Consider the following 72,089-nt stretch of genomic DNA (forward strand, 5'->3'; position numbering starts at 1 on the left):
TGTACACGCAGTCTCTGAACCACCTGGAATAAATTGACATCCCAGCATTTCTGAGCTCCTTTAGATGTATCAGCCAGGTATCTGGAACTGATTAATTGTAACATTACAGCTGCCAGAAAAAAACATTTTTTTCTATGAGTTCATACAGCATTTTATAGCATGCAATCAATGTGCACTAACGTCCACAATTTATTGCCTACAAAGGCTTGAATTTAGCTCCCAAAGCACACCTTGTTACTACACAATGTGACACAAGTAATTTCTGGAATCATTTTCCTGTCCTTTAGGATTAAATTCAATGTTAATACATTCCCTACATGCTTCAAAACAAAAATTGTGTTAAAGATGGTAAATGCTGCAGTGGGGCCCAAGTCCATTACTAAAATAATAAACAAAAGCATTTGTTTTGGAAACTACTTTTCAGATCACTCCAGAGAGGAGATGAGCCTGTTGTGTCAACAAAGATAAATGTCTCCCTTACTGTATATCTCACTTTTCACTCCAGCAGAGTAGTAGGTTATATTTAAACTCGAGAGAACACCATCACCTTGCTGGTGAAGATACTAGGCACTACATTTGTCCTTAAACAGGTCAATATTTATTAGACTCTTGTCCAAAGCCTGACATTCATGACAATCCGCACACAAGTCCTGTATGACTCTCTAATTTGCACCCTTCTTGCAGAGCCAAAAGTTGTGTTTCAATTGAAACTCTAATAGGTGATGTTCATACCAGCTGCCTAGTCTCTCCTCCTGCCATACATCACAGCACACTGACTGGTCCTCCGCACAGTTTTACAGCAAAGCTGCTGGTGGGACCAAGGGAGCGATAGAGCTGCTCCCTCTGTCACTGCTGCCTCTGGTCCTGGTGCATAGCAGGGAATTCTCCCGGTCTCATGGCCTCCACAAGCAACCTCCTGCAAATCCCACGTGGTTCAAAGCACCAGAGGTGGCACAGAGCTGCACAGAGGAATGGTATCCATCTCAGTGAGACCAGGTGGTCCAAAAATAATAATATTCCTTATGATCTCTATGACTAAGTCTTAGCTTGTAAATCAAAAGGGCACGTGCCTGGGCATTCTAACCTTACAGTTGTCTAGCATTGAATCACTAAAGAGGTCCCTGGCTCAGTTTTGGCCCATGCTGACTGGCAGCCTCCCAAAAACTTCCCAGGCAGAGTCTGGGAGTTGGGACAACGCAAGGACCATTTCTGATAATTAGTTTCTCATTTCTCTGTAATTTCTTCTAGTAGAGCACTGAAATGAGTTGATGCATCTAGGTAATAGGCCCAATTTCCCTATTTTGTGGAGACAATACCTGTGTAGCATCATCATATCTCTCAGTAAAATGTTATGCAAAAATTTCTGGGGTTTTTTTGTGGATTTTTTTTTAATATAGATTAGGAAAACAGAAAAAATTTCCATGTTCGCACTGTCAATGTTTTCCTATTTACTGGTCCCAGATTCCACTGGTTACAGATTCCTGCAGGACACAAAGCCCACTGAGAATAAAATTGTTTTTCTTAGGCACTTCTGTGTACCTTCCAAAATAACAGCCAATGCCCCAGTGACCAGCCACAGGACAAATCCAGTTGTCCAAGCACAGTACTGCAGTTCTAAGCTGAGGAGAGCTACCCCTCTGTTCACCACGTTTTTTATACTGTACTTAACTTCCTAAAAGACAACGTCTGCCTTAATTCTTTGTGATTGTTAAACAGTAGGAGATGACTCACTTTGAACTAGCAAAAAACAAGAAAGAAAATGCCAAAGTTCCCAAGTTCAGCATTCCAAAAATGACTTTCAATTTGACAAGCATGAGTGGAAAGAGTTCTTCACCAGACTCTGAACTGCAGATCTGCTTAGCTCTGGAGCGGCAAAGCACAGGTCAGGCCAGTGAGATAAGCAATGGAGAGCAAAACAGAGAACTGACAGGGCATTTGACTTCACAGAAGAAAAGGAGAGGAATCATTCTGACATAAATCTAAAAAGCCTGATGAACAGTTCCTAACAGGAATAATAGAGGGATGGTACACAATTCAGTCTGCTCCCTAGGAATAAAGCTGTTGCCATTCTCCAGAATATGTCCAATAAGGCATAAATCAAAAGCCTGAAAGTAAAATGAAATTATTCATCTCTCAGATGGGCACCCATCTTGCTGAGAGCAATGTAGAGTAACCAGTTAAATTCCTGAAGAAGGTATTCTGAGGAAACAGATTTCTGAGTAATCTATCACCAGCTAAAGGTACTGTCCGTTGACAGTGAAGTTTTCTGCAGCTTGTAAGATGCAGTATACTCCCAAGCCCTTAATCAAATTATTACATTCTTATATTTCTGAAAGCCACGATGTGAACTCATCACATTTCCAAGAACATTTCCTGCTTTTATTTAAAGACCCTGGTAGAGAAAAATCAACTTTTCTAGAAAGGTCAGGAAGTTTTCTCTTTTGGGGGGCATTACATTACTGCTCAGGTGTAGTAAAAAAAATCATCCGCATTTTGGGCAGAAACAACACACAGCTTTAAAACAGAAATGCAACATGACAGCATTCAGTTTGGCTGCATACAGCAGGTATGCACTTTTTGTACCACAAGAAGCCCAAAAGAGCATGATATGGAAGAATTTAGGGAGTTATCTGCAGTATCCTCAAAGAAGCTATCAGCATGAAGGTAAAAAGCTGTAGCTTGAACTACACAATATATATAGCTTACTGGCTGTCTGGGAATTTTTGTCTTCACTTAATAATCTATCTTCCAACGGAATCAATACCAACACTTCAAAATGTCAGCAGCTTTCAAAGAACCATTGTGTCTTTTAAAGTGATTGGCTTAAAAAGAATGTCTTCCTCAAAATTCATTATTAATGCACTGCTGTTGCAGCAGTTGATGCTTCATGCTGATGAGATGGAGGCATTCTGAACTAGCATATTTTTATTTTATCTTAAGTTAGAGGAACCACCTCATGAGGGCTCATTGCAGGTTAAGGACAGCTGTCCAAGATAGCAAAGTCAAGCCAAGGGACATCCCTTCCTGCTGCAGACATAGCAATGAATAAGAGACCAAGGCCAAAGAATTTACAGAGAGATTCATTAAAGTTAATGAAAGTTTTGCATGAATGAGAACAGCTCCAGAGCAAATGAATGAATGACAGGATCACAACTAGATTCACAGAAGTATTTCTTTCCCAGATACCATAAAACACTGTGATACAGGAAAGGCCAGTAAAACATGCACAAACAGGAACCTAGTGAGCTCTCCTTTTAGCTTCTCCACAGTCTTGAGCTGGAAATTCATGCATTTGTATGCAGCCAAGTGGTATTTTGTAAAACAGGCTGGAGGACGGAGACTAATTTATGAGGTGTATGTTTTCTCCCAGTTGCTTGTTATGGAGCTAGTAAGGCAACTCATGAACCTATGTTTTCTCCATCCTTGGTAGTCTTTCCTGCAGGGACAGTTTAATGGCTTTAAACTGAAAGATAGTAGGTTTAGATTGGATATTAGGAAGAATTCTTCCTAATATCTAATTAGGGTGGTTAGGCACTGGAACAGGTTACCCACAGAAGCTGTGGATGCCCCATACCTGGAAAAGTTCAAGACCAGGTTGGATGGGGCCCTGAGCAACCTAGTTTAGTGGAAGATGTCCCTGCCCATGGCAGGGGGTTGGAACTAGATGATCTTTAGGTCCCTTTCAACCCAAGCCATTCTATAACTCTGTGACACTAGCAAGTGCCTGTCCTGGCCTGCAAAAGATCATGGGATATTTGACCAAGAGCACTCAGGAGCACAAAGGTAGGGGGCTTCTTTCATCCTCTGTGTTTTCCAAGCTTTCCAACCAATGAAAGACTGCACCTCAGCAGCAATCCCACGCCTTTCAGCCCTGATTTTCTTCATTCTCAAGATCAAAAATCCCAAACACAGTTGAAAAAAAATGCATCATATAATGATTTTCCTAATGGTCACCATCTGAGTCTAAAATATCCAGGCTAGCCAGAAGCAAGCATCCAGGCAGGAAAGCCACACCTGCTATGGTCTAAGGCTACTGAAGGACCTCAGTGCCCACAGGTAAGGGGACAAAACCTGGCCTCCAGGCTGAAATGCAAAGGAACAAACAACTGTCTGACTTCCATACTGTGGGAGGACTCCCTAAAAGGGATACTGAAAAAGCCCTCAGCCCATGGAAGAAAGCTGTCCAGGGCTGGTGTCAAATACACGGTCTTGGATTGGAGCTTGGACCTCAACTCAGGACTGTAAGATGCATGATGAGCTTTCAAGCCTCAAGGTCCAGAGACTGAAATCTGCTGAGAACATTCCAAACACATCCTCTGAGCTCATTCCCTTCTCTATCACTCATCTGGCATACAGCAGCCTGGTGGTTAAAGCACAGCAAGAAACAGACATGGATTTATTGCTTTACTTTTGTGTGGGATGGGATGTTCAAATTCCAGCTTTCCAGAACAAATTTAGACAAGGCTGCTAAGCCTTTCTACAACATTGCTTAGGCTTATAGGGACATGCCCCAGGTATCTTTGTGATCTTTAGCTCTTCAAATTAAAGGAAAAAAATGTGTCTTTCTAGCCCTAACTAGGAATTGCTGTGTTGCCAGCTCTGCAGTTCAGATCATGACTCAAACCTGACAATCATGAGACAGACAAATCCCCTTCTAGTCTAGGGGGAGCTGGGAGGGGAAAAAAAATATTGAATTTCATCACTAGTCTCTGTACCTTTCTATTTCATCCCTTTCCCACATAGCTGTGATAACTGTTAACATGTTTCCTTGCTAATTGCACAGATGGAGAGTTTACTTTTATTCTCTTCCAAAGAAAATTATAATAATTTCCCATCACTCACTTGATTAGTTTCTTACCTCTAGTGCTTAAACATCCTGTTCATTATCCCCCTTTCTTCCTCCATACTCTTCCTTTCAAGTGAAGAGCCCTCTTGCAGTGCAAATCCAACGGCGAGTCCCTCGGCTGAGGGCCACGCTCTGCTCTCTCCCACTCCTCCCTCCTTCCTCCAATGCTGCTTCACAACCCTCACTGTCCAGGGGCACAATCCTAACTTATACTGAAGATACTTTAGGGAAAAAGAATCACACTGATCTCCAATGCCACCGTCCTTTGTTGTCCCAAACAGCAGCCCTGCCTGCAGCCACAGGACCAAGGTCAGTGGGATGGCACTCAGTGGGATGGTACTCATGTAAAATGACCATGTTTGGGAATATTCCCAAACCTGAACTTTAGGGTGGCATCCTGCAATCACTTCCATTTTTCAGAAGCTCCTGTGATGGAATATGACCTTTCTGTTTCTGTAGAAACCTAAAAGAGTAGACACGAATGAAAAATTGATGAGGTTTTCTACCATGGCTGCTGATTCTCAGTGTTTTTTTAAGAACCAGTGCAGGATTTGCACTTCACTATGAAACTGCATGATTGCAGTCTGAGCCTGTTCACACCATCACCTCTGCCCCAGTACGGCACACATGTGCTTTACCTCCTCTACTGTTCTGTAAACTCACCCACAGTGATGGCTATAGAGTGACCAACAGGCAGGGGAAAACCAAGGATATCATCAGGGAACTAGTACAAGCAGAAAGACAAACATTATCTGGAAATGTGTCTGCTTTTACTCACCTATGCCATTTTTATCTGAATTTGAAAGAAAATTGTGAAAAGAATTTTTGACTTGCATTGTAAATGGATATCTGAAAAATAGCTTCTAAATATGAGCAAATGTATCTTAATAGAGTGGTGAGTCAAATCGCTGGAAGAAATAGAGATTTGTTTTTGGAACATAATGATTCCACTGGCATTAAGTATCTCTAAACGCATGATTGAAGGTAATACTCAGACAAATGTCTGCATCATTAAAGGCGTAAAAATGACCTATAAATTTAGGGCATATTCAAAAACTTGAATTTCATCAGATCATCCATGTAAACACCAAATTTTTCAAATCAATCTACCTTCATCTTGCTGTTTCCACCTACCAAAGGTACCAGACAGCAATCAGCTCTTTCCTTTCTCCTTTTTTTTTTTTTTTTTCCTTTTTAAGGCAACTTTCCAGTTCTGGCATCCCAGAACCAGGCTAGCGTTGGATGTGCTGTGGTACAAGCAGGAAAGTGACAGGGGCCACCATTGCCCACAAAGAACCGGCAGGGAACAGGTCCTAGAAGCTCAAGGTAAAAGACCCTGTGCCCTGACCATCCTAATCACAGCTACCTGTGACTGAGGACCACAGTGGGAGATTCTGTAAGCCCCACCTATTTCACACAGCTCCCTGGGCTGGGGACCATCCCACCCAGCTGCAATTGCAGTTCCAATCCAGGCCTACTGGATTTTCTTTCAGCTCTCTTCCTTGAGTTAGACTAGAAAAAGGAACACAATCATCCCCCGGTGGTATGGGGAAAGAGAAAAAGAAGAGTAGCAATGAGAAAGCTTGTGGGTCAAGATAAAGATTGTTTAATAAGTGAAGGGTGGAAGGAAGAAAAAGCAAAACAGGTGATGCAAAGGCAATCATTCACCACCTCCCTTGTGCAGACCAATGTTCAGCCAGTTCCTGACCAAAAGATGACTAACCTATCTAACCTCATTCTTCTCTGTTTTACTGCTGAACACGACTTTACAGGGCATGGAACAGCTCTTTTGTTAGTTCAGGTCATCCCCTCCCAGTCATCAGTCTATTTGGGTGGTGGGCAGAGTGAGGAGAGAAGGTCTTGATGCTATACAAACACTCTTTGCACAACATTAAAACACTAAAAACATTATCATGTGTGCTATCATTAAAACAGAAGTGTGCTATAAGCATTGTTCCGGTCACAAACTGAAACTGCAGGGCCATATGAGCTTTTATGAAGAAAATGAACCCTACTTCAGGCAGAACCAGTACAGAAAAGCTGATTTTCAGAGGAGATGAGCAGCTCCGGTTGTAAATAACTACATTAACAATACAGAATTCATAGCCAGAAGCTGATCATATTTTTGTTATATTTATCAAATTTGTCTCTGCATCTTCAGAGGCAGATTTAATGTAGTTGGGTGAGCTAGCCACTGAAACTATTATGAACACAATACAATTTTTTATGTCAAAATTGTTTATGTAGCACAAATTGCAGTTTTAATATGGATGTGGGTTTGTTTGCTTTCTACAGAGAATGTAATGATACTTCTCTTAAATTGCACCTAGCAGACTTGTCTTTAACTTACTTTTTTTTGTGGGGGAGGAAAAGAGCTAGCAGAAATAAAATACTGCTGCTGGAATTTCCTAACAATTTGGCAATCAACTGGAAAAATACAAATTATTTTAAATGCATCTGAGAGAAATATTTTGACTTGAATACACACATTCCAATGTCTTTTGGAGTTCAAGTTATCGTGTTTTGGGTTGGGAATGGGGAAGAGAACTTCTAGACTTATCAGATCTCCAGTGTCAGCTGCATCTCGGAATCTGTGCATGCATGACAAGTTCACTTTCGTTATACATCATCAACTTCAGAACCAAATTTGTCCAAAGAAGGATATGGAAATGAAAAACCCACTCAGTTACAAAACTAGTCAGTTACTCCTACCCGTGCAGGATGCTGCAGTTACTCTTTCGTTGTTGTAGCTACCTCCAAATTTTAACGCTGAAATATATATATAGGATTCCACATTTTAATTGCGGGAAGGAAAACAACAGTTGGCCTTTGCATGCAGCCCCACTCCTTCTCTCCTGTCGTACACATATGGCTCCTGCCGTTACTGCCACTCACACACCCACAAATGCAGGGTGGGGGCTTCATACAACACTGTCTACACCACGTTCTGTCACTTAAAGGCATTTGATTTGCTTCCTCAGTCTAATACTTCCTGGTTTTCCTACTAAACCCTGCATATGAAAGCAGCTATAATCCTCCAGGCAAGGAAAGAGCACCTGCTGAAGATTTTTTTATTGCCATGTTATCTGCACAGCCCTGACTCAAATAGTTAATGATGTATGGGGATGCTCAGTAAAACCTGTCATTTCCTTTTATCCAGCCTTCCAACCCTTAGATGTATAATTTAAAAAAATAACTTCAATATTTTCCCAGATCTGCACAGGGCAATATAGTCAGTCTCAAAACTTTTCCGTAAGATGGAAAAAAGATGGAAGAAGTCGGCAATTCTCTTTCAAATGCCTTTTCGAGTTGCATCAGTGACTCAAACTCTTCTTTTGAATCACACTGTGCTTTTACTGAGACTATACATTAAGATGGTGTAAAAGTGCCATAATAAATCCCTGAATCAGGCCTGCAGTGACCACAGGATACTTTACATACTACAGAGGCAGAACTGTACTAGGGCACAGGTTCTGCACAGGAACTATAAGGGTCATAAACTACTCCACCGTAAAGTGTAACTGAAAAGCATATAAGCTCAAAAATACACTAGACTGGGAGGTTTCGTTCTCTTTGCCACATGAGACAAGAAATAAGGAGGCATTAGATGAAACAGGGATGCAGCAAATCAAATGCTGACCACAGGAGCCAATTTTTGAAACAGTTGAGCACCTTCAGTTTTGAAAGTGAAACTGTAGTGAACTTCTAAGACTAAGTTGGATATTAACACAATCTTCAGCAATATCTAAAATTAGTTGCAATTGAAAAGGAGTCACTACTTACCAAGGCTACGAGCACAGCACTATTTGTTGCAGGTGGTAACATCTTTTATTATCCTCTATGACAACCAAAGAGACTTTCAAGCATACACACTTTGCTTCACCAGATATAGAGGCAAAATACTTCTGACCTGGAGAAAGGCTTTTGTTCTCAGAAATCTGACTGTTTATTGTATCAGTTAAATATAAGATATCATTGCTTTTGGGGGATTTATAATACTCAATCACAACAAAAATCAGGGATTGCGTACAAAACATCACGCCTCAGATACCAGTATTTTAAGCACAATTTAACAAGGAACAGCTACAGAAAAGGCAATGCTTTCATTTTGAGCTACAAAATGTAAAAGGGTTAGACAAACCATGCACACATCTTACCAGGTATTACAGTTCCTTTTTTTTCTGGGATTTCGGTGCAAGATCTTCCTGAAGACCTCAGCAACCTCCCCCCCTGCTTCAGGAAGGAGCTACTGGCTTATTTTCAAATACCTTCAATACCAGACTGGTAAATAGGACATGCACTTTCTTAACTGTGAAAGAAGTTAAAACTAACACTTTGCCATACCCTTACTAGGGCTTATTAAAAGTTTGACAAGATGAATTTAAGTCACTTTTTGGTGCTTTTTGTCCACTTTTTCCTATAGGAAGAAATTCGTGCTGTGGGACTACAACGATTTACCTCGCGTAGGTCGCTCAATGGACTTCATTGATCCTGTAATCACTAACCAGGTCTGGATTCCAACTAGAGACCAAATACAGAGACACTTTGTATAATCCACCTTCTAGGTATTTTGTGTTGCTGTATGAAATACTGGCTGAGGTGGGAGTGGGAGGAAGCAGCCGAGGCTGAAATGTAGCCAGAAAGAAATCCAATTACTGCTTGCTAACCACAGAAAGTTTTTTGTGTGGTTGGTTTTTGTGGTTTTTTGGGGTTTTTTTAATTTAACTTTCTAAGTGTAGGTTTGTCAGCCTGGACAGCTCATCTTTCCTTCTAATCAGATTTATTTAATTCTAATCAAATTCAGAGGTTTACCAGTGGCGAGCAAATTAAGCCAGTGGTGTGGTACAACATGGGCTGCAGAGCACATCAGTCAAGAGAGTACGAAAGCACTTCAACTCCTTTTAGCTCTCAGTTTTGGAAACTCAAAAACAAGTGGAAGCTATGGGATGGGAATACCAACTAATTATATCAAGGACTTTTGATCTGGACTGGGCCATTTAACAGGTGAGAACCATATCTGGGCTAAAATTTCCAAGGACATTATTTACACCAGGACCAGACCAGACAGCATTGGTGCAGATTCCACCACCTCCAACAGAGTCAGAGAATTAACTGAATGAATGAGAGCAGCAGGAACTTCATAACCTGACACAAGCAACAAATGAGACATCCAAGACTTACGACAGTGAGAGGGGAGGGGAAGCAAAGGAAGGTGAGGGGAGGAAGGGGAGGCAACAAAGAAGACAATTTTAGGATGGCAAAGTCATCCCTTTTAAATCAGCTTCACCACTGGGAATGATCTGTCCTATTGGATTAAAGTTATAAAGTTTATATTGCTGCCTCACTGTATTCATCATATTTGCTTTTATACACAAGGCACTGAAGCATACCATCTTTTAAAAAAACAACTGCAATTCAGCTGTGCCTCTCTGAGTCATAAAATAAAGCTCTCAGCCTAGAAACAAAGTGAAGTTCAGGGCATCTTTTAGCTTCCCCAAGGCTGCCTGAATGCTATACAAAGAGGCACAGATGTAACACAAGCTTTGGCCAGCTCAAGCTGGGGAGCATATCACATAAGATGGTCCTCTTTTTACATCTACTACTCCCAGTGCTGCAAAATCCTGCTCCAGGGTGTTTTAATATCCCCTGTAGAGGATACCCCCTGTACAGAATGGAGTGTCTGGGAGGCAGTGGCTTGTTTCAGCTCACAGAGAGAGAACACAAAGCAGATGCTGAACCAGGTGATGTTACAAGTGAGAAGGGGTGATCCTGCTTAATATGGGCTTGCCAAGTCATCCAGTTTACAAACTTTTATGCTGCATTTAAAAGCCTGTCCAGCTGGGATCCAGATTCATTTGCAACATGTACAGGTATATTTGGATAAATAAATCTGTAATCTAGAACATATTAAAATGCTTGCATTTTCACTTACGTGGAATTTAGGTGCCTAAATTTAAGACAACAGTCTTGAAAAAAATCTCACTTCCATGCCTAGGTGATTTTTAAGGCAATATTATCTCCATATGCCTAAATCTGTGCCATCACATACACCCCACTGGTCTTCATTTTGGCTGAGGCATATTCCAACCAACTGTGGAGGGCTTGCACCCATAGACTAGGTGTTCCTGCATTGCTCCCACTTTGCTTGATTTAGTGAGCACACTTACAACCTGCCATTTAGCTTGACTCAGAAACATTGAGTAAGGAGAGTATTTGCAATGTGTATCAAAGTCTACTGGTTAGAGATCCTGCTGAAAACAGATTAAGTTTCTGCAACCTACAAGGAGAGCTGCTGAGCAGCAATGTGAGCAGGGGCACTGTCTCTCCTTCTCAAACCTGGGGCACAATTGGACCAAGTCTAGAGTGTGCATGGATCCATGGGGAGGGCAGGTATGAGGTATTGAACTGTACCTGGTGCAGGTCTTTGTGTTAACATGAGAACATATTCAAGCAGAGGTATCATCACTTCTCATCCAAACAGTACATAAGCAAAACCTTTAAATCTTGGAGTTTGCTCTGCAGATCTCTGCAGGCTGTTACCATCACCTGGGTATCCTGAAAGAAGGTTTAAAAAAAAAAAGACACATTCTGCAAAGATGTAAAACAGCATGAGCCTTACTACCTTGTATAGTATAGAACTGAATATTTTCCTATTATATATTACATGATATATAAATATCTATTTATGAAGTTAAGCTTTCTATCTCTTAGGCCCATTTCCGTCTGTCCCATCACTGTACAAAACTATCTGTACTCAACAGGCAAGCAATGGTAGAAGTTGGTACCTTTGTATTTGAAAAAAATATTGCTAATTCTCACTTTTATCAGACAGCAGAACCCCCACATCTTTTGTATTTACACATTGGCTGATTTAGGCTTGAGTCAACTCCATGACATCATGTTACAAGTCATCACAGGAGACCAGATTTTCACAATGAATGAGTGCATTCAATATATAGCACCAGGTTATGACTGTGTTAGATACCTTATTTGCACAGATTAAAGAAATCATAGTGCTGACGTACTGAGGGTCATTCTACCTGAGATTTCAAGTGGTACCTTCAGGAAGTTTCTGCAAGACAGACTTGCTTCCAGCAGTCCAGCAGGATAAACATGTAAAATGCCCTACCATCACACAGTGAAAACAGCACTGTACAGTATGGTGGGAAGATGATGTCAAAGCCCTCTTTGCTCTCCACTCCTTGACTAAGCATTCCTTGTAGGATGACACAGAGGGTTTCTGTGAAAGTTATTTTCTGAGCTTTAACGCAATAGAATAAATATGACAGCTCTGCATCTGCTGCACAGTAGACAGACACTTGACAGACACATGTTTAATGATAAAATGCAATGGCAATACTGAAGTTATTTAGAAGTGGTAGGAGGGGATTGCACAGAGCAGGAGAATCTGCAGATCCTAGAAGGCGGACAGGCGGTGAGTTGCCCACTCTCAGCCCTCCTTCCCCCTGTAAATCTCATCCATCTCTGTATGGCCTCCCAGAGTCCCAAAAGCTCTTAGGGATGCTCGCTGCCCAGACCCCATCCTGACCCCTTTCAGAGCCCTTTCACCTACTTGCTCTGAAATCTACTGACCTCTATTACCAATCCCTGCCTCAGACAGCAAGGACCACAGTGATTCCTTCTGGTCCATTACTGTCTTCAACCACCACCAAATTTCTGGATTGCTGGACCCACAGCTGGTTTCTCTAATTCTTCCTTAAGATTCTCTTCCTGCCTTCTACCCAGCTATTTTCTTTCCTGTGCTCAGACAGGGCTCTGCTATTGCCAGGATGTTCAATCCTGCTTGCTTTGTCCAATGCTGCTGAGCCAGTCCTGGTATTTGTACTTTTATATCCCATTTGACCTATGAAACCCTGACCTTCTGCAAATACTATTTTTAAGAGAAGGGCATTATTTGAATTATCAAAGTAATTGTTTAATACAGAGAATACTTTTACCTAAGAAGCCATTTAACATTCAGACACTGCATTACCTAAATTGGATGTTTTGAAAGGTTATGCCAAACATTTTATCTTCTGATGAAGCAGAAACTCTGCACTGTCAAGAATTTTGCATCTTAGTTTCACTGAATTGGAAAGACAAAAGTGTTGTCTAATATCCATTGCTAAGAGACATCCAAGAGGTACCTCTAAATCATCACCTCTTCTTGCTATCTGTCTCAAAATGCTTATATAGAACAATTAACAAATCATTATAAAACTGCTTTGAATGTAAAATAGTTGAGAGAAATTTGTACATTCCCTCTCACTGTATGATTCAAGTTTGGATTTTCAAAGATTCTCAACTTTAAACAGCCAAAATGCCCTTTAAATATGTGGAAAGACTGTGTACTTGTATTTTATTGTTGCGATGAAAGATAGTAATAAAATTTTTAATATGACTTGCTTCATTCTGGATGAACTTGCACATTTTGCATTTATATAGAGAAAAATATATTTAATTACCTGACAATTAGGATTAAGTATTTTTGTTTATATAAAAGAACGTATACATGCAAATATATAAATACCAAACGTATACTCCTCAAAAATTAAAATATTCAGCCTTTATTTCTATAAAAGCCTAAAAATTAAACCTCTTGTAGAAAAAAATCTGTTATCTCTATGTCTAATACTAACCCATTCTCACTTTGTATTCTCAAGCAAAATCCCCAAGAGCTTTTAAAAAAGTCTATTTATGCTTGTCCTCTAAATTATGTTTTTGGTGAATAATCTTGTGTTGAGAAGGGAAATGTTGTTGCTTGGGAAAAAAACACAACACCAACAGAAAAAGAAGATCTAAAAGATTCCCTGTGGGTGGAGACATAATGTAATTTAAGTGTAGCTTGAGGTAGTTCCAGATTTGGCGACAATGAGGTGCCCAAGCAGCTAACTCCATGCCAGGAGCTTCTGTTCACCAACGGAGACTAATTATATGAAGCTAACAGAGACAGCAAAAGGTCGAGGCCAAAGGCTAGAAATTTAGGTTTTTAATCTTACTGAAAACATTTCAGATTGGAAATTTAGGTCAGAGGGTAAAAGAGGGCATGCTGAACTTCCTGATTAATATTTTACTCTTGGGACATTTTCAAAACTGCAGTAGGTAGGCTGCAGACTAGACTTCTCCAATTCCTCGGAAGAAACCAAGCTCAGGCTGTGGTCGAGGCTCACCTCTGCTATGCAATCACCAGGCTCCTCAGGGGCTCTGGAAAGAACTATAAGATTTTAGAATTTTTTCAGCTCAATGTTAGGCCCCTAAACTATGGCCTACGTGCAGCTCAGACACTAAAACCCCGAGCAGCTGTCGTAGCCACATCCGTTCAAGCCACAGCCAGGCACCAGCTACACTGGAGAGGCTACACCAAACTGAGCTCGTTTGCAACCACTTTTTTCAGAGCATAACCTCACAAGAGAAAAGTGTGGTTTCTCTTTTATGTAGTAAATAAAAAGCATGAGTCGTTTTAAAAGTTCAGATTTCCTATGCAATACATGCAGATTTTGAGTATCCACCTTGGGAGCAAGGGGTCTACCACAGAGCCCAGATCCAGAGAGCAGGCATTTGTGGTAGAAAGTGAGGTTCTTGTGCATCAGGAATGGCTCACTGCCCTGCAGTCCCCTGCACCAGCTGGCTGACACTAGACCAATTTCATGCAAACTGAAGCCATCTGTACATGTTATTGCCATTTCTTTCCTTATTTTTCAGACCTCCCTCCTAATGTGAATCAGCAGATTAATAGTAGTAGGTTCAGGGCACTCTTCTGGTAGCAATGAGGGTGCAGAACATGATACAAACAAGTATTTGCTGTTAACTGCAGGGAATAAGTCACAGGAAGAAATTTTTTTTCATGGACTGGAATCTTTAATTATTTTTTTATGATTACTGCATTGTATTTTGAAAACCTCAAAAATGTGACTGTGATGGCTGTGATATAAATGATGAAGCCAACAAAAATACTCTCCTTAATTAGAGATCTATTCACTACAAATATTATTGAACATTATCTCCAGTCACAACTAAGAATGGATTTAGACATATAGCAAGATACAATCATCTTGTACATTTTCTATTAAACTAAACTACTCTGAGAGAGACAGCAAGCTCTCTGACAAAAACAATCCATTATCTTCTTCAGATGACAATATTATTTGTATTTCCACCCCTTACACCCCTTATGACATTACTGCTCACTGCAATCTTACCAGTGCTACAATAAACAAGAGATTGAAGAAAGAGGCACATCTTTGATGCCCCATTAATAACAGAAATGTCCTCATTTGTAGTTGGTTTTGTGCATATCACTGCTTTTAGACTATAAGTAAACTTAGAGGGGCAAAATCTTGTTAGTAAATGCATAGTGCCCTATAGAGAGAACAGAACACTAAAAATGCAACAATTGTTGCTGATCTAAGATATCAAAGTAGAGATGCTCCACACGAAGTATGGACTTCGTGAAGCTCTTGGAAAGTTTGAAAAGTCTTACAAAGTTTGAAAACAAATAAGCAAATCTGAACAAAAGGATTATTTCTGCATTTCAGGGGGTGAAATATTTTGTTGAGTGTGCCAACTTTAACATGTCAGCATCTGCTGGCAGAGAATTCTGGTAGTAATATTCATAAGAAGCCAGGAGAAATAATTTCATTGCTCTGTGACCCAAGCACACATTCATCACTGCAGCCTTCTGCTGATTTAAATAGGCACTGAATATATTTAAAGATCTCATGAATTCAATTAAACAGTAGCGAAGATGGCCTCAGAGGAAAGAAAAATCTCTGCATAATTATTAACACTGACATAGGTGTGTACCCTGTGTTCTGTGTGACAGTGACAAAAATGCCCTCCTTATAAAGAGTGGCGATTTTGGCACATACAAACAGCTAAGGAACTTGTGACCTCTCAGACCTCCACTCTGATGCATGTTCTGAACACTGCCTCCAGTCCTGTCAGTCTTGAATGCTGAGTTTATACATGATTGACTCCTAAATGGTGTAAGACTGTGCTTAGTGTTATTTCTACAAGAAGCCTTTCTAATTTTGAAGCCTTTTTTGTTATATGTTACAAAAATACGAGAGTTCTCAGCAGGGAGCCTCCCTGAGACACACATCATTTTGTGTCTGGCAAAAGTAAAAAACACAATGCATGCAAAAGGATAAAGTACCAGACTTACCAAAAAATACTGCAGTAATTTTTCTTCCTTTGGAAAGTGTTTTATTTGTGTTCATCTCTCAGAAAGACATCTACATTTCCTCAGCTTGGGAGCAGAAAAAACAAACCACTATATAACCCAACACCCATTGATAAAGCCAGAGTTGTTAAAAGCTCTTTCGGGGTTTGAATAGTGAGTGAGTCTTCATGGTGTTTGCAGCATTTTACACAAAACACTGTACTTCTATGCCCTCCACGTCCCAGATTCTTAAAAATTAACTGAAATAGTTTCACATGTTCTGCTCTTTCACTAAAATGACCCCTCTGTAATTACACAGAGAGATGCAGACCACAGATACACTACCCCTCCTTTGGTACGGTGTTATCCAGGACTAACAGAGTAAACAAGCCATAACACAAGATTCAGCCGGCTAAGAGGTAATTTAAAAGTGAAACATATTGATTTCTAACAGTAACTCAAAACAGAAACTGAAAACAATCTGCGACCTTGAAGGTCAGCCATCACTCAGGACTAGATTAAGCCAAAGCATTAAAATACAAAACAAATGAACAAAAAAAAGAATAACAAAACCAACAACTGAGCTAGCAATAGCAGTAAGTGATCATGCTTAATTGAGGAGTAAAATGCATGACAGGAGCAAGGTGACTTTCACAGAATATGTGGATGAGAGGCACAGAACCATTGGCACAGATGAGTTCCAGAGAGACACCACAAGGATATGGGGATTATAAAAAACTACTTGCACTGCCAATGAACTCTGCTCTACGGTTAGGCAGATGCATTAGTCCTTAAGAGGGAAACCATTAAAAAAGTAGGGCAGCAGTTTCATCTGAGAGAAACAAGTTAGAACAATCCTTTTGGGAATGTTTTCATTAAAAACGGCTGCCCCTTTTTATAGTTCAAGGCAAAATACACGTTTCTTTTAAAAGTTTATTTTGTTAATTCTGAATACTCTAGCTTTGGTAAGTACTTATGACACATTAAAAAGCAACAAATTTTCCCTATAAGTTAAGTAAAAGGTTTTCTTTCAGATCTGTAAGGTCAAGCTCTGCTTCCAGCAAAAAAAGTACCTTCTGTCTCTCTTTTGAAGCAGAAATGTTCCCTTTCTGATGCTCCCAGGCTGCAAAGGATGAGGCTCCCTGACAGATACATATTCCAACAGAGATTACATCATAGAGCCACCCTCAGGAATCATTTACCAAATGAAGTAATGAAAGGCAAATTACTAACAGAAAGTGGCAACTTGACCAGCTTTCTGTATTGCCCTAATCATGCTCACAAAATCTAGGGGCAGGCAAAAAATGCCTTCCTTCAGATCTAAGATAAAGATTGTTCCAGCCATTCTGCGCAAAGCTGTTATATAAACCCACCAATGGAGGTATCTTCTTGCATCCCAGAGTTAGCCCACTCACTTATTCCAGAAACCCAGGCAGGTAAAGCCTCAGTAAGGAGAACACTGATCACGGTGATGCACCAGCATCTTCTCGTGTACATCTACCCCTCTACCATACCTGTAGTGAACTGGATCCAAGGGAACTGTCACACCACCCACACAGGGATTATTGTGAAGCAGAAAGGCTACAGAGGGAGGTGGGGGGACACTCTCTTTGCTGCTACTACCCAAATTGTTCCACTGCTCTGTACTGCTGCTGGAGCAGGGGGTAACACCCAGCATCAGGCTGCAAGCCTGCTGGCACGCAGGTGCTCAGGAAGAGATCATGATTTCCCTACTCCATTTCCCTGGGCTGTTTCTGGCTTGCTGTGGACTAAACTGGACAAAATACAGGCATTGCCCTGGGAGCTGGAATCAGCACCAGATGTCTGCACCTCTTGCATCTGGATGTCACAGGCTTTTTGCACAAATCTAGACAGTTTAACGTGCTGTACTAGCCTCAAAATTTGAGTAGTAAATAGAAAATTCAAAAAAATCTAAATTTTGGTTGGGATAATTCATGACTGCACCACCAGAAGCAGTTTCCTTCATTTTCATTTGGGGAAATGGTATTATTCTGGGCAAGTTTATCTAAACAGCAGGGCTAGAACTATGGCTAACTCCTGACAACATATGATTGCTTTAGCAGAGGAGTGGTAACATACTCACCCTTGATGTCAAGCCATTAGTAGGTTGAACCTCATTATGGGCATAAGATTTGTTTTCCAAGTTTCCCTAAGCCACAGTCACAACACCCTTTCCCCTAAGGACAGCTGTAAAGGGATATTACACTGAGATTTCATATCAAGAGCAAAGAAAATGCTCAGGTAGATGTCAATCTTCAGTGACAAGCAGTTGAAAAGATAATCCAAGATGATGTAACTAATTAATATCAAAGACTACACACATAAAACATTGCTTGCAGATGAACCCAGATTGCAGCAGAAGCAACCAAAAAGAGATTTAAATCACATACCTCCTGTGCTTCTTACATCCCATATCCCAAGGGGAAGACAACCTCCAAACTGGTATTAAGGGTTTGATTACCAAAGAGGCTCAATATTAAGCCCATAATGTTCACAAATTCCAGCATCTGGTTAAATGATTCCCCTGAACCATGCTGCCTACTGCAGATCCCACTTTTCCTCCATACACTATACCATACAGGGGCCTTCAGCTCACAGCTATGCAGGACTGGGAGGCCCCAGGTCAGGGCCATTAGGAGGGAGGGCTGTTTAATCCACACCTACAGTTCAATTTAAATCTGCTCGGCTCTTGGCATGGGGGTATTTTTAAAGGGTAAATTAATCCAAGTGTTGCTCATTTTGTGAGCCAAAACTTGAAACAAATACTGGTATTGCTTTTACTACCTTTGATCATTTGTTTTAGAAATAATATCACTTTTGATTTCTGAGCTGAAAGCTTACAACTGTTTCTAATATTCCACTTGGTAAATGATTCAATAGCAACAGGGCTCAAAACACTCTTTTACAAATTTTAAAGACTGCTTTAAAATGTTTTGTATAGTCAAAGCGCTTAGAGCTTATTTAAATTCTGGTTAATAAGTAAGTACCTAAAAAATACATCAACAGCAGTTTTTTCTTCTCTTGGAGTGAATGAGTTCTCTAGTGTCTACACTGGGAAATGCTGATTACTGATATTGTTGTCAAACATAATTATTGTTTTTAGACACATCCAGCTCCTAACTCTATCACTAAACTCTTTTCATCAATATCATTTAAAAAAGTAAGTTCAAGTACAGAATAAAGTGGAAAGTTTTAATAGCTTATATACATGTGTACTTGATATTCTTAGCTGCAGCGAGGGATAACATCAGTTATAATACTAAAGAAAAACAGGCATAAATCTATCTGTAAGGGCCATATAAATGAGTTCATTTAATTCAAGTGTTCTGTGAACCTTGCTTTTGTTCAAAAACTGTATTTTCTATACCAACTATTTTGCTTTTAAAATAATAGGGTTTAGCTGTTAGTCATTCTAATCATTCAAATAGAAATGTTGTTAGTTTGAATACTTGTTGTAAACCTTTCAGGGTGACAAATGAAAGATAATAAACCCTTGATCAATACAACTTTTATTTATTCATCTGGGAACAGAGGATATCATAGGCAACAACACCGCCTAGGAGAACAAGGGTTTCACATAATCTGTTTTGGCAGAAACACACATTTAAATAATCATCCAAATCACCACCTCACTATTTCTATCTTTAAACAAAAATCAAAACAAAAACCAACCAAACAAAAATAGAGAAAAAGAAACATAAGATCTGAACAAACAAACAGGCCAGAATTTTTTTCTGTGTAATGTCTATGCCAGCCACATCCATCCCTGATTTTAGAAGTCATAATACTTAGCAGTGACAATGGCACCGTTCATTTGCAAACACATTATAAACATGAACTGACTGTAATTATACCACAATACCTCACCACAGCTAATCAACATGACTGCCTGGTCCTCTCTCAGCCTGGGGAAGTGCTGATTTAAGTTTGTGCTGCCAGTCCCCTGTATGACAGTGTCTACATCCCGCAAAGTTCTACACACAGAAGTGAGTTTAGCATGAAGTGACTGACCAAACTACAGCAGGTTTTTCCACTCAGTGCTAATATTTTCTTTTCTAATCCAAAAAGAACTGATCAGAGCAGGATACAATTTAATGTAAACCATTTGGAGTGAAAGGTGTTATTTTGCCTAGTGAAATCTCCCCCTCACAGTCCAGGTCACAAACAGAGTCAGTGGCAACCTCATGGTCAGGGGAGATCTGGGACATCCTATCAAAAGGGTCCTCGCGATTTTCCTCACAGTCAACCACATTTGGGATCATGTTAACATAAGCAGTCACTATCTCCTTATGGAAAAGGGTGTCCTGGTTGTAAGAGATAAGCTCATTGCTTATATTAACAGTCTCCACCGGAGTACTAGAGCAAAACTGACCGCATCCCAAGAGGTTGGAGAAAACCTTCCTGAAGTCAGCATTGAAGGCATAAATGATGGGGTTGAGAGAGGAGTTGGCCCAACCAAACCAGACAAAGATATTAAAGGTGGTCTCACTGACACAGGGAAGGCCAGCGTGGGGGTCACTGGGTGGCCTCTCGCAGAAGGGCACCATGCAGTTCAAGATGAAGAACGGTAACCAGCAGCAGACAAAGACGCCCATGATGACAGAGAGCGTCTTCAACACCTTGGTTTCTTTCCTGATGGAGGACTTGAGGCTTGTGTGATGGTGGCAGTCAATGTGGCTGCTCCGGCAGCTCTGTGCGTGCTCAGCTGCCCTCTCCAAGGAAGAGATACGACGAATCTGCACCTGGGCAATGCGGTAGATTCGAGTGTAGGTAACTATCATGATAGCCACCGGGATATAAAAACTGATCAAGGAGGAGGAAATAGCATAAGTCCTGTTGAGGCTGGAGTCACAGCTCTCTGATGGTCCAGTGAGGGTATCATTGCTGTCAGAGGTTCCATCAGAGGGTCTCATTGCTGCTAATGCCACCCATGTGGTGCTCATGTCTTCTGCCCAGGTAGTGACAGCACCTGCTGCTGCCCAGGCAGTACCAAATCCATCTCCAATATCACCAGCAGCAACAACATCCCCACTTTTGTGCCAGTTGAGCTGGACAGGGATGAAGGAAATGAGCACAGACAGTGCCCATGCCACACTGATCATCACCAGAGCCAACCGCTGGGTCATCTTCCTCTCATAGCGGAAAGGGCTGGAAATAGCCCAGTACCTGTCCACACTAATCACACACAGGTTGAGGATGGAGGCCGTGGAGCACATGATATCAAAGGCCACCCACACGTTGCAGAAAGCCCCAAAGGGCCAGTACCCAGCCACCTCAGCCACCGCCTTCCAGGGCATGACCAGCAGGGCCACGAGTAGGTCCGAGACAGCCAGGGAAACGATGAAGATGTTGGTGACCTTGCTCCGCAGGTGCCGGTAGCGGACGATGGCCGCGCACACGAGCACATTCCCGAAGAGCGTCCAGAGGATAAGCAGAGCCAGTAGGCTGCCCGCTGCCACCTGCGCCGCGCCGGGGGCGCCCGCCGGCCCCCGCGCCCCGCCGGGGGGCCCCGCCGGCAGAGCCAGCGGGCTCCGGCCGCCCCGCAGCATCGCTGGCGGCTCCCGCCGGCGGCGGGGCGGCGGCAGCCGAGATGCACCGAGCAGCCAGCGCCGCCCCGCCGCCCGGCCCCATGGGGCCGCTGCCCCCCCGCCCCGCCGCCACCCCTGCCGGATGGCCCCGCTCCGCTGCCCCGGCGGTCCCGCTCCGCGGCTCAGCGCGCACCGCGCTCGGGGCTCCGCGCCTCGCCACTGGCGCCGCGCTCCCTTCCCGGGATCCCTGTCCCGCGCTCCGGGGACCCAACTGGGGTGCCCGCCCCGCAGCTCCGCACGTCCCCGTGCCCGGGGTCTCCGCCCGCGGCTCCCTCCTGGGGTCCCCTTGCTCGGGGTCCCTTGTCCCGCGGACCCCGGTTAGGATACCCGCCTCGCGTCCTCTCGCTTGCGCTCCCCGATCCGCGGCTCAGCGCGCTCCTCTCCTCCTCGGGCTCTCCGCTCCGAGGCTCAGCGCGTCCCCTGCCCGGGGCACACGCTCCGCGCCTGCTCCTCCTGGGGCCGCTCTGCGCCCCCGCGGCTCCCGGTGTGTCCCGCCTGGACTGGCAGCTCCGCCCGCCCCGTGCCCGCCCGGGCTCCCAGCTCGGCGGAGCGGCGTCCCCGCCTTGCTGCCCGCCCGGGGTCCGCTCCCCGCTCCCCGCGCCGGCCCGCCCGCCCCCGCCGCCCCGTGAGCATGCTCTGCAGCCAGGGACGCCCCGTCCGGGCCGGCACCGCCGAGGCTGGCGGGGGACGGGGCGGGAGGGGACGGAGCGGCGGGAGCGGCCACCCTGCGCGCTCCTTCCCTCCCTCCGAAACCGAGTCACCCTCGCAGTTCTTTGGTGCTGTCACCAACTCTGCGCGGCGTTTTTGCGCAGCTGGAGGGAAGAGCGCGGTCCCGCCGCGGCGAGCGGGGAAATGCCCCGTCAGCAGCCCCGCGGGAAGCGGTGCTGTCGAGGATGGGTATGGACACAGTTCCGTCTGAAAGGTGCGGTGGGGTGAGCGGGACAGGCTGAGTATCTTCCACAGGGATAGAAAACGGAGCCTGCATTGGTACCAGTTCCAAAGGGTTCTGCCGGACGACTGAGATGTATTACAGGCAGCAAGCCTGGCAACCGAAAATCCTATTCTCTCTTTCCAGCTCGTTTATGGGATGAATCATTCCTCTCGGTAGGGTTCTAGCACAGCTAGAAACGGACTCTGACCGTGAGCATTACAGGCGTGAATGCTGTGCTCTTGGACTTGCCATGTGCTAACGTGCCTGTTTCTTCACAGAATATGCTTTTGTGATTTTTATTCAAATTATTATGGAATAAAAAAATTAAACTTAATTCCTTTTTAAAACGGTTGACAGCGATCAAACCCGTTCTTGATTCAACAGCCTGTTTTGGCACTGAAAGGGCTGAGGAAGCCACACTTTTCAGGGGTGTTCCAGCTACTTCTCCAGGCAGATGGGGAAGTACAAGACTCACTATACCTGAATCTGCAGTGACATGAAGGAAGATTAAGTGCTAGAGTTACTAAATACAGAGGGAAAAGAAAAAAATAAATAAAACTCTGTAACCTTTTAGGTAATTTTCTAAAATTGTCACAAGAAAAACTGGAGCTTCACTTTAGCTCTCGCTTAAGAAATTGGCACTACTCTTCCACGTTTAAGCAGAGATATATTTAATATTGGAGGGAGAATTTAGCTTTTGTCGCCACTGAATTCTAAACAGCATGACTAAAGCTGTGATGCTGAGGCAGTGTGTTGCTTGCACAAACTCTGCTTTCCTAAGCAATGCCTCCTACAATTTCTCTAAACGAAGGACCAGATTGCACAAGTACTTGTGCATGTGCTTGTTGAAGCTGCTAGTCCAGAAATGGAGATATTTGTTGTAAAAAAAGAGTTATCTGGTTTGCTTGTTTAGGTTATATTCATTGCTTCTCCAGTGTAGAGGTGTGTGCACATACTTGTAATATGGTGTCTATATGCATATATGTATTTACATGCATCCAGTCAGTACACATTAGTGATTTAAATAAACATGTGTGTAGGTCACTGTGTCTTCTTAATAACAATAGTAGCTCATTAATAATATAGCCTGCCCAAAACTCAGCAGCACAAGTTGGTGGCTTCGTACAAATCAGCACCAGTGTTGTAAGCAAAGACTCTGGGCTGTGGCTGGGAGCAGCAGAGGTGCAGGTGCATGTTCATCCCCCGCTCTGCCTCGTGTAGTAAAGTCAGGCAGAGAGGCAGTGCAAGCAGCCAGGAAGACACTTTAACCCATTGAAGCAAAAATTGTAAAAGCTCACTTGTCAGATATCTAAAGAATGAAAATTTGCACTGCTTTTTACAGTACTTTTTGCAATAGGTGGACCCAAAGTACAGGACTTTCCAAAGTATCCCGTTTATTGGCCAATTGTTGCATTTGGCTGTCTGGTTCCTGAATAGCTCAGAATTCAGAGGATATAATATATCCTCTAAAATATCCTCTCCCACCCATTTAATATTTAGCAGATATTCTCAATTTTCAGCTAGTGTGAATTGATGTTGCTCACCAAAGATCCCTATGGAAGAAGACCTATCATTGAGTTGGGGGCAGATTAATCAGCCAAAGACACACCTGTGCCAGTGGATGCACTGGTGATACAGTCACCAGTGTTGATCCAACATTTTATGCGTGCATGTTCAAAACTTTATTTCAAGGGAAAGCAATGCATTAGGAGATCAGGAATTTTTTCAATGGTAGCAGAAAAAGATACTGGTTTGTGATGAGGTGGCATATGAGACTAAAACCTCCATTCCTACAGACTCCAGTGAATTGTGAAGAAGTGGAGAAGGAGCAGGCAACAGGACAACTGCTTTGCACTTGTACCAGATCATTCATAATGGCATCAGGTCAGAGAAGCAATCGTGTAATGGGTATGTTTATGGTGTTCATAACATTCCATGCACTGCCATCAACATTTTTTGAGCCCAAGATAAAAACCTTTAACATTTATAGGTTATTAGCATCCTTTTTTAACTTTCTGTAGGCAGTTTGCATATAAATCTCATTTTAAGAATAGTCCATTAAACCCACAGCTGTCACTTGCTGAGAGATTTGGGTGGTTTTTTTTCATCCTGAAATCATCTTTGTAATGGCTTTTGTGCTTTTCCTTCAGAGCTTTGTCTCATTTTTCTTTTTTTTATTCACCTGTTAAAATTGCACTTCTCTCTCACAGCTGGCAGATTGGAAGTAATGGAATTTAACTGCTACTGCAATGGTTCTGAGTGAAAAAAATCTTTGCAGTTCCTGATTTTAGAAATGTATGTTTTACTAGCTCTTTTCCTTCATTGCCACATTTTCTATTTTGATTTCAAAATACACAGACCCACTGTTCTGCCTAATAATTTTTATTTAAAAATAGCCAACACTCAGAAATTCACACATTCTCTCAAGAATCAAGTATCAAGAGATACTTGATGTAAAAAGGTAAAAAATAATTAATTCAAAAAGCAAGTTAAAATAAAGAGACACAGATGTACGCTGAGGTTTAGGCTATAAAAGCATCTCATCAAAAAGCTCCCATTACACTTAGGCTCTGAAACAGAAAAAAAGAGGTAGTGGTAGAAGTGGAGGAGGCTGGAAGTCACTGCACATCAGGCCAATTTAATGAAGTCACTGAACATGTTCTTAACTGTAGAAGTATGCTCAAGTGGAGCTATATTTAGGAGCACGGCTGAGGGTTTGCTTAAGGTCCATCAGTCTTAGTCAGTGAAGCTGAAGTCTTTATTGAACAGGGGTGGACAAAGGTGCAGGTGTATTTATAGTCATGAAAATATTGAGGAAGGAGGCAGATAACTCGTATCACCAATTTATGCAGCACAGAAAAATCTTTGCCGACTAGGTCAGGTTCTGCTGTTCGTGTTTCAAACAAAAATAAATATGAGCAATTGGAAAATTATCAGAAATGCATTGCAGGAATTGTGTCTGGGAAACTTCTTCAGTTGAGCGGAGGGCAATGGGAGGGTTAGAACCAGCTGATGATGTCTAACAGGGGGAAAAGTTTTCTATAACAGATTACTTTTAATATTGCAAATAAGGTTAGAAAAACTGCAGTGGCTAGAAACTGAATCTCTGAGAAATCAGGGTAGACATAAGGCAAACATTTTTAACAGTGAGGATAAATAATGGCTGATGTGATAGATTTTGGATTGTAATAGATTTGCTATCATTTGCAGTCTGAGAGCCAAGGCTGAATGCATTTCTCAGAGACTGTGCCTCAGCTCATCCTTCAGCTCTGTCTTAACTTGGACAGTACCGAGCAGCACTCTGTAGTTCTCGGGAAAAGTAATTTTAGATGGCTACAGTTACCCCTGCTGGCCTTAAATCCTATTTAGTTTTTTGTTGACTTGGGACTGTGATGGATAGTATTAATTAACCATATGTAACAGGATGAACAATTCTTCCACTATTTCCGTTACTTTTTCTCTGTAATGAGTGTGATATGGTTCCTGCATGGCCACTGATCACTCATGAAATAATTGATGTTACCAGAAGATATTTCCACAGATTTTCCTTTTTTTTTGTTTTGTTTTTTAAGGGTTGTATAGGACTAGCAGTAGATTTTGTAGTTCAGGATTCATTTGGGGGAAGAATTCCAGTTTCAAATTTTTAAACTCTAGTGGTAAGCATGAGCAACTTTGTCATTTTAAGATAAACAGTAGTAAATCACTACTTTTACTTAGTTTTGCTCTTTTTTTTCCCCTTAAGTAATACTTAAAATTACATGCTCCTTTATAATCAACATGTCCCATTCATCTCTGTAGCAGAATATCAGTAATAGAGATTAGAAAGTTCATTATTAAATACCTACTGCAATAATCCTGAGGACTATTAGTGCTATTAGAGAACACAGTGGAACAGCTGATGAAGACTTCAGTCTGCTGACACAAGAGTTGTACTGGAGTTGATAAATTAAAACTAAGGTATATTCTACTGACCGTCTGTAAGACAGAAATAGCTATTTCTTCTGTATTGTGAGTAGCCCTCTGCATGCCAAGCAGTGGCATTTCATCCTACAGTGTCTCTAGATTTGTCATCCTTTTCTTTCTTCAAGGAGGGTCAAAGAAGAAATATGCACTTTTTCAAGTGCAGAGAACATCAAGCACACCCTGTAATGCCTTTATAACCTCCCATTCTTCTGGCTGACACTGCAAATCAAATGAGAGAATATACAGGTTGAAAAGCATATGCTTCAATAAATCAAGGCCAATACCCCAAATTCAGCACAAAGCCATAGTCACAGTGTATGGCTGTGCACCCTTAAAACAAAATCCATCTTTGAAAAGCAAAGAGCTGGGACCTTGACAGCGTCATATGGGGCAGGCAGAGGACCTGATCAGTCCTGGTGAATTAGTCAGTCTGGAGTTGATTTGAGGAATGGTGCAGCTTTTGAACCCCTCTCAGAGAAGGTTTCTGTTCAAAGTCACAGTGAGACATAAGCAATAGCCCTGATACTTACGAGAAGTCAGCAGTTTGTCCCAGTAATCCTTGCAATGATAAGCCAGTAACTCTACCTGGTGATATTTTCTGTGTATTACTTTAGTCAAACAGAAGACTCTTATAAATATTAACTTTCCAGATACTTTAAAAGACTGTTTTTGCCCTGGGAACTCAATAGAGAGAACAGTACCATCATCATGAAACATAAAATGTGTATTGGTTTGAGATAAAAAGAGTTGCTGTAGGGACCAGCAGTTTCCCAAATCCCAGAGCAGAAAACAGGACAGAAACTATTAATTGAAATATTGTCTAGCTGCTTTCATCAAAGAAAATACTGTATATTGAATTATCTGATATTTGTGATTTGTTTGTTGCGCATGGGTTGTACTGATTTTGCTAATTACCTGCAGTAGTTACAACTATTGTAATTTTGGAATAATTTGCAAAAACTTAATGGCTGCTGTTGTAGCCTTAGTATTTAAAAATAGTTAATGCAACTCCTTTTAGTACTGTTGACTGAGATGTGTGGCCTGAAGAGGGGCGGGCTATTTTATTTTAGCTGTAGCTCTGTCCAAACATAAAAGATAGTAATGAGAACTATAACTGCACAGAGGTTTAACATTCATTTCTGCTTTGACAGAATATGAGGGTGTTTAATTTATTGTTTATGCCCCATTAATTTCTGTTGTCACAGTGCCAGGTCTCCACTGAGCAGTGTCCAGAGGGGCTTGCCCCTGCCAAGGCTTCCCTGCACTTGATGCAGTGTTAGTGCCACACCTACACACAGAGCTGATATCAAATGCAGGCACAGTCAGCTCTTCTTGATATAGTGAAGTTTGGGTTCTTGACTCTTACTGCACTGGAAAGGTTTCCCAAAATAGACAACAAAGAAAATAGAAGAAAGAAATTCCGATGCTTGGAAAAGGACTCAAGAATGCTTTCAAAAGTCTGTTTGGCTAGTGTAACAAATTATTGCTTGGTAATGAAGCTGTTAGATTCAAGCAGGCAGTGGTGGAAAACCCTACCTGGGGAGCACTGCAGACATGCTCTTCATACCTGGGAGAGGAGCAGACAAGGAGGAACAAGGAGGGGGGTTTATGTAACCAGCTACCATTAAGATGTTGTTACAAAGCTATTGCTTTTTGCCTCATTGCTGTGGGTTGCTGCCTTCATACAAAAGTCATTGCCTGCTAGAAGGGAAATTACTAAATTCAGAAAATGATGGACTCAAGAATGAACCAAACATGAATGTAGATTTAGCCTTAGGTATGTTATTAATCATTTCTGCACATTTTAAAAAGCACTCTGATTTCAGTTTAGCCTGGTAAATACTTCATTGCAGAATAAGTTAAAGAAATTATGATATCCTTAATAATCTTGACTAAATGGTGCCATCATTTAACCCAGCAACTCACTACTCCCCACTGGTGGGACGGAGGAGAGAATTATAATAGTAAAAGTGAGAAAACTCGTGAGTTGAGACAAAGACAGTTTAACAGGTAATGCAAAAATCGTGTGCACAAGCAAAGCAAAACAAGGAATTCATTCACCACTTCCCAAGAGCAGACAGGTGCTCAGCCATCCCCAGGAAAGCAGAGCTCCATCACATGTAACATTGACTTGAGAAGACAAATGCCATCACTCTGAATGTCACCCCCACCACTTCCTTCTTCCTCCATCAGCTTTATATTTTGAGCACAAAGCCATATGATCTGGAATATCCCTTGGCTCATTTGGGATCAGCTGTCCCGGCCGTGTCCCCCTCACAACTCCCTGTGCACCCACAGCCTCCTCGCTGGTGGGGTGGGGTGAGGAGCAGAAAAGGTTTTGGCTCTGTGTAGGAGCTGCTCAGCAATAACTGAAACATGCCCGAGTTATCAACAGTGTTTCCAGATCCTGTGAAGAAAATTAACTCTATCCCAACCAAAACCAGCACATGTGGAGAGGAGCTGTTCCTCACTCTGCTTTGGATAAAATGCTGATGTGGTTCCCTGGAATTAATGATTCTATGTGTGGTTTTCACAAGCTGACTTTTAATTCCAGGTATATTGCAGTGACATTTAAGCAAAGATTTATTAGAAAATAAACATAAAACGCCCACTGCTTTGTTAGAAGTGAAGCAGAGAGACAACAGCTGGTTTTCCTGCAATCCCTGCTCTTTAAGAGCTTTCCACCTACTGCATCCATCTTTATTTGTACTTCGGCATGAATTGTGGTCCCTTTGCTTCTGGCAAGAACTAGGAAATGTATTGGTAAAGATTTTCAGTTCTCTTTTAGGTGAAAAACAGCAGTAGAAAAAGACAGGAGTCATGCCATAGAGAACTGTGTTTTACTTTAAATCTCAGCCAAATTAATATTATGGGACATAACACACCTCCTAAAAAAAAAAATAATAAAAAAAGGACAATTGACATTAAAATGAGACTTCCCACTATCATCAACATCAAGATCAAATTAATGCTTTAAAGCTAATAGAGCTAACCCTCTTTTTTAAAGTTCTCCTTAACAATTGCAGCTGCTTCAATTCTGTTAAATCCAAATCTCATTTTATTCATGCATGCATAGAATGAGGCCAAATACTTGGGGAGAAGAGTTCCCAGGGAATAAGTGATCCAATGTGCCATCTGTACATACATCATGTCTAATCAGACAGAGTGAGGTAGGAGAATTAAAAAAAATAGTGTTTGTAGTAAGATCTTGATGTTTGGGTATCTTTTTTATTTCATGGATTTTTGGTGAAATTTACTGAATTGTATAAGCCAGTGAAAAGAAGCATGCACTTAAATTACTTGGATAACTTCCCTCTCTGCTATTCTCTGAAGCCATCTGCTTCTCTGCACTGATATAGTACACTCAAAGTCTATGGAACACAAGTGGGCAATAAGACACAAAAATATTTCCAAAATTATCAAAACAGTAATTGGAAATTATTTTTTTAAGTGATTAAAAGAGGCAATTCAAAGTATTGAGAAATGCTAGTAAAAGAAATTCACTTTTAGAGATCCTCAAACATGACTCCTCCACTTCCTTCCATCTTAGAGTTTGTGTCACTGACACTGAAAAATACCTGGAAAATCTATGGTCATGCAAGATTGACTCTTCAAGTAAATTGAGGATTGTAGGGATCTTTTTGCACCTTACCAGCCTTTATTCCTGTATATATATATGAGTTTAAATGCAACCCAAGCATTTAAATGTAACCCAAGTATTATTGAATAGATAAAATTATCAAGGGAAGAGAGGGAAGGAGTGGAAGACTTTCAGAGAAGGATATGATGAACATGAGAGAATAACTTTCTGGTTAAGATTCCACAGCAAAAATTCAGAATCCTTTGCATATTATTATGTGTATTTTGGAGTTCAATAAAAAAATTTACTTGAAAAAAAATGTCTTTTTAAGTAATATTAAATTGGAGCACCTCAGGAGAATAGCAATGAGCAGCTGTTAGACCTCTCTCCTGGGTAAGCCCACTCTTCTGCCTCCTGTCACGTGCTTCAGCAGATAGGTAGGCGGAAATAGGGGAGCTTTGTGCTATTTATTATCTTTTCAAGCCTGTCGTAAGTTAGTATTGTTGATACACACTAGAGAAAAACAAAAAATTTGGAAAACATTTGTTTGAGAAAGCCCAGGTTTAGCATTGACCAGAGAGTTAGAGGTCATACTATGATAAACAACCGGAGTATTGTTCCTTGTCCAAAAATATATGTTTCTTAAAAATGTATGTTTCTCAAAAATGTATGTTTCTCAAATATTCAGAAATTCATGACTCACCATTTGCTTCAAGAATAGTTACACTAAGAGCTGCATCACATAAATACTCTGTGTTTGGATGAAACAATATTTTTTGACAGTATTCCTGTTGTGAAAACCTCTTAATCATCTTCAGTCAAAATCAAGTCTTTGGTCCTGAAACAGAACCATTTTAGTCAGTGGGGTTTCATCAGTGTAGCTTGAAATAGAATTTGCCCATTAGCATGTTTAAAACATTTGCTCTCTGCCAGTGCTACCTTAATTCACTTTTCTGAATAAACTTCAATTTCAGCACTCAAAATCAATTTAATATTGTGGGCAAATCAAATTATTTCAATCATAATGTGAAGAAGTTGAAAGAGCTAAGTAATTGCAGATGAAATATAACTAAATAAGGATGTTATTTATTTTTGAAACTTCCAAATGTGTGCAACGTGTTTGTAATAGAGCATATGGCCCCTTCTTGGCCTTGGGGATTTAAAGCTAGTTCTGCTTTGGCTGGAAATCAGCTAAAAAACACCAGTTCTAGCTGAAGAATGACATGGGACCCATCCCACAGGAGCAGAGGAAGAAGAGGCAGGCTTGCTTTAGCCATCTTTATGAGCACATAAAAGATTAAGTAGAATTTTTGGGCCTACCTAGTGAAATGGATATTTTTTCTGATACCAGAATTAGCTGGAGACTTTGTCCAGGAGTTGATTTGGAAGGAAGGTTGAAGCTTTATTTGGTTATCTGGATGGTCCTATTTACTCTTCTCAAAACAGAATCAGTCTGGGAGACAACTGAGTGGTTAGAGCTGATATTTGCATGGAAGTAGGTGAGATCAAGCTACTGTGTTCAATGGGAAAGAAAATGTTACTGTCTAGAATGAATGTGAGAACTAACAGAGATGTTATAAAAGAGCATGACAAGCAGCCATAGGGACAGGCAGGGATTACAGTGGTGTGATTAGATCATGACTCTTTCAAAAACCGCTTAAAATCAAACAACTGAAGTTGCTTTGCAGGGAGATATGAGTTCTCATGCTCAGTTTCCTGATGCTTCATATAATTCAGACTTCACCTGAGACTTCAGACAGAAGTTGCTTTACTTGATCTGGGGTTTGCAACTGGAAAAGAAGGTAGCAAAAATTCCTAAGCAAGTTATGTCTGTGCGTACCACAAAACAGAAGTGAAGATTGATTATGATGTGAAGCAACTCCTGGAAGCAATCAGGTAATTTATCGAATGGGCTGTGTTTGCCATCTAGTGGTACAAAGCCAGCATTTTTGTTCTGATGCATGAGAGCAGACATGACAGCTGAAATCTTGCTCAGAAGCAGATCTCTCCCACACAGAAATATGCCTGCTCCCAGGCAGATGGCGGCGACAACTGTATAACTGTCTTTTCAGGAACCAGGAGCAGAAATTTTTCAGCCCTTGATCCATCAGATTCAGGACTAGATTATCTGTCACTCCCTTTTACTATTCTGGTTATTGTTCCAGTCTTTCAATTTTACAGGTGTAAATTCTAAGAATATTCAGGCACCTAACTTTTCACTGCTTTCTGTGAGAATTCAATCAACTAAATATCACAGGGATTTGAAATTATTTTCTAACATCTTCTAAACCATGCTTATAAACCCCTCACCCAAAGGCCCTCCAGATTTCTAGAGGCTTCAGCTTTGCTTTACAGCATCCTGTTTGAAGATATGTGGTTATCTTCTGATCTACAAAGAAATTAGCAACTCATAAAAAAATTGTACAGAGAATATACACCATTCTGGCACTGGAACACATATACCTGAACATAAGCTTTAAGACTAGTTTTATCTCTTTCAAGAATATTTGAATAAAGAATTAAGTAAAAAGATTAACTTTATTTGTCAGTTATGTCATATAGTAAATACAATTAATAGAAATATATTTTATCAGAAAAAGTTATATACAGCATGATACCTAATCATACATGTTACTTACCTGGATTTCTTGCTATGTAGTTAAGGAAATAATAATAATATATTGATTTTTATCACTATTCAGGAAGTCTAAATTAATTCCCACATCCCAATTACATAGTAAATGTTTTCAGATTTTACTATTAAAAAAACCTTAGGAATTAAGAATTGGAGTTTTTCTAGTATCTCTGTGATTCAGGAGCATCATTCAGTTCAGCTCTTCCTGATTTTCCCTCCTAAATCATACAGAACTTTTTGTAAATCCCTTTTACAAGTCACAAGGAATGAAAACAAAGCTATACAAATCATACAGAAGACAAATCCCAGATGACTAAAACAAAGATTAATGAGATCGAATTAACTTTATTATGTAGTGTTAATCATATTAACACTAATATGATTCTGAAAAGTGTACCTATACAATAAGACCACATATATAACAAAATATGTGGAAGAAAAATAAAAACAATTACATGCTATTAGCTATGGTCCCTTCTTTTAAAGAAAATATTGAATCTTCTATTTATTGAGCAGCTGCTACATTCTTTCATTCATTCATCCACTCCTTCAACTGTTATTTATTTAATTAATTATTCAATCAATTGTTCACTGAGGGACCGTGTATGATCTATGTTTTACAATTGACCTCAAAGAGCGAGGCAGCTGAATGCATCCGATAGAAAATGGAAAAAGGCATCGCAAGGTTCACAACAATTATCCAGGGTTCAAAGCCAAAAACTATTTCTTCCAGTCCATTGTCATATTCCGGGCGGCACCCGAATGCCGGGGGTATCCACAGCTGCAGGGAAAGAACGCAAGGCCAGTATTAATCACCAGCAATACAAGTCAATAGCCCTTAATGACTGTGACTCCACCGTACTGCAAATTGGTTTCAGAAATCCCTAAGAAAACACTCCCTGTTGCTACTGGAGCACACTGGTGGAAGAGGGTTCCAGCTTCCACTGCTGCTGAAGTTTTTAGACTGTGACTGAAATGAGCCTAGGCTCCCATATTCCACGTTTAAATAACCTTTGTCCCCCCAAAGGCATATTCACTTCTTCCAGAAAAAGTAAAATGTATTTCCTACAAACTATAGGTCCATGTAATTTTAATATACTTATCAGACTTGAAAAGCTGGGAAGCTTTTGGATATTAACTTATGAATTATGTTCAAAATGTCTTACCGAAAGGTTGCAAAGGAATAAAAATGCAGCAATGTTCTTCAGAATTCTCCTTTTGTTGTTAGTAACTGAGTTTCTGCTGTAAAATGAGAAATCTGAGGCCGAATGCATGACCGAAGTATTGTCCTGACTCGTTTCTTCTTTGGCAACACCAGCACCATCGTTATCTCTCCCACAGATACTGCCCTTAAACAGACAGGGCACCTCCCCAGTGTCACAAGTGGCTCTGCCATTGTAAATCTCTTTGTACAAGGGGGTAAGGGACAAAGTGCTCCCCCGAGATATAGTCACTATTCGGAGAGTTTTAATGTCATCATTAACCTTTTCCTGCTCACGGTGTATGGATTCAATGATAAAGAGATTCTGAATATATTTCTCAATGATAACCAGAACAGAGTAGGGCAGGTTATACCAGGTGTATTTTGGATGAGCTTGGGCACATATAATGGCGAGGATGGACCCCCAGGAGAGCAGCCAGGACCCTGCAGCTGTGCCCACCAGCAGTTCTGCATCAAGTTTTCGAGCGGGATTCTTTGAATTATCCAGCGATCTATCTTCCAGTCTGTAGATGAGAAGGGCGACAATTCCAGCTGTACACATGAGAGCCAGCACAAAGATAGCATGCAAGTAGAACATAGTGAGTGCTAACTCGCTTTTGATTTTTGAACCTCCAATCTGAATCAAATACACAACAACTATGGCTATTGTGCTGGTTAACACGATTAGTCCGAAAATCATTCCGACAGTTATGCCGTGGAATTTGAATCGAGTTTTGTTTTGCTGGTGGTGCTCAACTTTGCGGCCAACGTTCTTCCACAGGACATAGAGCATTGTGGATGCCAGGATGTGGTACTCTATATTAAAGGGATATAGGTAATATATTCCTTGAGAAAATATAGAGCAGAGAGTTGTTGTTGTGCAGTTGCATTGAGGTGCATGATCATCTAGAACTAAAGGAGAAAGAGAGATTAGTTATGTGCATTATAAAGATTTCTTGTTTAAAGTGAATAAAAAAACCATAGATTTAATAATAAAACACAAAAGATAAGATTTCAGTCAAACAACACCCAGCTACCCACCTAAGAAAAGACTTCACTATTAACCCAGCAGAGCTTTTGCTGCTTCACTAGAATATGATCTCCAACTTCACTGCTCACTCACTGAGCAATAATCACATAGTGAACAAATATTGCACCAAAGTGTACAAAACTTCATCAGGTTCTTGTTAAAATTACTTTTTTTATAACATAAAAATCCAGATGCCAAGGGCTTTGAGTCCTCAGCCCTTCAACAGAGACGATTTTATAGAAGTTCAGGGATTGTTGATCAGATCAAGAAGAAGCTTAACAAGGAAAGGGCTCAGTTATACTCTCATTTTTATCAGTTATTTACACTAGTGTAGTGTCCAATAGCAAAACCACTTTATTAAAAAGTCATTTATGTTTAAGAAAGAGGTAAAATAAACCACAGATACTTTGACTCAATGTCCCAGAATAGTTTTAAAGTAAAAACCAAACCAAACAAAATGAAAACAAATAAACAAAACCACAAAAAACCCCCCACCAAAAATCAATCTTCTCCTTTTGAGAGGAACTTATGAAATCATTATATCTCTGCTGTGAGTTACCTGCAACATAAACCGGTAAGGTATCTCAACGAACAACTGCTCATATTTGTAAAATAAATATATTCAATGTGCATATATAACCTAAGCAAATAATGTCAGAAATTTCCACGGTGGTGGAAAAAAAAAGACACCTATTTCCAATGTATTTATTTATAAATATATAACCATACATGCTTAAGAGCACATTTTTAGGTGTGGATTTTAGATCTGTGCCTGACAATTTTTCTTTTGTTTTCTGCAATTTCAAGACAGAAGAGAAGAGGAGAAAGTTGGTATTGTTTTGTCTCAAATACACACTGTTAAGAGGTGGAAAAAATTGTTTTTGCAGTGGATTGTATATTAATGCCAATCTTGTCTTGTGGATCACTATTTCACTCCCCATTTTTCAGATGCTATTTCTCACTCTTCACGTTGTATAAAAATTCTGGCAGCAGAATAATGGGGAAAAATATAAGGAAACTACTTCTATTTAACAAGTAAAGATATCAAGAAAAGCCATCAACTTCTGATTTGCCTGTTGTCTACTAATGCTCCATGATTACAAAATCTCTGGACTATCAATTCAGCTACCTGACTATTAATGGAAACTTGATAGTTTCCATGGATACATATAAAGGGCAATAATTGCCAACAGATGTAAATGGTGGTCATAATTTTAGACACAATTATAGTGAAATAATATTTTATAGATTTTAAAGTTTTTTTCACTTATATGTGAACTTTGGTAGGAATTATTAAAAATGCCTAAAATTTTTCAATTTATAAAAATTATAAATAGGCCAAAAAGAAATTAGATCAGGATTTGGCTTTATAGAGGCAAAATCAGGAGTTTTTGTATACAAGCACCATTGAATTCCTTGGGTAGAAAAACATACATTCTCGCTTTTAGAAACTGTCTGTCTTTTCCTTTGTGAACACAATCAAAATTTATCATCTGCACTGATAAATTTTCATGGGAAGAAAATTGCTTATAGCTACTGAGAACTTTTATTTCCTCTTAAAGTTAAGCATTCCTAATTTCCCCATGCTTCACTGGAGTTTGAAAGCAGAAAGTATCCCAGAGGTTATAACAGAATCATAGAATGGCCCGGGTTGCAAGGGACCTTCAAGGTCATTTAGTTTCAACTTCTTGCCATGGGCAGAGACACCTTCCACTAGACCAGGTTGCTCAGGGCTCCATCCAACCTGGCCTTGAACACTTCCAGGGATGGAGCATCCATAACTTCTCTAAGTAATGTGTGCCAGTGCCTTACCAGACTCATAGTGAAGATTTTTTTCTTTATATCTTCCTTATACTAAATATTTGCTGACTACAACTTGCACCATCTTACCAATAGAGAAAATGGATTCATTGTAAAAAAAGAACACCCAGAGCAAAATCCTTGTCTTGTAAAGCAGCACTTATGGATAACTCCTGTTCCTCTGAGCCACCCCACTGAACCCTGTAGGACCACAGACCACATGCAACCACTCTTCTGGGAAGGTTATCCATGCTTGTTTTTCTCTGAATAACTTAGTAAAGTCTCATTTTAAAGCCGCTGTGTTCAATTTACTTCTATGATTTACTAATAAAGGGGTTCTTCATTGATGTTGTTCCTGAAAAGAAATGTTTTCAAAAATCTCCATTTTTGGAATTTAGAAGAAAACAACAGCCTTTATCACATATATGCTAATGATCATGTAACATTTTAGTTACGATCTGAACTTACTACATACTGACTACTATTTGCTCCAGAATGACTATGCTGACATAACCATAAATGACCCAGCTCCAACCTACAGTGACACAGTATTTTGTATGAGTGTGCTAGAGCAGGAATTCCAAAACGTACCAACCCTTTCACTTACCTATAGTTATGTTCCCAAAACCAAGCGTGATCAGTCTTTCCTTATGTTCATTCAATTGATGTTTTGACTCTGCTAAGACTCCGTTTGTCCACAGGAGCAAATTTGTGAACACAGAATGGATAACCCCAAACCTACAAAATAAAGTAATTATTGAAGGAATCTGCACAAACTGTATCTCCATATATTTTAGATGAAACGAATTAACTTTCTGTAGACAAGCTACATGGCACTATTTATTTGTTGGTGCAGGGGAAAAAAACCAATCATCACCAATCTCTAAAGATGTTCTGCAGTGGAGCACTCTGAATATTAGACCTGCAAAATTTTACAGAAACACATTGGCTTAATGTGTTAAACTACTAATAGGATGCTGCTATTATTTGTTATGCTCTCTCATTGGGCTGAACAAGCTTCATGTTAATGACAGTGACTGAACAGTTTGAACAGGATTAATTATTTTGTAAACTATATTTCACAGCCTTCTGCTGTGCTCCTTCATATTCACTGTATCTGGTCTGTCTTTGCAGAGACCGCTGCCTTCTCTAACTTCTAGTTCATGCCTTTTTGTCTCCTGGAGAGAGCTGAAGCTAACAGAGGGCTTTATTCCACTCAAAGTACTGGTACAATGAGGTCTCCATGCATTTTTGAGACTCATGGTCTCTGACAGGAGACCATTTCAGACTTGGTGAAACAGAATGGCATTGGGGAAAGAAGTGCATTTATGGTTCTGAACTTCCTAATAAAATCCAGACAATAATGGTTTTCTATTGTCAAGCACTCCCTTTCTTTGTAGAAGATCATAGTATCTCTTTCTCAGGCACAATCCTTTCACCTACCATTCTGCCAGGCATCCTCCTGTACCTGAAGCTCTTCATGTTCCTTCACCAAGAAACAGTTTTCTTACTGCACTGTTCTCAGTGCTGAACTTGTAGTTAGGGATTTTTAAAATCTACTTATAAACAGAGCTGATATCACCAGCTGACACTGCAAAGCCTTCTGTGATAACTTCTCCTCATAGCAGCCTTCCAGTACCTAAAAGGGGTTTATGTGAAAGATGAGGACAGACTTTTTAGAAGGGACAAGGGGTTTTAAACTAAACCAGGGTAGATTCAGGTGCAACCTTGGAACAGGTTGCCCAGAGAGGTGGTAGATGCCCCATCCCTGGAAACATTCAAGGCCAGGTTGCACAGAGCTCTGAGAAACCTGATCTAGTTGAAGATGTCCCTGCTTCCTGCAGGGTGGTTGGACTAGATGACCTTTAAAGGTTCCTTCCAACCCAACCTGTTCTATGTGTCTAAGATCTAGTTATAAAAAGGTGCTTTCCATAAAAATCAATATAAAATACCTCAGACACATTGCACGGACTGCAGGTTGCTGATGCAGATTCCCTTTCAGTAGCTAAATAAATAAAACTTAATATAGTCCATAGCCCTAAAACACATAAGTGATCCTTCCTTTAAAAAAATTAAATGACACTGTGGTATCATACATTGCCATTTCCCTCTCTCATGAGAAAAATACATCTATTCTGTGACTATTGTGTATTAAAAAATATAAGTACAGTTTAAATAAGGGTAAATGGAGTTACTTTCTATTTGACTATTTTATTTCTTTCTATGTAACACAATCAAGAAGAGAATCAACCTCTGTATATTTTCACTGTCTCTAATACAGTAAAAATGTAGGTGTTAAAAGCCCTGTACAGACCTACACCTATTAACATGCCAGATGAAGATCAGGTACACTTTACCTTTCAAGTGTTTTGAAAGACTGGATAACATCCTTCGCATGACACCACAGAAAGTAAACCTAAATGAAAGGAATACAGAGAAATATTATTACACTAATGAGCATGTGTGACACTGAGAAAGGAAAGTGCATCTATAGACAGAAGCATTGGTAATTAAAATCTCTGATGATTTAAACTGATGCAGCTCCATCTCCATGCATGTGAAAGAGCTCATGATTTCCTGTGATGTTCTCCCAGAACCTGAAGTTTCTTGTACACAAAATCAGTGGCTTAACAGTAGAAAGTCTCAGTATCACTCATAAAAACATATTTTGCTTCTGTATCTGAAGAGACTTTTATTTCAATGACAAAGGAAATAAAGCTACCAGCTGCGGATTGCAGTATGATTACTGTAGGGCATGGTCACGCTAAGTTTGAATATTTTATTAAATATATTAAGTTCTATGGAGGGACAGAGATAGGTGAAAGGATACCAGACTTAGCTAATAAAACAGCAGACTCTCAGGAAGCAAGAGAAAAGCTCGTGCTATCAGCCTGAGAGACAACTCCATTAAGAACACAGCAGTTGTACTTAATGATAGTGCAGAAAACTCAGCTGGAGAATAAAAGAGAGAGATAACAACAATGAGTTAGCAAGTCAAGGTAAAAGAGGAATAAAATTAAGACTCTTTGTTTGTGGGAGCATAATGGAGACCTCAGAAAGAGATTGCTGCTGATACAAAACTGGTTTCAAGTGCTGACAGGTTCAAGGAGAACTATACCAATATTCCTCAGGGATGTTAGGGTGAAGCTGGGAGTCCTGTTTACTCTCAGTAGTTCCTAGAATACTGAACTCAACAGTAGGTGAACTATCAGGAGAGAAAGAGTCCAAAGATTTCTCTTAGAAACCTGCCTAGTTTAGTGTTTCAGTAATGGCCTGAAAAGTAAAAAGAATTTTAAGTTCTTCTTCAGCAATTGGAGTAACTGGAAGTCCATTTTACCACAGTTCCCATAAATGTAGGGTGCCTTCATAGCTGCTGTTGTCTGAAGTATTTAATGTCTAATTTCGGGAAAAGCTAGGCAAATGCAGTTCTCTATGGCTCACCTATGCTACCCAGCAATAACATTAATTCCGCTAATTGAAGCATTTATAAATAAGAGGTGTGGCCACTGGAAAACCCCAGTTTTGTACAGAGTACAAAATTTCATGCAGGTTTCAACTAAAATCAAATTGAAATTATCTTAGTCTCTAATGCCACACTCAAGTTCCCGTTCTGGGATTGATGCAGTAAAATCTGACAGCAGATCTGAAAGCATTTTTCAAAACTTAAAAAAAAAAGTAAGTTTTGAAGATCTGTTCAGACACAAGAAAGCGGGAGGGAATAGGAAAAGTCAGTAAAGAGATAGCATAAAATCCCATTTTTGCTCACAGAATACTCATTTCCTCAAAGGGATTCCTGCCTGTGAAAGAGGATAATGCACAGCCTGTCTTGGAAGGGCAGGTACATGTTAGTTCATACATAGGTGCAGTAAGTATATATTAATTTAATGGCATATATCAGGATGCCTCATTTAGAGTAAAACACAACAGAATCTGACACATATTCTGGAGAAAACAAATCCTTTGGCTTTTAGGTGTTTTAGGGATGTTCTCTGCTGTAATTTCATCCTCTGTTTCAAAGACCTGAGATATGTCTTAGGTAAGAGTTATCTGGTAAATTAGTTTTTAACTTTTTCTTTGATTGCTCAGGCTAACATTCAAGCTTTCATTATTTTAAGCTTTGTAGATGATAAATTCAGTAACACTGGGTGATGCAACATTTAAATTAGCACTCTCGTTCCTTTTGTTCATCACACATTGTTCTTCCACACTCCAGTTCATGGTGACTGGAAACCTTGTCAGCTCAGGGTCTCTGGATGCAAGGGAGAATGCTGCATGCAGATCAGCAGGGCAAAGGGGCTTAATTTCATTGGTTTGTTTTTCAGAGGTAAAGCAAAGAGGTTGCAAGACCTGGAGAGTGCATATTACAAGAATGTGAAAATAAGATTATTTCAACCAAATCAGATTTCACCCCCCAGAGAAAAACATTGTAGAGGTCAGAGCTACTACTTGTATGGCTATGCTTTTTTTTTTTTTTTGTTACAGAAAACAGGAAAGTGTAGGTTGTTCAAAAGCTCATTTACATGCAACCACAACTGCTAGAAAAATCTTTCTTTTCTTTCTGACTAAATCATCTTGGAAAGTGCATACAAGTACCTGGCTATAACTAAGAATCTCAGTTGAGTGGCTTTTTCTTTCCTTCTTTCCTAGAAACCTGCTGGCAGGGGCTCAGAGGAATTAATATGAAAAACAATCAGCTATGGAGTGTCAGCACACACTATGGAGCCAAAGCCTTACAACAAGCAAGCAGCTGGAATATTTTACAGGAGTCACTGACTCAATGGGACATCAGGAGAGACAGACTGAATTGAACTTGTATGACAAGTCCTACAAACAGAATCAAGGGAATTGTCTTTAGCTGAGCTACTCATTTCAGCCTGAAAATTGTGAAAATTACATATGTAACTCTAATTTAAAATACAATGTAACTTCAACTGTAGGAGAGCATTTTTTGATTACTCCTTTTTCAAATCCATATGATTTTGTGGCTGAGCAATTCCAGGTTTGCAAAGCAAAGCTTGAATTTACACATGCTTAATACATGCACAAGCATTTAGTCCTCCAAAGTATTCTGTGATATGCTTAGAAATTAAATTAGTGTAAAATTCACTGATAACAAAATAAAACATATTTTTGGGAAGGAATAAAGTTGTAATATAAAACTGCAACCAGTGACTTTTACCTGTAAGATGGTGTGCACAGCATGTGTAACAGGAAAAATGCCTTCAGTTGGTGATAAACAGTTTGAAAAATCAATGTAATATCCAATTTTAAAAGAGTCCATAATTAAAGTAATCACTGCAAACAAAGTAATCCCACCTACAAATGAAAAAGATACAAGAAAATGTCAATGTATAATTATGGTGTCTAGAGACAATTTGTACAATACAGTAAAAGCTGTTTAGGGAAATAAAAGTCAATCAATATCTGTGTTCTTGGTTAGTAGAATAAAAGTAGATCGATGTTCATGAAGTTAATTGACTCAATGTAATAAGTGCCTTTAACTTGTGAAAGCCTGTGCCCAATATATTCTGAAAGCACATCACAGTACACACCCTGCATGGCCAGTGTAGCACTGGCCAGGACCTGGAGACACTCAGCCCCGTTCAGGTGACTCCCAGCTCTGAGCAGGGTCAGCCTCTCAAGTGCAGCTGCCACACAGGGCATGAATTAGTGCTCTAGACAGCCACACAGCAAACTGTACAGTTCTGGGGAGCTGAACAATCACCTTACAGTCTCCAAGCCCAAAAGCTCGACAGTGGGAAGTAACACAATCACTTGGTGTGTGCCCTCCCCATGGCTCAGGGGTTACACTTTAACTGAGAGACCACAACTACAATGAGCTGTATGGTTTGTTCTCCTAGGAAGGAACTAAAGATTTAATTTCAGTATCTATATTTCACACACACAAAAATCCCCTAATATATTTCTCTAAATATGTATTTTGTATCCTAAAGGACTTTAAAATACATTTCCCATTGTTTAATTATTGATACCTTTTTTTATTATGGATTTGTACCTGTATGACTAAGCAACAACTGGCAATAAGATTACTGAACCAAACTAAAGCCTTCATTTTCTTGGTTTTGGTTTGTTTTCAGGAGGGGGGCAGGGGGGTTGTGTTTTTTTTTTTCTTTAGGTTTTTAGTCAAACAAGCTTTCACTGGATTTAATTTGGGTTTATTTTAATGAAGACTAGACAGAAATTTACCATGGACCTTATGATATATATCTCCATCAGTATCTTAATCTTTCTTTGTAATGTAAATAACATCACTAGTGTTGACTTTGATGAATATTTATCTTTTATAAAGGACCACAACCTAATTTCCATATAAGCACAACATATTCCACTTGACTCCTGATAATAAAAAAGTATTACTAAATTATTTATTTAATTAATTAATAATATCTTTGTTATTGTTGTGGCGGTCAAAAGTAAAGAAGAAAAACACGAACAGTCCAGTACTGAGCAAAGTACCAGTCTTTACTCTTTCCCATAAGTCTTTTTGTATTCCATGTTAGCAAGCATCAGAAGGCAGGCAGATGACTGTATTTTTTAATTAGCTATTATTTGTTAGTAATACTGTTGGCAAAGCTCAAGGCCAAAGCTGGAGTTCTCACAGGACCAAACCTAAGTTCTCCACAGCTGTCTTCTTTCAGCCAGGGCTGCATACATACCTCTCCTATCTCAAGGATACACCCGTAACTTTCCCAGGTCAAAATCTTCTTCCAAAGAGCTAACAGACCCACTGTCAGCCCTGACATATCTTTATTCTTAAAATTGCATCAATAAAATTAAGTAGAAATTATAAAAACACAGTGTAATTTTATTATTTCATTGATCCTTTAAAATTAAACAAAAATAGACTTCCAAAACCTTTTTAATTGCACAGGTGTGAATTTCAAGAGGATTTTGTGTTTCTGTTTTACAATCTCTCTATAAAAAATAAAAGCCAAATTACTGATTGATTGAAATTTCTACCAAGAGATAAAAACTTTTGCTTTAATATTGCAAAATCTAGAACCTCAGCTCTGCACTTCATGCATGTGTACAACCCCATGTAGTTTCCTAATTTATGCTTCTTACATCAGCTAAATTGTATTCTAACACATGTAACAGGAATGAAGACCACATGTGCCATTATCATTATGTATGAAAGTACATGACATCACAATACACAAAATTCTATGCTACTCTTGAGATCAAATGATACATTTTCTTCCTTCTCAAAAAAAATGTAAATAATTCTAAAATAAATTAGAATGGCTAATTCTTCTGAAATAACTCTACCTGAGGTAACTGGACATGCTCTGACCAAGGTGTTCAGACTAGACGACTTTCAGAAGTCCCTTCCTACCTAAATTATTCTATGATTGATGTTGTGATTCATAGTTTATTTAAAAAGTATGCAGGAAACAGCCTATTTGTCTGGAACATGACAATTAGAGGGACTTCATGTGTGTAATGATTGTTTCAATAAGAAGACAAATGCTATCTTCCGAAGCAAAAGATTATCAGTAACTCTACAGTGAATTGCTGTGCATATGTTGACTTTACAGAGTACTTTAGAAAGATATTTAAGTCCCCAGTCATGACAGGAGTAATTTCCCAATGAATTTATGATGCACATTTAAGCCCTAAGGATCTGTTTCAGTGAAGTAGTAATGTCAAACCAAAGTGGGTGGAAAATGTGTTTTGTAAGAAAAAATTCTGCATCCTTGCTTCCATTATTCATGAGAGTGGCTCAGCAGAATAGAACCACAAGGGACCTGTTAAATAGAAAAAATGTGAAGAGGGAAGGCAAGGCAAGGCAAGGCAAGGCAAGAGAAGGCAAGGGAAGGTAAGGGAAGGCAAGGAAAGGCAAGGAAAGGCAAGGCAAGAGGCTCAGGTTTAAATTCACAAAAGTGAAAAGGAAACACATTTTAGATTAATGATCTGTCTCCTGCACCATACATGCATCTTGTTTTTACAAAGATGACCTGTACTGTAGTTCCACTCTGTCTTGCTTCCATTTCACAAGGTCTATATTTCAGCTGTACAGTCTTAATAGCTTTAGCTCAGTGTCCAGCAGATCACTGAGAGGGAAACAACAACAACAATAAAACACACGAAGTTTCTTTCACATTGAGTATTTTGGTTTATGCTTTCAAATCACTCTTTATGTTTCTTTTATATCCATCAGAGATTTGGTAGGCTTCAACCTGTTTCCACTGAAATCAATAGTTTTGCCATTGTCCTCTAGGGATTAGAAGATTTTATATGACTCTTTTAATGTTAGATTATTTCATTTATTCAAATCGTATCTAGATATTTCTTGCAATCACTCAGGTGGCCACACTACAAGTGTATACAAAGTGTCCAACGTGCTTATTTATTTATGGGCTTTGAAAGAGAATGATTGTACTAGTTTGCTTAGTCAAAAATCAAAGCACAACAGTTGTGACCATACATGTGGTATGATAATGGTTTCTGTGTTAATTTTTCCTGATGGAGACTTCAGTATTATGTACTAATGCTAAATGAATATCAGTAATTGCAAGGAAGATAATGCCACTGTTTTGCTATTTCCATTTGCAAGTTTAAGAAATGTGAAATGATTGCTATTGAGCACTGTTTCTTTAATTTTTTAAAATACTCATTGAAACCTGTCTGTCTTAAGGGACCAGTATTAGGATTTGCAATATTGCTAAATGCTGGCTTGTTTCTTTCTATCAATCATCAAGAAGAATAAAAGCCATAATGATACAGTTGCAAAACCACCACTCTTAATTTCAAATACTGTTCAAATAACTGACAATTCAATGCAAGCAGTAAAAAGATATTAAGCTGAAGTCTGCCAAGAGCTTTGCAAGTTGACTAATTGTCAATGCTGTAAACAGAAGCTGTGCTGCTGGAGAATGTAATAAAACAAAGCCATTTGTGAAGCCAATTTATTTTAATTTTGAGTTCCCTGGCTCACTTGGCTGAACTTCAAAAAAAAATGGTCAGAGAGCTTTTCCTAATAGGAAAGTGTACTTAGGGGAATAACATTTGTAATATGTCAAGGAAAGGGCTTCTTAAGACTCTCTGTGATTATTTGGGTCAGGATAACTGTGTCATATTAAAGACAAAGCTCTCCTGGAAACTTTTCCCACATTCAGACTACAGGAGTGATTCTTGGTGCCCATGCAAGCAGGAAGGCAACCATGCTCTGAGGTTCACACAACTGATACCTTGGTGCAAAAAGGCTCAAGGAAACCTTCCTGTGAGCAATTCTTGTAATCTGACCAACTGTCCTCCTAGCATTGTTAAATATGTACAAGGACTCAGTTATAGGAGGATTTTGTTAAATTGTTCTTTTTCAACAGTTGTCATAGCAAAATGTTCTAAGTAGGCAGCTACCACCACTTTTACTAAAATGATATTCACAATTTGAAAGGATTCATGAAAATATACTCATTTTATACTGTTTAATACAAGGACATTTGCTCTCCCAAGGACAGCAAGGAGATATTCTTCAAAAGCAGCTGATAAAGCTAGTAAAAAATTGCAGAAAGCTTTCCATAGAAAGACTCGATGAAAATGTCTCTATCCCCTCCATCCCCCCTTTTCTTTTTGGACTTTTAGTCTTTCAGTTAAAAGATTTCTATGACAAAAACATTGATAAAGAGGAGGGCAAGGGGGATCTTGGCAAAAGAATTGTCACCTGAGTTTTTCCTTAGCTCAAATAAGTTTTCTTTTCCCAACAGAGGATAAAGGAATTGTACAGACTTATTGTAAATACAAGAAACTCCTAAGAATAGGAAAGTGTAGGTCATTCCCTAAGGGCAAATTTGATGAATTGCAGCCTAGACATCCAAGAGAAGTCATGGAAGCCGCACCACTTGAGAAGCCAGTACAAAGAGCCATCCTGTGCTGGTAAAAGAAATGGGTAAGGTAACCTAGTAGTTCAATCCAGGATCTTATTTCTAAGTTTCTGTGACTCCTTATAACCTGTAGGACAAATAAAATGCTGTGAATGCAGTGCCAAAAGAAAAAGGGCAGGGGATCCTGCTGTACTTACCCATGTTAAGCAGTAGTTATTCCATACTTAGGAGGGGAAAGCTACCCTCTGAGTAACAAAAGCATAGCTTGGTCCAAGTTAGGATCAAGTTAAGACTTGCATTAATGAATTTCAGAACGTTGTAAGCCATATAAGCTAATAAATGAAAAATGCCTGAGAGATGAATATGGCCTTGAAAAACAGTAAATAAACAAGAGGAACAATTCCACAGCTGGTATGTGAACTCCATACATTTCAAGAAAGAGTCTACAGACCATGGCTCTATTTTAGACATCGAAAAAAAAAAGATTTTCTGTGAGCAATTCATACACAATTTTTAGCAATTGCAAAGAAAATAAAAGACACACAAGCACTGACACTGAGAACAAACTACATTTCCGCAACACAACCTCACTTTTCAAAATAATCACGTGTTAGATGTTCTTGGAATTTTAATTTAGGTATTTTATTAGCTGCTGTGATAATTAACTGTTGTCTCATTGCTAGCAGGTAGGAAATATTTTATGGAAAAGCTGTCTTACAGCATTCCACTTAAAATACTTACTTTCCAATCTATTGCTTACAGTGCTGAGACTGGAAAAGAGGAGGAGGTTGGTAAAACTGGGCTTGCCTGTTGCTCCACACAGCACTGATGTAGGTTGTTTCTTTTTCTTGGTACCTAGAAACAGCATTCCTGTCACTGCAACTCTGTAATGTGCTCCCCAAATACCTTCTCTCAAGATACCTTTATATCCTCACTCCAGTACACACCTGACTGCAAATAAGGGCCATCACATCCCACCACTATCGTTGCAAACTTGTATACTTTTCCTACAAGCTAATGCTAGTTTTAGATTCCTTGCTTAACTAATGCTAGTTTTAGATTCCTTGCTTAACTGCTTTATATACTGATCTACCTACTGATCTGGTCAGGGATTTTGTCCTTTTCTGTCTAAGTCCAGATGTTTCTAAAGCATCACTGTACACATATAAATGGGAATCTCTGATATACATTGGTATAGAGAGCACTTGAGGACCCTTCTGACTGGTACTACCCTTAAGTAAGTTGCATTATATCATCTGGAAAAGGTGGTAATTCATCCAAAAGAGCTGCAAGACACCAAAAAGTTGCCTCTTCCAGTACCTATATTTAATTTTTCAAGAGTTGCCAAACGAGCCTGCTAAGGGAAAAAGGCACCAGAGCTTTCAGCATTGTAAACGGTAGGTTGGAAAGTGAGGATGTTTAGCAAACAGCTTTCCCATACAATCTCTGAGTATGTTCAGCTTATGCATATATTTACTTTAGAGTGCACTGCATGTGCACTCAGTTCACGAATAGCAGGATGCCTCCTGGTAGGGATGGAGAGGGTAACAAAGAGGTAGCAGACACAGGTGATGGCACAGATGTCTCTCGTGCGGTACCACCCTTTGTGCCGCCGGCCGGTACTTACACTTCAGCCAGCGGGCCCCGGCGTGGGTGTCCTTGTCCCGGATCAGCCTTCTCTGCGTGCAGCTCCTGCAAAGGTACCACAACATCCACAGCAGCTGGATGAGCATCAGCGTGATGAGGTAGGAGAGCAGGTGGCTCTTGCTGATGCCCACGGCGTGCACAGCCCAGGCGAAGGTGAGCAGCAGCCCGGCCAGGAAGAGGTTGATGCCATACTGGCTGCTGAGGATCTCGGCGTTTTTCTGCGGGTAGCTGCCGCCCACCGCGGGGAAACCGGCGGCTTTCTCCATCTCCCACGCCGCTGGCCAGGTGCTGCAAGCAGGCGGCCGCGCTTCCCCCGGGAGCCCCGAGGCTGGCCCGTCCCCCATCCCGGCCGGGGGCGGAGCGGGGCCGTGGCCCTGGCCGTGCCTGCCCGCGGGCGGGGACCGCCGGGGGTCCCTTGCCGGGGCCGAGCCCCAGGACCCCGATGGGAAGGGAGGCCGCCGGTGGGGGAAAGGATGCTGAGGTGTTTGCGGGACAGCGTTGCCTGAGATTCAGACAACAGCTGATGTCGAGACCAGGGTAAGGGAGAAGGTTAGTCCGGAGGCAGCCGGTCGTGTCCGTCGTGAAGGGGCAGGTGAGCCCTGCCCGGCTGGCTTTGGTGAGGGATATGGAGCTTCCATCCGTGTTGACAGAGACCTGTGCAGTGTAACACGTTTCCTAGACAGGGAGATGGGAAAGACAGCGAATGTTGTACAAAACCCCCTGACCATTAGCAGCTGTGATTGGAAAGCCGAGGAACAGCCAGCGTGTGGAAGGAAGATGCTGGGAGAAAGCAAGGACAGGTGGATGGAACCTGCTCTGCAGCCAACAGCTGGTGATGGAGTTCCTTTGCATGGAGGTGGCAACGGGATCACCCACCATGCTTCACACTCTGGGCCCCACAGGTCCCCTACTTTTGGGCAACCAGTACTTCCACCAGTAGTACAGAATCTCCATTTTCAGGAATTGTCTAGACCTTTCAAAAGCAGCAATTTGCCTTATTTTTTTTAGGAAGTCTATTCCGACAACACAGTATTACAGCAATTGCTAGCTGGAGAAGCAACTACTGAGCACAAAGTAGCAAAAACTTCTGCAGAATTTACTCCACTTCTTATTTATTCATTTTCCCAGTATTTATACGCATTTTAAGTATTGACCCTTTTCTACTTAAACTGCCTAGTTCTAACTGTGACCCATGGTCACAAGCTATTTAGGTATGCAAACCTCAAGATTTGGAGCACCAGTTGATTGCCTGTAGGGGTTGAGAGGAATTTAGCCCAGGGTAAACCATTATTTTTTTAAAATGGTATTTTGTTTGCATACAACATGAATTCTCATAACTCTAGGTTTTTGGGTACTGAGACATTGCTTGGAGGCCAAATACCAAGATAGATTGGTCCTTGTTCTGGCTAGGCAGGTCTTACATATTTACTCTGTACCTGTTGGTAGCATATTGATTACCCAAAGTATTGGTTTTTACAGAGAGTGACCCACCCCCATCTCACATGAAATTAAGCCACTAGTTCAGTTACATCAAAAAAAAAAATTGCATATATTGAAAATACAGCATTTATTTTCTCCACTTCCTTGGCCAAAACTTAGAGTGGTTCTAAGCTTTTTCTCTTTTGAAGCCAGAAATTATTAAAGAGGGTTTTTTCTTAAATAACAAAGGACACCTTGAACTTACATGTGAATGTCTGGGATTCTCATTCCTCTTAAAGAATAGGGAAGAAAAACAAAATGGTAGAAGGGTGGAATGAGTGAATTCTGGACAATCACCTTATGTTTAGGTAAACATAAGGAAGTAGTAGCTCATGTCCTTTATTCATTGTGGCCTGTTCTCAAGAAACAAGTATTTTAAGCCATCTGCAAATTTTCCCCTTAAAGAATGCACTTAACTGGAAGCCCTATGTTTCTGTCAAGTCTGTAACAGCAGTATAAATAAAAAACATAGATAATCAAACTGCTCAGGCTTCAACAGCTTCTAACTCATAGCTACATCCATCATTCTCAAAAGCTTGTGGAAATGCCAAATCCTACTTTTACCTTATGCAATGCAACCTTTAAAGAATAATTAAGAAAGATGCTTCCATTTTAAAGAGCTTTTGTGGATAACTGTGATAAATAATCTTCACTATGTGGACTACTTTACTTCAAGATTATCCAAGACCATCCCTTGTCACCTGTAAACTAAAGCTTTTTGGTGCTGATACATATTCTCATACTTAAATGAAATTAATGTAAATGGATTCAGAAGATACCTATGGTGGTCTGTAGCAAGATGGTACATTCAAGCTTTGCTAGGGGTGGGGGTTTTGATTGCCTGATAGTTTTTTTTTTCAGGGAACTATTAAGACTTTGCAGGACTTTTGTACAATGAAATATCTATTCAGGATTTGCAGAAAAAGACATCAAAGTAGTCAGAGAGCAAACAGCTCTCCAAAGATGAACAGAATGATATTACACCTTCAGTAAACACAGTGAGGGGTCATGAAAGACAAAGATACTCCAAGTCAAGTACAGTATTTAAAATCTACATGAACATCCATTTTATAGGAAAAATGATGGGATGCACTCCAAATCTCCAAGAAAGTGGAATTAGACAGTTAAATAATTAAGTACTGAACAATAACTGATCACTTTCGTACAAAGTTTATTAAGATGTCCAGAAGAATAAATTTGAAAAACCATGTAGCAAATAGTAATTTTAATTCAAGATTACAAGGCAACTTAAAACACCTAGAGCATTTATATAGTTGACAAATAAAATACAGTGATAAATACCATCCCTGAGTAACACTGCATTTTAAATATCATAATAAACAAAGTTACTCAAATGTACCTATGGATGCAGACATAAAATAGTTAAAATTAATTAAAAGATGGACACCTGAAGATAAACAATTTGCTCTTTAAGGATGTGAAGCACAACTGGTTTTGGCAAACCTAAATATTACATTTCAACAAATCAAGCTGTTAACTTACTCTACAAACTACTAAAAGCAGTGCTGAATGTATTTTATTTTGGTTTGACTGATCTTTTTTATCACATACCAATAGCAACTTTTTTCCTTAATGGAACAGTAACAGCCAAAGACAATGTCTACCTTTTTCATGTAAACTAAACATTTCACATATTTTGTATTCAGCAATGCTGTGAATTTGAAAGTCAGAATGAAGAACACAGTATCCTCTGACAGTCCAGACTTCAAGCAACAGCCACAAGGCGTAAATTTTAACAAGTTTCCACACCCAGCTTCTACATTCTCCTATTTTCCAAAAGCTGTGGGTGGGAAAGTATTTAACACAAGGATCTACAAAGAGTGGTCTAGCAACTGGATGGTGCCCAGGTCTCCAGATAGCCAAGTATCTCAGTCAACACGAACAGTCACCTAATAAAAATAAAATGCCATTTTATTTTCCCAACTGAGTATGACCAATAGCTTTTAAGTTAATATCAGCCTCTTCATTGCTGAGGAAGGAAAATGGCAACTTCATTAACAGGCACTGCTAAGAATCAAAAGTTAATTTACAGAAAGAAAAACAGCCTGAATACTGAAAAATAGTGCATACATCAAAAGAATGTAATTTGTTCTCTGAATTTCTTGTGTACTGTTAATAGTGTTCATTATATTGCTGGTTAGTCACAGCTTGATCATCCACCTTTGGCTGTGGACAAACTGTATCAGCACAAGTAGAATTTATTTATTTAATTGATGGCCCTGCCAAATGTCAACCAGCTTTCTAGGCCCTATCCATACTTTTTTCCAAACACTAGCAGATCTGAATTCAAGAGATTATGTAATATTTCCTACATGGTAACAAATATAACATTAGAAATGTAATAGATCTAGAAATGCCTCCTATAAGTAAGTTTATAAGTACAAACACAGGTTCCAGATAACAGTATTTTAGCTGTCAATTCAAATGGAAAGAATATAGTATTAAAACTCCATTACACTTCAATTAAACATCAATTACTTCCAAGTCAAACAACATGATTTGAGCAGGAAGTTGACTAGGTGACATCTGAGGTCCCCAGAGATAACTAAGGTCCCTTTCAACACCAACTATTCTATGTTTCCATGACTTATTACCCATGTGCTTAATATTAAAACATAAACAGAAGCTTTACAAAGCAGCAATGAAATGCTTTATGTTACCAAGAGATATAAAACCTATCTATCTTTCAATTATTCACTATTCAGTTTCTTTTTCCTACAGTTATGTCCATTGATTTATAAATCAGGTAGATGAAAAATTACTGTATCAGTTAGAGCAAAAAGGCAGCATTAGAAACAATAAAAGTACTGGAATGTAACAAAAGTGATATCCACTTTGTAGGATAACAGTTACTTGAGTCCTTCACATGAAGCTGAAAGAAAATAAAAAACAAACACAATTTAACAAAAATTTTGGAAGACTGTATATATACTGCACAAGCTGTATCTTGTACTAACTCTATAAGTTAATGATTTTGCAAGACCAAGTAATAACTTAGCCCTAATTATTAGGCAAAGAATATTTGCCCTAATATAGAACTTCCCCACATCCTTCCAGTGCTCAGATAGAACATAGCTAATGACAGAACTAACACACGTGATTTGAATAAGTTTGCGTCAGTAAGTGTGACTGAAGCTCTCACAGTAAAGAGACTCTGAATTAAGTATTGTATTTTTCAGAAGTACATAGGTGTTGTCAGAATAAGGCCTAAGTTAATTGACTCCTGAAAAAACTCAGGTTTCTTGGTATCTAGAAAACAGGAGGAAAAATGCAACACTAGTTTCAGTTTGTTTATGTAAAAAAAAAATAAATAAAATCCGCATTTCACTGTCCAAGCCACTAAAACATGTTTTGCCTACAACTCTGGCACTACAGTGATGTAAATCCAGCACTGTCATATTCTTCTTACTGCACTCATAAAACTGCTGAGGGACTTCCTCACCAGAAAGGATTTGTGATGGCAAGCAAAGCTAAACAGCGCCCCCACATTCTCTTAAGAACAACAAAGAAGAGTAACTTCCCTGGATGACGTAGACACCTGTGACATCCCTGACCCTATTTACTGAGCTCTCTTTGATGTCTTCCTTAGCTTTTTCCATTTCACAGGATTCATTTGATAAATATATCCTAACAAAAGATGTGGAAACCCATTTTCAATGTAGCAGTTATTGAAAATTAATTTTTCAAGTCAACAAAACAGACGGTTTTGCCTTTGAAAAGTTTTTTTAGGAATAACAAAGAACTTCTCTCATCTGGCAGTTTTCCAGACCAGCAGGTTGATCTGTACTGTTCATCACAGCAAATGAAAACAACATACCTAAAGACAAAGGTAAGACAAAGCTTTTGAATTAAAAAAAAAATAGAGAAGGCAGTTGCATATGGGTGTTAATAGCTTCTCCCCTTTAGTCAGACCAAGCAGCTTTGCTAAGAAGTTTTCCCATTCCAGGTAAAAGCTGCAGGTATTTGACCTATATGTCTCCAAACCATCCATTCTCACTAATCACTTCTTTTCACTGTCTAGAATGAAATCTTAGAGAGGAAAAAGGGATATTCTTCCCCTTTGGATAATTGCATGTTCTCTGGTTATTCTATATGCCACACAAAATGTCAATATTGTAGAAGCGTAGACAAAATATAGAGAAGGAATCCTTAAATGGTCTTACAATCTTTAAATGTCTAACAAAGCAGTTCACACAACAAGATAAATGCTTTTGTGTGCTTAAAAAGTAAATTATTTACCTGAAGGGCTTATCCCAGGAGTGATACAAGCATCACAACACCCATAAACTGAATGAAGAGCAACAGAGGTGTCAAAAACGACCAGACAGGCCACAAGGCAACATTGAAACTGGGAATAAAAGCAGGAAGTATTTGGTAAGTTCAGTTGCCATACTATGGAAATACCAGGCATACAAAGAAAACTTCACAAGAGGAAATAAGATTTAAATTACTTAACCTGGAAAAATACTTGCTTCTTTATGAAAACAAAATTAAAACACTCCAGCATTACTTATTAAATTGGTATCTTAGTTCACTGTTTACTGAATGACAACTCATCCTAGAACTTCAGCAGCTGCTGCAGGTTTTGCACTGAGCAAGTCCAGTCAGTCCCATCAAGGGTAAAGATATGTTTTACTTTCAGAATCTCTGTACCTGAAGCCCCTGGAAATGACCTACTCTTTGATTTTTCCATGGGCACGTGGCAGCTGAGAAAAGCCTTAATCTGAACTTCCAGCCAGCCAGATTTCAGTTAACTGAAGAGACAGGGGGAAAACCAACTTATTTTACAACTGAATTACAATAATTATAGGTTTGACTAATTCTAAACTATAGAGAACCTTTATTTTCTTCAATCTTCCTTTTTTTCCCCACCGTTGCAACAAATACTGACTTTCAGATACAACAGCTAAACAAGAGGAAACCAGCTTTCATGCAGAGAGCAAATATAATGGCACACACACATATAATTTTTTTCACTCATATGCACATTTGCTCAATCCTGACTCGTATAATCTCATAAATAAAGTGTCTGACAACATTTTGTGTATGTTTGCTACTTATAGATTATTTGATAAGGAAGAACTCTGACAGAAACTGATCAGGTTTTTTCTCAGCTAGGGAATACACCTTTGCCTTAATTTGTAAACTGCACAAATAGTTGCCAAAGGTGATAAATTTACAAAGCTAAGGACTTCAGTGTTCCCATACATTTTCAAGATAGAAAAGATCTAGTATATCTGCAAGTACATTTAATATACAATTTCAACTGTTCCAACTCTTGCTTTGTGGATGAAAGTTGAAACTGGAAGAAATTATGCTACGCAGAATTAGTATTGTGACCAATACACATAGTAGAATTACAGAAATTATACTTACAAAATGAGCCCATTAACACACAGACTTGCACAGGTTTAGCAGAAGTTTGTACAGCGTTTGAACTCACCAAATTGCTGCTGCTATAAAGGTAGCTGTTGTGATAGGTATCAGTGCTGGATACTGTGCATCATAGTCCACAATTCCACAGTACCACTCAAGATACAGGATGCAGTAAAAGGCAACGGATAAACACACAGCCATCAAACAAGTGCCACTGGCAAGCCACCAACTGCAGGAAGGAAAGCATATTAAACCATGTTAAGCAAAGTCACACTGTAGTTGGCACGTTAATCTTCACTCTAGTCTAGAAACAGAACAAAAAATATCTGTTAATTACACAGATTATGGCCTAGAGTTCCTGTAGTTTTTATCTTAAATTACTTTTACAAAACACTTTTTGCCCTTCAAAGCTGTCTAATATACACAACTGAGTTTAATTTTGCGATGCAGCATTTCATTCATTTTTCCCTCAAGCATCTTGGAAATCAATGCAACAGATCTTGTCAGGGATCTACTGTGCTACCACACCAAAACTACTTTGTCAGTAATGAAACAAAAGAGGCCTCACTGCAACTGTGCTTCTCACTGTAACTTTTTGTGCAACAGAAATTTTGCAGAAAGCTTTAATGAGATTTCAGTTTGTGAACTCTCAAATTTCACAGCCAAGAAGCATTAAGATTTTTCTTTAGAGATGCAGAAGAAAACGGATAGAAATCCAGGACTTCAAACTCAGAGTCAAGAAAACACAGGGTATGTGATTTGATTATCTAGGAAGACACACTTTTGAGTCTCTTTGAGGACATACTTCAAGACTAGAATGGGAAAGACAATTTGTGAGGAAGATGCACTTGAATAAAATCTTACACTTATTTGAATGCGTATTTAGCAAATAAAAATTTTAAAAAGCAAATTCTTATTGCTATTGTTTGATTACTAAGTTACAAAGGGTAATCAAGGATCTTCCTACTCAGGTAACATTTGTTCTGGAATGGTACAGCAAAATATCAGGGGTTATTTTGGTACCTTGGTACTACCAATTGTGAATTCTGCATTAAGAGAGCAGTTGCCATAGTCTACTTACACAAGCAGTGCAGGAAGACAGGGTCCTGACACCCAAAATTTTGATTACATCCTGGAGTCACTAGTTTGTTTTCACAGCCAACTGGATGAAGGGTGTATCTAGCCTGGAAGAGTAGCTCCAGAGAACCTCACAGCCCAGAGCAAGGCCCTGTGCAGCTTCCACATGCTGATACAATAATGACAATGGCAATGGGAGTCTTAAAAGCACTTCCAGCTGAGGGTATCTAAAAATATTTGACACCCATCAATCTCACTGAAATTAATTTAATGGAAAATAAATAGACTAGAAATAGAAATTGCTTCAGAGAAATTATTTTACTAATTTTTCACTGACCTACTCAAAGAGGCCTAGAGAACTTCTAGAGAAACGAACTTCAGTCTGACATTTAAAGATTAATTTCAGGGGGGTTTTATTAAAATAAAAGCAAAACTACAACACTTTCAGCAAAAGAGGCAGCTATTTCTTGTACTTAAGCGAAAACTTGAAGGTACAGTAATAAAATGCCTGCTATGAGAACAAATTTTGCATGTACATAGATGGCTCAGTAGTCCACAGAAAAGAAATAATTATAGCAAAATTTTAAGCACTGTATTTACTTAAAAATTAGTTTAATAATATCAACTTAGGTGGTCATCTGGTTCAACCTTGCTGCTCAAGCAAGGTCAGCTACTGCCAGTTGTCCAGGACCATGTCCAGATGGTTTTTGAGTATATCCAAGCATGGAGACTCCACAACCTATCTGGGCAACCTACATCAGTGCTCAGTCACTCTCACAATCATAAAGTGCTTCCTGATGTCCAGAGGCAACCTCCCATGTTTCATTTTGTGCCCACTGCCTCTGGTCCTGTCACTGGCCACCACTGAAAAGAGTCTGCCTCTGTCTTCTTAGCACCCTCCCCTCAGGTATTTGCATTGATAAGATGCCTCTGAGCCTTCTCCAAGTTGAACAGTCCCAGTTCCCTCTATTCCTATTGTAGATCTTGTTTATCCAAGATTTAAAATATAGTGTTCAGATGTAACAAAACTGAATATGATTGTAAGATGAAAACACAACTTTCTTTGTAAAAAAAGATACCTTACCTATCTGCTTGCATAGTTTCTTTAACAGTTTTAAAAAAATCAAAGTAGTATGTCACAGCTATTGATGCCAAAATCCAGAATGCAGAATGAATATTGAGTCTGGTAGGAGGTTTCATCTTCTTCTCTACAGCTGTAGACTCTTCTGTAAATAAGAACATAATTATAGCACTAAAGCCAGTCATTAAATGGAGTATGATTATAGTTAAGTAAAACATGATGCTTTATCTTTTTAATTCATTTATCTTTGGAGATTATAATACACTTTGTACTATAAATATTCTAAAAAGCTCTGAACGTTTACTGAAATAAAACTGACTAAGCAAGGTATCCTGTGATAAAAGGATAAAACACCAACAATCAGCACAATATTATGTCTGTGTACACTTTCAGGAAACAGCTGATTAGATTTTGTATGGGTTGTGTAACTAATTAAAGCCTCCTGGCATTATCAAAGCATTTTTATTAATCTAGCATATACAATGTCGGGCTGGTATTTCCAATTACTAATTTATTTATACCCTTTTTAATGAATTTTGTATTTGTAAGTATTTCAGGCATAAATAATTTTCTTGTTCTTAACTGCAGTTAATTCACCAGAGATTTTCAGCTCCAGTTTCAGGAGCTAGCTTGACTCACGCTGCACACCTTCAGCAGGTGAAGTAGAACTATCATTGTGCAGAAAAGTATCTTCTCTTTTCCCTTTCATCACTATATGTTTAGAAGAAGCCAGATAAGACAGCAAGCAGATGAGAAAGTCTTTTTTTAAAGCACGACAGTAACCAAATATTTAGGCACTCAGTATTTATACACAATGTCAAAAAAAGGTGTCAGAGGTGCTTTTGATGTCTCATACTCTGAACTTTATCACCAGGAGTAGCCTGGTGCCTCCAGCAGTGTCATGTCAGCTCCTCCACACGCTTCACCACCAGCCGAGCGCTCCGACAGCTCCGCTGGAGCTCACGGGAGGTTTTAGTTTTCATTTCCCAGATTTCTCCTCACGCTGCTAGAGCTTGGGCCCGGGAGAATTTAAGCACTTCATCCCCATCAAGCAATCCGCGGCTGTAAGTCGCGTCTCCCTTCCACACCCAGCTCGCTGTTAGGAGCAGACACCTGAGGGCGGAGGAGCTGCGGGCAGGCGGGCACCGCGCCGCTCCATCCGCGGGGCCCCCGTTCCTGCCGCAGCGCCCGCCCGGCAGCGCCCGGCCCCGCTCTCCGCACCCCGGCACCACCCACCGGCCGTCCCGCCGGTCCCGGGACGCGGCTGCGGCGGCCGCGGGTCGCAGGGCTCCGGCCCGCGCCGCACCGGGCGCCGGAGCCTCGGGAGAGCGTCCCCGTCCCCGCCGCCACCGCGGGGCTCCATCTTGGGCCGCTCCGGCAGTGACGCGGCGGGGCGGGAGCGGCGGCCGCGACGGCCCTGGCGTGAGGGGCGGCGGCGGGCACGGGGCGGCTCTGCCCGGCTCACGGCCCGCGGGTGTGTCACAAATAAACAGCCTCGGGGATCGCTCTAGTCCCCACTGAAAACAGCGAACAGCGTCCCGTAAAGCCAAGGGCCGCAGTGACGGCTGTTATGTAAAAAATTATTAAGAAAATTATTAAGAAAACTAGTGGGAAACACAGTGCGTAGAAGTGTTTGGCTCATCGCACCTTGGCAACCAGGTGCTCTTGAGGGCAGATGTCAGGAAAATCTCTATTTTTGTGACAGAGGACAATAGTAAAGGTGGAACATGAGGCAAATACAAAGCTCTGAAGGGTTTCGAGAGCCACAAGGGTCCTGTAGCACTCGGGACTGCAGCTCATAACTGGAAATAATTAACATATTTGCATGACAAACTAGGTAAAAGTAAAATAACCTAGTAAAATGGTAAAATAGATCGTTTCGGTTCTGTAGCTGAGTTCTGCATGGCTAGATAAAAAGTCACATCACCATGTTTCTGCAAACAAAACCTTGAGACCTATTAGATTATCATGGCTTTCTTGTTTATTCACGAACAATTTATGGACAGACTCAAAACTACTAAATTATGTTGACTGATTAATTTAAGGTCTGGTCCTTATCAGAATACTGTGAATATAAGTACTGTATCTTTTGGGGTGTGTTCAATGATTAAACCATTAAGCCATGGCTTATAAAATTGAAATTTGTTTCTAATAGTAATGATTCACCAGGCTGCTTAGATGATACATGTGGTTACAAATTCTGGGCTTTCTTAGACAAAATTGTGTGGTGTAATGTTCCAACTAACACAAAAATCCCGCTGACTTCAGAGTGGACGTACCTGTGCAATATTGCAGTTGTTATGGATAGTTTTTCTTTCCAGTGGAATTAAATGTAGAAATATTCAATAAAAGCTCAGATTATTATAAAGTAGATTGAAGAAAAAAAAATTCTTTGCATACCAGGAGAAAAAGTTTGCAGATACTTTCTCTGTAGTTTCATGATGAGAAAGCAGGAAACTCAAAAAGAATGGAATGTAGACTGTGGTTAAATGGTTATGTATTTTATCAGTAAACTTTAAAAAATATTAGACCGTCCTATGGGTAGAGACTAACTGGTAGAAACTAACTAGGCTAAAAACTGAACTTGCTCTGGCCTGCACTGCTCTTAAGCAGTTCTAAACCTGCTGGATAACTATATTTTCCTAAATATCCTGTTGTCTGCTTTATAGACGAGTGAGGTTCTAGGGACAAGGGAAACAAGGTTTCTGGTTTCTTTATTACTGTGTGTTGAGTTTGAGTAAATTCAGCCTAAAAGATTAAAGAAAAGAGAAGAATTTTCTTTTTCTCTACATAAAGTCAGGCCTTCATTTACATCTGAATTTCATGTGAGATGTGTCATAGTAAGTAGAAAATGTTTTCCCAGCCTTACAATATATGTCACATAAGGGCCAACCACATCATAGTCCTCAGTGACTACAGGGATTATTTTTTAATTAGTCCAGTTCAATATTTTGAAGTTAACAGCTCGTGGGAGCTCAGAGCTCTGCTTTCTTAGCAATGAAATAGAGGTTTCTTTGTTTTATTTCCTTTGAGTGGAATTACTACCTCAGCCTTCACTTTCATCTTAGTGATTCAAATAAGAAACAAAGGAAATCATACTCTTTCTTTGCAAAGCTATTCATAGGATATATCTTTGATTTAATCATAGCAACTAAATAAATATGTATGCTTGAAAAGATTAAGATCTGTTAGAGTTGTTAAACTGACCACTTCTGTTTACCTACAGACTAGGTAGTGTGCAAAGAGCTGAAATAAGAGCTTCCCTTCCCAGACTCACTATTGACCTTAACTGAGACCACTCATGTTCAGTGTTTGTAGAGCTAAGATGTTTCCTGTGATCTTTTCGCAGCGCTTCTCTGATTCAGAAATTATTAATCTGCTAAAGAGTAGATAGGGATCAGGAGCTGAACTGAGACAAAATGAACAATATAATTAATGAAGCATCTAATCAACGGGCCCACTGTGGATAATTAATTCTTGCAAGTTAACGTTTAAGAATCCTTGCAGAAATGTTAGGAAGTATTTTAAAATGTGGTGCTCGATTTGATAAATTTAGTTAACAGTCTGTTAAAGAAATTTGTGAATTTGAAGATTCAGTAAATGAAATGTACACAGAGTTTGCAGCAATTTTTATGTTAACTGTATTCCTGGTCTCTTGCATAACATGATTCAGTTCCCACATTTTTGGAACTGAATTCAACACCTTTGCATTCTTTTCTTTTAAGTAGAAAATAATGCTTTGTTAGTTATTTGAATGTCTTTAAATGTTCAGGGTTTTCACCTATAACTGCAAGCTGAATTTTGCAATCTAGTTGCGTATTTTGAATTTCATTTTCTTGTTGCTTGCTGAGGATTTGCTGTTTACTGATTAGTTGGTTTTATGTTGATTTACAGGTAACTCTTAATGACACCCACAAATGGTAACTTTTTATGTCTCTTGACTGGCTGGTTATTTTAGAATTGGACTTCCCAGTTAAATTCTCACTTTTAGGAAGACAAATTAATTTTCTAGTACTCTAGCAAATATTTGTAATTTTTTCCCCATTACAGAAGTCAATAGCTAAATTAACCCAAGTGTTATCTGTTCACATAAGACCTGGTTGGAACTTTCTTCATTCCAAAGTAAGGTGGTCTCCTGCCTATGTTAATTTTTAGCTGAACTAGGTTGGATACAGTGTAGACATATTTTTTATTTTGAGGAATGGCTGTGCTATATACTCTGTGCTTTCTGTTCATGAACCAAGTAAAAATGGAGTAGTAATTTGCTGCTTATCTTCTACTATCAGGAGTAAAATGATTGGATGTGTAGAGACTCTCAGTCCTTTCTTTACCTTGTCCTTGCACTGAAGCATTTATACTATGTGAAAAAGTAAATACATTGTCTGACTCATCTAGGTTACAAAGAAGCCTCAAAATAGTACTACAGTTCTCTTGCTTTCATCTTGCATTCTTTTAACTATTTTAAATTCAGTACAATGGAAAAAAATCAGCAAAGGACTTAAAAGCACTTGGTGTGAATAACTTAATGCAGATCTGAAAAACAACTGAAGGTTAAAACTCAATTGACTCTGAATGTGGTCCATATACAAACTATTGAACTCAAGCTGAATTCTCATGCGAGTATTAAATTGCAGCACAGCCTTGAATTGACCCTTTAGGAAGGAAACAATGCATATAATAGTGTGTTTGATACCAAGAAGGCACTACATATAAGCATGCAAGCATTTGGACTTCATGAAGGAAAAGAAAGCAGGAAAGATAAAGGCAGTCAAAAAGGTGAAGAGTGCATCTAAGAGAAGAGGAAAAAAATCACACCACATATTGCCATCTGATCTATCTAGGTATGTTATTCTTCACCTTCAAAGTTGTCAGCAAATTACAAAGAAATAGCTGGTCCAGAACAGTACTTTAATCTGGAGTATCTATTTGATAGAAGACCATTTCAATACTCTCAATTACCCTGATTAAATATTAGGTAGCATCAGTGTTTGACTCATGCCTTTCTCTATAATCAGCATTAAGAATACAAAATGAGAAGAGTGTTCTCTTCATTCTGGCTTGCATCTTTGAATGTGTAAACAAAACCAGAATATTAATCCAAATTTATCCAAATGTCCAAAAGTTATCCTATTTATCCAAAATAAATCTGGATAAACCAATCTCCTAGAAGTTGCTAAGTAAATTTTCCTGCTGTCTCTTCTAAATCATTTCTTGAGTTTAGTTTCACTTAGCTATGCTTACTTTCTTAAGGGAATACAATGGCTCTCAAAATGTTTTCTCAAGACTACAGTTTAATGATACAAAGCATTTGGCAGCAGTACTCCAGCTATAATTGTTCTTGACTACTCAATCCCCAGTAGTGGTATATAATACCTCTCAGTTTGAGGATTTGATCTGGTTTTAAAAGCCTGCAAAAATGCAGGGGGTGGTGGAGAGGCAAAAACAAATAGCCAGATGTGAGAGGGTGGGAAAGGAAACACTTGGGAATTACTGAAACCGATTTCTTTATTGAGGAAAACGTCTGTGCAACCATGCATCTGTAACAATATGACAAGAATTTCATACTTAGGGCACTTAGGAACATCCTAAAGTTTTGTTTGGTTTTTGAATAATGAAGATTACACATCTAATTCACACAGAAAAGACTATCAGTTGTGGGCACGGGCATTCAGCTGTGTTATTTATCAAACATTCACTGTACAGCAGTATTGGTCTCTTTCAATGTGACTTTATTTCTGCATTGGTAGAGCTTAACATTATTTTAGGCTGTGATAACATATTTACTATTATTTTGGGGACGTCTGGTGTCCCCACTGCCTGCGGTTTCACTGATGTAAAAAAGAAGAGACAAAGGTTCTTGGGCGCGTGGATCTCACTGTTAATGAGATTGGAAACTACAGATCATTTTCATGCATTCAGCATAGCAACATCTCACTGATGTGTAGAGTGTGGGATCCAGCTCATGCTGTTTGCCTGGAGAATTTTTCTGTGGAGTCCTGAAAAAAAGTAAATACAAAACAAAGCTCTTACATGCTTCACTCATGTGTATAAGCAGGTTTTCTTTACCATCATCCTTCACGGTCCATTAGCACTTATGTATCTTGTAGGGTCAATTTTTCATGTATTTTTATCTGGTATTATAATTAATTGGGCAACAGAGTTAGAGGGAACACTGACAGTGCTATACTGTCCAAGAGAGACAGGAAGAGAAAGATGTTTGCTTTAGGAAGACTGAATTCAGCAATTTGAAATTTTGGCTGGAGATGTTAGTACAATTCCCATATTGTTTTGACTAATCTGCTTAATATGAATAGGTCTTTAAGAGCATCAGCTGAGTTAATATTTTTTCTTCTCATGGAAAACTTATCCAATGCTAAACTCTGAAATCACTTAAGTTCTGAAAGTTCACCAAAAGAGCTGAACTTTCAAAGGTTCAGCTGAGACAGAATTGTAGCAGCAAGAAGCAAGAGGAAACATATTTCATGGTGTAAGGTAAAGAAATTGTAGAAACAGACCATAAAATGTGTTAATGTAAATGGTAGAATGGATAGATCAGGAAAAAATTACTAAAACACTCTAAGAGATGTCTGTATGAGTCAGTCAAACCTTTTAGAGTAGCAATTGATTTAGAAGTTCAAAGTAGAAATGCAGGCATTAAGTGAAGAACTTGCTTTAATGGTAAGAAAGAAGTCTAGAAGAAAATTCTGGTCCTGTCTCATCCACGGAAAACATGAGTCTTTGTCACATGTGGATATTATGCAGTGTGTTTTCCTCCTTGAATTCCTTCTCATCATCAAGAGCTAAAGGCCAGCAGAAGGGAAGAAAATATAATGCATAAAAGTGCATTTCATGGTTTACATTTATACATTAATGGCTCGGCCGTGGAAATTCACTACATGGCTCCTGCAAAAACAGAATGAAGGACTAAACATCGTGTATTTTGAGCCATCTGCAATGCAGGTGGAATTCTGGTGTTATTTTTCATTCAGTTTGTCACCTAAATGAGATGTAGTGACTTGAATACTTTCAAATGGATGTCATGCTGCCTGAGAGAAAGATTCCAGGATGCTTAAAAGCATCTTTTTCTAATAAAACAAACATAGGTGAGTTCATTTTGACTGTAATCAGGCCTCAGTTATGCTTTCTATACTAATTTAGTACTAATGCATTCCACCTAGAAGTTTGAGAATAGTGGTTTAATGGGTGGCTAGGCATACAGAGGCACAATTTCTGTTTTCCTATTACTTTTAAGTAATTTCAGAAACTATAAAACTACTTCTGTAGAAAGTCAGTATTTTCCTTTTGCTGTAACTCAGGTATGAGGTTGAGTAGCAAGAGCAGGTTTTATACAAAGAATCTAGTGAGAAGGGCAAAACACAGTCTCCAAAGACTGAACAATTCTAAGTCTTGTAGAATAAATTTTAAAAGAAAGGATAAATAAAAAATAAGATGTGTTTGAGAAAGCTCTGTGATCTGCAGTCTTGCAGAATAAAGTTCAATTTAAGCAAAAAGCTTGAAGGCTTTACAACTTTTACACTATGAGAGCATAAAAGCACAAGGATTCAGGTGCAAAAGGAATTCCAAGAAGTGCAAAGAAAAGCAGTAGATTACAGGGGCAAAAGGAATTGTGTCTTAACAAGTGCAAAGGAAAGTTACTACTAAAACCTCCTCTGGTCCAAGTGAAATTTAGAATTCAATATAAAGTAACGCTTCCTGTAAAAGTACTAATGGGAAACATAAGATGCTCCTTTTCTTGGCTGACAGAGCAGAAAAGAATCTTAGAGGACTTATTTTTTTTTTCTTGATGGCTAAATTGGGAGAAGAAAGGGGTAAATGTTGAATATATTGACTGAGATATCTTGTAACCTGTGAATACAGCTCAATGTACAGAACAATATGCCTTTTTTTTCACTTATCTCACACAAAAAGTTTAATATTTGCTCTCTTATTTCCTTAATAAGGGTGAGTGTTACAGCCTTAAAAGTTTCCGAATGGAATCATGTGTTGGGTCTCTGTATCCTGTGGTCATCAGCTACGAGCCACTACTCATGTCGGGGTCTGACTACATTGTACTGATGCAATCGGATTATAGCACCAGGTGGAGGATCGGCTTTCACTGCAGAAAGAAGAATGAACTACTCTAATGCACCAGAACAGTGGAGGGCTGAGCACAACAAATAAGTAGCTGTCCTTTGAAGATTTTTTTTCTTCCAGTGATTAAACTTCCTGCTCAAGTGCTTATACTATACTTATAGTGAAAGCCACTAGCTTGAAACAATTTTCTAATTTACATTGCTTCTTCCTTCCCCACCCTGCCACAGACACTCAATTTCCAATGCACTATTTCAGAAAGGAAAACTTTAACAGCAAGGCTTATTTTATTATGGAGCTCTATTATGCTGTTTAAAAAAAAATCACTAAAACATATTCTGGAACATTCTGTAATGCTACATTACTGTTACCTGATAGTCTCTACTAAGTTTACTGTGACTTCACATTAACAGTGATCGCTAAACATATAATTGGTGGAAAAGAAAATTTAAAAAAATTCCACATGATATTGTCAATTTGTATTAAATGCTAAGAGAAGCTTTATAAAAGCATTCTCTTGCACTAATTTTTCAGTACCCTGATCTATGTTACAGCAAAGTAACCCCCTGTGGCTACAGTACTGAGTGAATACTGGAAAACTGTATATTGTTAACATTAATTTTATCTGTTTTCACATCTCAATTTGAAATGCAAGTGTAAAATCTGAAGTTACAAAGTAAATATGTAATGACTTTTTTTCATACTGTAACACCCAGGTCTTGCTGGTAAAATCAGAACTCTATTTACATTCTCATTTACTGAGATTTTTCTGTACAAAAACTATACTAAAATACTAGCTTTAATGGTATAAATTCATGCAACTAAACTGGGAAACACACAAAATAGGATTCATACTGGTGCTACCCTATCTCCTTTTTTAAAAGTTATATGTTTTACAGTAGCTTTTCTGCTTCTGCAAAAGTTTGAAGGGCTCCCTCTTTTTTCTTCAGAATCTAGATTGGCAGCTGCAAGTATAAGTTCCTTCTGAATATTGCTGTTGGTTGGTTGCAGCTGAGAAAAACACAACAAAAAGTGCACGTCCATCAGCTGCATGATTCTGCAGTGTGGCATTAAGCAATGCCCCTTTGCCCTGAAAGCACAGGGAAAAGAAAATGGTGGGGAAAAGTGCTTTAAAATGCTTTAAAAATACTGTTGCACAACTTCAGAGCTTCTTTTTGGTTCTTGTTTCCATCAGATATAGATCAGCTTGTCTGTAGATTAGAAAATGCTGGTGCTTTTCATGAGGAGAAACCATCATTCTCCCAAGATGTGAAGGACAAATTGCAATATTCCAAAGTATGAATTTACTGTGAATATTTATTTTCACACGAATAACATAAATAATCCAAACTGCCCTTACCAGTTTGAAAAAGGAAAAAAAGATGCAGCTGAGTTTGTGAGCACATGGAGAAAACAGCAGGGCCCTTTTGAGAACACGTGTGGGTACCGCAGGTGCCAGCAGCAGCATGGCCAGTAGTGCCACTCCACAGCCTGCTGCCCTGCTCAGCAACTGACCCCAGCTACAATACCCTCCCACAACACAACAAGGCAGCTGGGACCAGCTGGATGATGGAAGCCAGGGCAGAGAGACAGAAGATAATCCTGGCTTGTGGACATGGAATTGGCCTTTTGAAGTGTAGGAAGAAATTCAGCAGATGCTTCAATATGTGTGTCAAACACGTGCTGTGTCAAATAATTGAAGATGAAAAGTGTAAGGGAATGTCATAATTTGGAATTGATTCTAAACAAACAAAAAAAACCCAAAACAAACACGAAAACATGAAACAATTACTTTTGCAAACCTGTTTGTGATCTTAATGTAGCAGTATCTGTTGTAAAATTAATACAGTGAGTGAAGAGATTAATTGCACTGTATTGATTTCAATTTCACTGACCTTTTATGTCCTAAATTTAAAAAAAAACCCAAAAACCTAAACTTTTGAAATGTTCTCAACTTCTCAGTCTCTTCTCACGTCTGTAAATAAATTTTATTCTATTTATCTCCAAAACCATTTTTCATGAATTAACAACAAACACCGAAGAGATCTTAAATTTATTAGGTGCTTTTATTGCAACTTCTATAAGACAAATATGTACTCAGAAAAACTGGACCCAGTGTATCAGACAGGTAATTTTTTCATATTAATACTTTTAATATATTCAATATTTCTATAAATTCAGATATTTTTTACTATGGAGTTTTATAGAAGTGTATCTGCTTGAAATCACTAAACAATTTTCAAAAAAAACACCATACCATCAACAGTTTTCTACCACTGTTTGTAACAGACTATTTCATGGTAGGAAACTTTCTAGATGGAAGTATTTTGCATTTCAGTAAAAACCTATAAAACTTCAAGTACCTTTCCCCAGGCAACTCTGTCTCTTACATATGCCTAACTTATCTGGTCTACTTAAATTGTTTTGGTGACTGCACTATAACGGCCTCTTCAAATAATTTATAATCTGTGGATTTATTATACAATTATAAAGTGACAAGATTTATTATATTTAAGGTGGTATTTTAAAGTAATTGATTTCATCAGTCAATTTTTGGTCCATGTAACCACTTATATTGAAGTCAGTTGCATTACTAATCAAGACTTCCAGTAGCAATGCATATACAGGTAACTCAGTCTGTAGATTTTCACTGAACGTGCAATATTGCACACACAAATCTGAGACACTATAATTACACATTTTACACCACAGACTTAGTGGTTTATTAAAGCCTGCATACACTAGCTACACTGTGTAAAGGGGATATCAGTCATGCCACTTTGGATTTGAACATAACAAAACATTTATTCCACACTCGGTTTTTTAATATGAAAATCCTCTTTGCTCTTAAAATAGTTTCTGCAAAAAGCCACACAACCTAGGTCCAGGTAAAACATTCATGCCTATAAATTATATCCATTACTGGGAGAATTTTAATACAGTAGGCAGTAATTATTTTCAATGTCTCTTAAAACTTGTACCAGAAAATATACATTTTCCATAAAATCAAAAAATAAAGTATCTGAAAATGTTCTGTGATCAATCTAGAAAAACGAGCCCAGTATTAAAAGTTAAATTCTGCTTTCACATATACAATTTGAGACCAATGCATAGTATTTGTACAGGTGACAGAAGAGTTTGACTCCCTCTGCAAGACTAAAACGCAACAGCAAAGTATGCAAACTTTTATTTCACAAGTTTCACTTTGTCCTTCCGAACTTTAAATTTGGGATTGTTATTCACTTTCTTATTGAATGTGACAAGGATCTCCTCTTCTGATTTGTACTGTTCAGCAGCTACTGCGTAAAATTGAGCTATAACCTGTACAAAGACAGAGGAATAGTTTTTAGTTAGTAAAGATGACTCCACTTTAAGCAGTAATACATTCATGTTACTGTATTAAAAGTAGCATAGAATCTATGATGCTATTATTTCTTCGCAGAATTAGCACTGAATTTCTTCTGTAACTCAGTAAGCAATAAAGAACCCATCCTTCAGTTGACATTCTGTCAATTGATGTTCTGCTAAATAATGTAAAACCAGGATTTTACAAACTTCAGCATTACAGAAAGAAATTCACAAGTCAAAAGGAGATTAAAACCCCCAATGTTTTACCATACCTTTTTTCTTAGTCTTTTAATTGAAATTTCGTTGTCTGGAGCCTGTCTCAGAACAGCTTTGATGGTTCCACTCCAGTTGAATTTACCTAGAAAATAATTAGGTTTACAACACTGTTAGTAAAATTAGGCATTGCCAGGTCTTCTTCTCTACTATAGTTAGGAAGGTCCTGTCTCCTCAAGCTTAGAGCATGGGCAGTCAAATACCACCTTCAGAGGTCATTAATTGGTAGTTCCCAAATAACAATCTGTATTTTCAAGCAACAGCCATAACGTGTTGGATGACAGGAAGAAGTAGCTTTATCCAAGCATAAACTAAGGTCTGACACATCTGAAATCCAATTTATGATTCACTGAGCAAAAATGGGGATATGAGAGATACCAGGAGGTCCAAGAGAGCTTTTTCCTTTTTCCTCTGTGCTGGCTAACATGCAGGGAAGAGACCTGTGGTGGTGAAACAAACACACCAGATTCCTCACTGCTCAGTGGAACCAAATGTAGCCAGAGGTTGCCAGCACAGCTGAAGCAACAACTGAGAGAAGTAATTCAGTGTCAGATGTTAAGTGTAGCACAGGCTACTTACTCTGACCTGGTGTGTATATTGAATTTGCATTTATGTACGCTGCGGCCCAATGTATTTCATGGTTTCCTGCAGAGGCACTGTATTTATATTCTGCATTAGGTCTTTTAGTCTAAATTAACTAAATTGTCCCTTTAAGATACCTTTATTAGTTCCCACACTTTCTTTGTTGTCATTGGTGTTTTCAGTTTTCGTTTTCTTTGTTTTGATAGGAGGTTCCTCTGGAGCTGGAATTGGATAAACATACACAAAAAAATTTAAAACTAGAAGAAAAGTTCTGACACGACTTAAGGTTCTGTTCTTCTAACATGAGTTTATATTTGCTAAGAGGTTCAGATTATACAAAAGAACTGTGCAATCACTCTTAAAAAATAATCTAATTTGTATATGCAACTTCCTACTTAAAAATTCTATTTAGGTAATTTATTAAGTTCTGGAACTGAGAAAAAGCATCTTCGAAACAAACAAGAATATAAGTTGTATAATGAATACCTTCTACATGTTTATGTTTGCGTTTCTTTACTTTTGTTTCCTCTTCAACTTCACTCTGATGGCCATTTCCATTTGTTTCAAATTCACGTTTATGTTTGCGTTTCTTTACTTTTGCTTCCTCTTCAACTTCACTCTGATGGCCATTTCCATTTGTTTCAAATTCACGTTTATGTTTGCGTTTCTTTACTTTTGCTTCCTCTTCAACTTCACTCTGATGGCCATTTCCATTTGTTTCAAATTCATTCTCCACGCTCTCCTTTCCTTTCTTGGACTTTTTACTCTTTTTTACCTCTGACTGGTTTTCTAATTTCAAATCTTTTTTCTCCTTCTTTTTGTTCTTTTGTCTCTCTTCTTTTCGTTCTCTCTTATTCTTTTTCTTCTCAACTTTATCATCTGTAATTCCATTTTCTTCTGCCACTGTTTTTTCCTCAGTTTCTGCAGACTGGTGCTCTTCCTTCCGTTGTGGTGTGTCCTGTTCTTTTTCATTTGAAATCTTTTGTTGAAAAAGAAGATTATTACAATTTTTACATGCCTTGTTTTGACACTGCAACTTTCCCCTACTACAAAATTCATGAAGAACATTAATTTCTCGAAATCAATTAAATTTCTTACATATGGTAACACCAGATACCTGAGAAATAGCACGAGTGTGTCTGATTCCTATTTTAACTAAAGACTAAATGCTAATTAATGTCAAAGAACAAATGTTATCTTACAACATATATAATTTTTAGTTGAAGTAAATGTCCATGTGTTTTAACGTAATTGCTAAATGTAATTAAGGGAGTGACAACTCTTTGATTTACACAAGCAAAACATTACAGCAACATGCAGAACCTATTCCCAAATATACAGCCCTTGAGTAATAATCTTAGTTTTGCCACCCAGTTCCCTGTCTTGGGATGTCTGGGACAACAAACCGTTATTGCATGATGTTAACAAAGGCACTTCTAGTTGTTTTAATTTTACTTTTCTCACCTTAATATATTTGGTCTTCTTCTACCATTCCTTGGCTGATAATTATTTTCTTGTTGAAGAATGAATATATTAATGAAAAAAATAATATTTAATTTTAACTTTAAATTTAATAATTACTAGTGAAATACAATTACTGAAATGTTAGTGTGGCTATTTAGTAAGATAATAGATCTTTATACAAGGCAACTTAAAACCAACATGGTTTTGTAAGAAGTAATTTCAATTAAATTTGAATTCTACTTAGGAATGTCCATTGAGTACATAAAATTCAAGGTACGTTTTACAAAGAATATCTTAAGAGTTTTTTTAAGAACTCTTAAAGGTGCATTGAAATGATCTGAGCAAGAAAGCTGTGCTATATATTTTACTTTAATGCTATGCTCTATGGACAGTGCAAATTGTTTGCATTTAAATAGAAGTTTTTCAGATTGAAGATTTATTTTCTTTAAAAATAAGTTTAAATCAAGAGAGAATATTTTATGACTTAAATGAAGTTCTGTTGACTCAGTATTAATGTTCCAGCAAAACAAAGTACTTCAAATTCAGTGTCCAGAGCTAATATTATGTTCATATCCTTTAAAAAATGTGTTTCTTTCCTTCCTGGCTCTTATATTTGGATTCTTCAGAAAAACTGCAAATAGATTTAACTGGAATTATCAAATCAGAAACATGAAGCATAATCAACAGGGGATTAATGCCAAATCTATGCCTACACTCTTCCTCAAAAGAATGTGGGGGGAGAGCATCTTTACCTCAACAGAGAAATGAGATCTGTGACAGCTTTCTAATAGAAGCAATACATGTACACAATCACAACAACACCCTACCAAAACATGCTAAGCTAGTAATGAAATAGCAAAGAATTAGGCACTGACAAAAAGGTCAGGGTGAGTCCACAATTTGGACAAAAAAGTGGGAGGAATTTCTGTCATGAACTGGAGGATTTTCTCTCTCCCCACTAATAAGATAAGTGAACTGGGTGCTGTTAAGTTTTCAGTCCAATACACATAAATTTGGGTCCAATAAAGTTCTGAAAAGATATTTGATTC

At 39.0% G+C, this 72,089-nt stretch overlaps 4 protein-coding genes across 7 annotated transcripts in view; all 4 read right to left on the reverse strand.

The window, feature by feature from the left end:
* Positions 1-19,520: 19,520 nt before the first annotated feature.
* DRD5 (dopamine receptor D5) lies at positions 19,521-21,685 on the reverse strand. The gene has a single exon (XM_051798459.1). The coding sequence runs from the start codon at positions 21,575-21,577 to the stop codon at positions 20,120-20,122; it is 1,458 nt and encodes a 485-aa protein (XP_051654419.1). The 5' UTR covers positions 21,578-21,685; the 3' UTR covers positions 19,521-20,119.
* An 11,442-nt stretch (positions 21,686-33,127) lies between these two features.
* OTOP1 (otopetrin 1) lies at positions 33,128-48,723 on the reverse strand. Its single transcript, XM_051798447.1, has 6 exons — positions 48,229-48,723; positions 41,936-42,072; positions 39,114-39,172; positions 37,364-37,494; positions 33,892-34,838; positions 33,128-33,506 (listed from the first exon to the last, which is right to left on the reverse strand). The coding sequence occupies exons 1-6, from the start codon at positions 48,590-48,592 to the stop codon at positions 33,336-33,338; spliced, it is 1,809 nt and encodes a 602-aa protein (XP_051654407.1). The 5' UTR covers positions 48,593-48,723; the 3' UTR covers positions 33,128-33,335.
* Positions 48,724-50,878: 2,155 nt separating this feature from the next.
* TMEM128 (transmembrane protein 128) lies at positions 50,879-58,664 on the reverse strand. Its single transcript, XM_051798495.1, has 5 exons — positions 58,519-58,664; positions 57,286-57,427; positions 55,192-55,353; positions 53,988-54,096; positions 50,879-52,620 (listed from the first exon to the last, which is right to left on the reverse strand). Exons 1-4 carry the CDS (start codon positions 58,643-58,645, stop codon positions 53,997-53,999), a joined length of 531 nt encoding a protein of 176 aa, XP_051654455.1. The 5' UTR covers positions 58,646-58,664; the 3' UTR covers positions 50,879-52,620; positions 53,988-53,996.
* Positions 58,665-67,420: 8,756 nt separating this feature from the next.
* LYAR (Ly1 antibody reactive) overlaps positions 67,421-72,089 on the reverse strand; it is a 9,942-nt gene continuing 5,273 nt past the window's right edge. For all 4 annotated transcript variants that reach the window (XM_051798461.1, XM_051798462.1, XM_051798460.1 and 1 more), the window contains exons 6-9: positions 70,063-70,555; positions 69,714-69,797; positions 68,994-69,079; positions 67,421-68,694 (exon numbers count right to left, since the gene is read on the reverse strand). In XM_051798461.1, the coding sequence (XP_051654421.1) occupies positions 68,560-68,694; positions 68,994-69,079; positions 69,714-69,797; positions 70,063-70,555 (798 nt within the window). In that variant the 3' untranslated portion in view covers positions 67,421-68,559. The remainder of the gene's footprint in view (positions 68,695-68,993; positions 69,080-69,713; positions 69,798-70,062; positions 70,556-72,089) is intronic.

Source organism: Manacus candei, unplaced genomic scaffold (assembly GCF_025592945.1).
Source record: "Manacus candei isolate 608988 ecotype Guabito, Panama unplaced genomic scaffold, ASM2559294v1 h1tg000048l, whole genome shotgun sequence".
Taxonomy (NCBI): Eukaryota; Metazoa; Chordata; class Aves; order Passeriformes; family Pipridae; genus Manacus; species Manacus candei.

Excerpts from the sequence above, each read along its gene's own strand:
- OTOP1 (XM_051798447.1), bottom strand. The coding sequence starts at position 48,592 with ATGGGGGACGGGCCAGCCTCGGGGCTCCCGGGGGAAGCGCGGCCGCCT. Across the intron at positions 37,495-39,113 it reads TCTTTCAAAACACTTGAAAG|GTTTGGGGTTATCCATTCTG; the intron begins GTAAAGTGTACC and ends TTTATTTTGTAG. Across the intron at positions 33,507-33,891 it reads TATTCCTTTGCAACCTTTCG|CTGTGGATACCCCCGGCATT; the intron begins GTAAGACATTTT and ends CTTTCCCTGCAG.
- DRD5 (XM_051798459.1), bottom strand. The coding sequence starts at position 21,577 with ATGCTGCGGGGCGGCCGGAGCCCGCTGGCTCTGCCGGCGGGGCCCCCC.
- TMEM128 (XM_051798495.1), bottom strand. The coding sequence starts at position 58,645 with ATGGAGCCCCGCGGTGGCGGCGGGGACGGGGACGCTCTCCCGAGGCTC. Across the intron at positions 57,428-58,518 it reads CGGGACCGGCGGGACGGCCG|AAGAGTCTACAGCTGTAGAG; the intron begins GTGGGTGGTGCC and ends TCTTATTTACAG. Across the intron at positions 54,097-55,191 it reads TTTATAGCAGCAGCAATTTG|TTTCAATGTTGCCTTGTGGC; the intron begins GTGAGTTCAAAC and ends TTTTATTCCCAG.